We start from the raw sequence: 71,597 nt of genomic DNA on the forward strand, positions 1-71,597 counted from the left end.
TACTTACGTCCTCGGGCACTAACACCAGATGATAACTTTACTATCTTCAAAGTATTACAAACAAATAGAATTCCTTAAGAATTCTCAAATGAGAGAAGAGAGAAAACTAAGAGAGAAAGATTGGTTGGGATGAATTGAAATAAGAAATGAGAAGGCCTATTTATAGGTGAGGTTCAAGGACCAAACAATAAATAGCCCATTATCTCAAGGACCAAAAAAAAATTATCCCTTGCCACTTTTCTAAAGTTGGTGGTTATCATTATTGATTGTCTCCCATTAATGTTAATGGCAACCATTATTAATTGTCTTCCATTAATGTTAACAGTAAAAATGGGTAAAATGAAAAAATTTCCATATAAGAGTATTTTGGTCATTTTTGAAGAAATTTATAATCGAAATATTATTTTGACATCACGTTTGATACTTGGTTTAAATTTGAGCCATTGGATGTGAATGAAACGAAGAGATGGAATGTGAACCGCATGTTAGTATTTTTTACCTGGCTTTGACTTGGATATTTTTATTTAGGTGTTTTAAAATTGGCCAAAGAAGGATGAAAGCTCATATAATATATAACACTACATACCCGATTCAATCATCAGTTCCAAGTTATAAGGTCTCACACTTGTGTCAGATCAACTACGATCAAATTTAATACAATCCACACCATCAATCATATAAACATGAAATTATAGGCAAACAAAACAATATATAATCAATCCCTAGTATTATATAAGCTTACAAAAGCTCATAAGCTAACCCGAGACTGAATCATGACTGAATTGTAAATAAATTAAATTACAATGTTGACGTTGTGACATCGTTACTTCCTCGTTGTGATGTTGTCAAATAGTTTGCCACATCACGACGTTGCAGCGCCACTTATTGTTTTGGCCTCGTCAAGATGACGGTGTTTCTCATATCGCTGTGACATTATAGGTCATTTCTTGTCGTGGTGTCATATGCTATTTCTACAAAATTTTTCTTGATTATGTTAAAGTTGTATGACCCAAATCTCATCACTTGTTCTTACGTTAAGAAAATTTACTAACTTTGCTTGAAAACACAACAAGAATAAAGTAAGTAGAATTTTATTTTGTTTAAATAAAATAAAGTTTAAGTTAAAGTGTTCAAGGAATGAAATATGCATGCTATGAGGCTTTTTGTTATGCTATGCTAAAGTGTTCAATAAAGGAATTATGCATACTACGCTTTTGTTATGCTATGTTGAAGTGTTCAAGCAATAATTATATATATTATATGTGTCACTTGTCTTGATAAGCCACTAGGTGTCTTGGAATAAGTAAGGCATTTTGTAATTTTTCTTAATTTGTAATATTTTTTTCTTTTATCTTTGAATGTTCCAAGCTAATTAAATAATTGGTGTTATCATGGAAGAAAGCTGTGCAATAGATCGACAAATATGGAACCATCGTTCAACCACATTATTATTTCCTTTGGTGAACCTAAGAAGCCTGCAAACAACATTACTTACATGGACGTGTCGTTGTATAAAGCTGCAGCAGTAGGCAAAATTGAAGAATTCAATAATTACCGGAGGCCTGAACTTGAGTCGCTGAAGACCCCAAACCATGACAACGTGCTCCATATTAACTTATCAACCTCTGAGTGTGTCGGGCAACGTAGCAGATCAGATTTTATCGAACAAATCCTTTTCAAGTGTCCATCACTGCTACTCCAAACAAATGCGAAAGGTCAAACTCCCTTGCATGTTGCAGCAAGGAATGGGCATTCTGCTATTGTGAAACTCCTAATCAAGTCTCGTGCCAAAGCTACTGATGAAGATTTAAAGAAGCTGGGAATGTATCAATTGAATGCAGTCAGGGAGATGCTGAGGAATACGGATCAGGAATCCAACACAGCTTTACATGTTGCAGCAAGGTATGGTCACGTCGAAGAGGTGCAAGAATTGCTGGAGTTTGAAAACCCTGATTTCCCATATTTTGTCAACAGAAATCAGGAGACTCCACTTTACATAGCAGCTAGGAGAGTAGATAAGCTCTCACAGATTATACTATTAGATAAATTGGAATCAATTGCTCATGGAGGCCCCTATGGCAGAACAACTTTGCATGCAGCAGCTATGGCTGGAGATGTCGGTACGTTAAGTTAGTTCCAAATCATTTTTGTTTGAAATAAATAAAGAATCAATTTATTGACTTTTTTGTTTTGTTTTGTTTTGCTTGGATTCTGAGGCAACAAAGAAAATAGTAGAGAATAAAGGGGATATGAGTATATGACAAAGGAAACAGATGAAAATGGACACACCCCTCTTCACTATGCGGCGCACTTAGGTCACGATTCAGTTGTGGAACAGCTGTTAAAATGGGATTTACTTGCTGCCTATGTAGGTGATAAAGAGTGGGAAACGGCACCCCTTCTTATGGCAGCCCGGCAAGGCCATGGACAAATAGTAACAAAGACTTTCCCTTCTTGTCCGGGTTGTTGTGAAAAAGTGGACAAAAGGGGTTGGAATTTTCTTCATTTCGTGGCCATCAGAGCAAAAGTTTTCAAGAGCGTTTAATAAAATTATTTTATATTTTATTAACTAAATAACTGAGTTTAAATAGAGAAAAGAGTCTTGGGAAAATAATTCTCTTATTCTAATAAACTATTTAAACATAAAAAAAATAAAATTTCTTATTCTAATAAACTACTAAAAGATAAAATAAAATAATCTTAAAATATCTCAAATGATTTATTCTAAAATTTATCTACCTAAATAACTTTAAAATATAACCTAAAATATATGGATTTCACATATTTCAAACATATCTCTATTTACAATTCTCCAACGTGATAATGGTTGTAGCACTATATACGGGCTAGTAAAAAATCTAAGGCAGTGGAAAAATGCCCTCGGAATCACACCTCAAGAAGTCTATGACACATGTCGTAGTCGTTTCCATATCACTGATCAGCGTACAGAGAAAATGGTAAATTTTCTATGGCCTATGGCTATGGTTTTACATGCATATATGTAAAATACAAAGACCTATACTACAATACAATCCACTTGTAACAGGTCAATTTTGACCTATGTCTAAAGACCCAAAACCAATAAAAATAAGATCCGGTGGCCCAAAACCTTAAAAATTTTTAGAATGGCCAGAAATCCTAAGATTTAGCGGCGTTTTTAAAAAAGCACCGCTAATAATAATAAAATCTAATAACCATTTCAATTATCTCATTCTTTGATATATTCTCAAGTAAAATTTAAATTATATATTTTTTATTATAAGTTGAAAAAATTAATATTTCGTTGTATTTATTATATAGTGGTCAAATTTACATTTAAATGATAACAGATAATATTGTTTAATACAAAATATTTTTATAATTAAAGAGAAGTCCTAACTCCTATCTATTTATTATTTTTCAATCACAGTTTATTTAAACTACTTTACTAGAAAAAATATATTAAATTATGAGTAAAATAAAATATCATAAAACTTAAATTGTTGTGTTGTAAAGAATAAAAAATAGAATAAATTTTTATAAGAATAATAAATTTTGATAGTTCGACTAAATAAATCAAAGAAAGTAATATAAAACACCAATTTATACAAAATTTTTAACTATTAATTATTGTTTAATCAATCTTAACTATATTTTATGATTATTAAAGATTTAGGGATTTTTTTGGATGGTATTTTAAGGAGTAGGGGGTATGGATTTAGGGTTTGGGATTTAAGGTTTAGGGCTAGGGGATTTAAGGTTTAGGGGTTAGGGGGATTTAGGGGTTAGGGATTTGGAGTTTACGGTTTCAAGGGTCAGGTTAGGGTTTAAGTTTAGATTAATTAGTTTTATTAATTTATATATTAAATATGTTCTTATATATTTGTAAAATAGATAATAATAAATTTAATATATTGAAATTATGAGTATAGTTTATATCATTTAAGAGATATATAATAGATAGATGATCACTTTATGCATGTAGATTGATTGGTTAATTTAGGGTTTAAGGTTTATTTGAGACTTGTTAAATGATACAATTAATTAATACTTGTATATTTAAAAACATTTAACCCTAACCATTTGATATTTTTGATATGGATATATATATATATAGGTAATTAATTATTTAATTTGTATAGGACCAAAATATAAGAAAAAATAAAATAAAAAAATAAAAATGAAATAAAAAACTAAAATTTATACATGTATCAAATACTTTTAAATATTACTTAAAATTTTAATAATTATTTACGTAAAATTTAAATGAAAGATACAATAAATAAATAAATAAAATATGTGAGATTTAGCGGCGTTTTTAGCAAAAACGCCATTACTATATATTCAAATTTCCAAAAACGGCACCGTTTCGATAGGAGAATTTAAATTTATTAGTGGCGTTTTTATCAAAAACGCCGCAAAAGGTAGACATTACCTGTGTTTTGGTAAAAAACACCACAAATATTTATTGCATTTTTCGATACGGTGTCTGTCGAAACCGTTTTTTGAAAACAAAAATTTAGTAGTCGACTTTAAAAATAAAATTGGAGTCGCCACCAATCCTTTATTAAGGTGTGATCGGCTCACCCTATTTTGGTCTACGAATTTTAAGAAAATAGGCCCGGGAGTCAGTTACGCACGAGGAAAGGTTAGCACCGCATCTATCGTCACAACCCTGCCTTCTGACACCAGCTTCAGTTTTTGATGTAACGATGATGGTATCGCACCTGCTGAATGAATCCATGGCCTTCCTAATAGGCAACTGTAGGAAGGCTTGATGTCCATAACTAAAAAGTCCACCTCATAAATAGTTGGGCCAATTAACAGGGGAATGTCAATTCTTCCCATGACCCCGCTCTCAGTACCATCGAATGCTCGAACCACGTTCTGACACGACTTCATATGCGAGCTATCCACGGGTAGCCTGTTGAGCGTGGATAGGGGCAATACATTTAATGCCGATCCATTGTCTACCAAAACCCCCGGTAATATGCACCCTTTACACCTTGTAGTGATGTGTAAAGCTCTAGTAGATCCCATACCCCCGAGTGGTATTTCGTCATCGCTGAAAGAGATGAAGTTATCAGCGCTTATATTGCCGACCAGTCGATCCAACTTGTTAACAGAGATATCGTCGGCCACATAAGTTTCATTTAGCACCTTCAGTAGTGCATTTCGATGTCCCTCCGAGTTTAGGAGTAAAGCTAGCACAGATATGCGAGCTGGTTGTTTGTGCAGCTGCTCCACAACGCTGTACTCGCTATGTTTTATGAACTTCAAGAACCGAACAAGGTTACTTGGAGAAGGAAAACATTGAGGAGGTCGAGGCTTAGTAAGACCAGGCAATTGGGCCCTATAGTCTTTGCTCTGTTCCCGTTACACGGTAATGAGCAAAGAGGGGCAGCTGTAATAAGCCCAATTGCCCGGGCCCGCATCAGAAAACCAAATGCAACAAACGGGCAGGCCCATTTGTTGCATTTGGTTTTCTGATGCGGGCCCGGGCAATTGGGCTTATTACAGTGTCGTTTCAATTTAGGGATTAAATTTTAGTTGTGGCATTTTTCGGAAAAGCGCCGTAAATAATATTTAAACTTTGGTAAAACGGCGCCGTTTCAATGGAAGAATGGAATCTTTTAGTGGCGTTTTATTAAAACGCGGCAAGGATGTATAAATGTTTCTGAAAACGTCGCCGGTTCGATTCAGGTATTATTTGTGGCGGTTTTTGGGAAAACACTAAAAAGTTGCCTTATATTTTAATAAAACGGCGCCGTTTCTTTCTGTACTTGAAATTTTAGTGGCGTTTTTTTATTAAAACGCCGCAAATGTGGATGCAATAGTGGAGCTTTTCCGTAAAACGCCGTAACTCTGAATTAAAATTACCTTAATCGACGCCGTTTCTTAAGAGGACATTTAACTTAATTCATTTGTGTCGTCCTTTACCAAATTGAGAAAGAGGGAAATTGAAGAGAGGTTAGCAGAGAAATAGCGAATCGAAAGGGAAGAAAATTTCAAAGAAAAATACGAAGAAAAAAAAGCAGAGGTTATCTCAGCAATCAACAGAAACGAAGCAAGGTTGGAATCGATCTTTACACGATTGTTGGGCAAAGCTACGAAATTTGTATCCCAGGTAAGCCGTTTCTGTCAATGGTCGATTAAATTTTTGGGTTTTGTTTCAGTCCTAGCTATTTGGGATTTAGGGTTTCGATTAAACTAATTCAACAATGTACTGAAGCTAATTATAACCGAAATAAATTTTTAGAGTTTGTTTCTGTGTTGCCTTGTTGCGGTAGTTTCATTTGCTTCCTTAAACCCCAAACCAATCCGATTAAACGATTAGCGAGTGGCTTGAGTCAATTAGTTGAAATCAGTTATAAGTTTTTACTACAGTTTGATCTTCGAAATACTTCTTAATAAATATATTTTATTATAGCTATTACTTGCAGATAAAATAGTTCATTGAATGAGTAGAAGAAATTATTTTTGAAGTTAAATTGAATATGTATTAATTTATGCTATTTTATCCACATTATCAGCCACCAATCAATAATCAGTATATAACTTGTTGGATAAATATAGCAAAAGTAATGTCCAAGTATTAGAGTCGTGTTTGACTTGACAAAATATATGTTGGATTTGTGGTATCCATGTACTAATCTTTTAGAACTTACAAAGTGAGGTGAGAATAATAAAAGACAAAAATGAAATCTGCTTTAAGTTGTTTGATTGGTGGTTGATAAATATGTGGTGTATAGCAGTCTTAATAGCAAATTGTCAATTTTATGTGTTTTTTAGTTTCTCGAGAGTTGAGACATTGACAATTACCTTATAGGTTTGGGACCGTTCTATAATATATCTTAGCTATATATGTATGCTTTAAAACATCCACTAGGGTTGAAAATTGGACCACACAACTTTTCTGCAGAAAGAAATATGTATGGAGTATAAAGAAGAAAAAGAAAAAGACAAAGAAAACCTTCTTTCAACTTTCGATTTCTTCACTTCAATTGGTTGAATCGTACAATTCAAATTTATTTTGTTGCGTTTAAATACAAAATTCAATAGTAAATATAGTAAATCATTATTAAAATTATGGTTTTAGTTTAAAGATATTTTTAAGTTAAAATCTCACTATTTATAAATTTTTATATAAAAAATAAAAGAATTCCTTATTTACTTGTTCCTAAATTTTGCATTTAGGCTGTAGTTTCTGTGTTGCCTTGTTGCTTTGAGATTCTTAGCTGAAACAATGGCACCCTCATGAAGGAAACACTGAGGTACTTAGCAGGCATTGTAGGCCCGAATGACTATGGCTCTAATATTTGTTCTGTAACACCTCTTACCCAAGACCATCTCCGGAATTGAGTACGAGATGTCATCCAATTTAACTTACCCATTTGGAGCATAAAAATTTGCTTTTAAAATTAAATTCACTGTTCACAATAAAACTGTCCACCTGCGCGACTGTCACTAATTTAATTATATCTAGAGTTACTAAACTCAAAATTTAAATCCGTAATTTTTTCCTGAAACTAGACTCATATAACTTCGTACCATAAAATTTTTAGAATTTTTGGTTTAGCCAATTAGTACAGTTTATTCATTGAATTCTCCCCTATTTCACTACTTGACAGTTCTGACCTCTTGGCACTAAAAATCAATTAACTCATTGTACAAAATTCATATAAGGTTATTGTTTATTTCTTTTGAAAATAGACTCACTAAGGAATCTAGGAATATAAATTGTGAGCCATAATTATTTCTGTACAATTTATAATGACTTTCTAAATTCAGAACAGGGGACTTCAAAAACCATTCTGACTCTGTCTCACTAAAATTCAAATAACTCAAAATATAGAATTCCTTTGCCTACATCATTTCTTTCATGTAAAAATAGACTTGATAAGATTTAATTCTATATATAATTCACTCTCTAATTCCATTTCTACTATTTATGGTGATTTTTCACATTCACGTCACTGCTGCTGTCAAAGAAATTGCTTCTTTGTATTAGCTACCATTTACACATACATAACACCAAAACATAATCTTTACTAACCATTTCAATAGCTAATCTTATCCATATCATATGAACACACTCAAAATGATTAAGACTCTATACATGCCATAGTTTTAAACATTTTGAAAAACACATAATACCGAGATGGTTATGATAGTGTGATACGAGCTCTGACGATCCCCAATTCGAACAAGCTCAAATCACTATAAAACAAAGGAAAGGAGAAAATGTGTAAGCTACAAATAGCTTAGTAAGTTACATGTAAACAATAAGTACTCATTTAATAATTGACATTTCTCTCATATAACTAATCAAACATTTCTTAGCAATTTCAATCACTTACACATGCATAATCTTACCCATTTCACTTGCACATGCACTTATACACTTAACATTTATCACATATGCTCATTCTTTTAAACGTACCTGCATACACACTTCATTTCATATTCACTTTAACTCATTATTAATCCCATTGAACACTCAGAATATACACGGATACGTAGAGAATTAGCACATAAGTGCCACACTGATACGTAGCCGAAGCTACCACTGAAATGTAGCCGAAGCTACCACTGAAATGTAGCTGAAGCTACCACTGACCAATAACACTGGAAATGCATGTCCACGGGCCTGCTCACACAAGCTGTCAGGTGTCTGCAACACATGGTAGATCACCCAGCACCCAGGACTCACTGTAACACTGGTCTTTAGTGACATGTCACTTGTATCCACTTCTATTCCTAAGTTCATCCGGGAATTTACACTTAACACTTTATTTTCAACACTTTATCACTTGAATAATTCATGAACAATTTTCCTTCCACATTCAATATTGATTCACATATCAATAAAATTCACAATTTATAAAAATATATTGCTATTATTTACACATAACTTACCTCAGATGCAAAACGACTATTTTTGTAATTTAGTCGATAACTTTCTCTTTTCCCCGATCACTTCCACTATTTCTTCTTTCTTGATCTATATTAACACAAGTTAATGCATTTTATCAATATTCCATTAAAATACAATTCATACACAATATTTTGGCAAACTTACATTTTTTCCCATAACTTTTCAAAAATTTCACTTTTGTCCCAAAGCTCGTAAAAATAAAATTCACTAAATTTTTAAATTTCAAACTTCACTAAATCATATTTCATGCTCTTAACAGCCCTCAATTTCAAAAAATCACAACTTTATGCACACTTTACTATCTTTCACAATTTAGTCCTTTTTCAACATTTTCATCGAAATTCATCGAGTAAAACTTGTAATTAACACTTCAAACATTGATTATCTAACATCACTAATCAATTTACAATTATATCATGAATGGGTCATTTTTTAAACTTTAATTCCATTAAAAATAAATGGTAGAAACATGAAATTCAAGCTTCAATAAGCATAAACATACGAAAATAATTAAAAACGGGGCAAGAAATCACTTACAATTGAGCTTAAAAAAATCAAGAACCCTAGCTATGGTGACAAGAATTTTTTTCGGCAGAAAACGTCTGATTTTGAAGAAGATGGACACTTATTTTCTCTTTATTTTGTCTTTTATTCAATTTGGACAAAAATGCCCTTGACTCATTACTTAGATGTTTTTCTAGAATTACCCTTTTGTGTCCATAGCACTAATTTATGGTCTAATTGCCACATAAATACTTCCAATTTCATGCAATAATTCAATTAAGTCATTTAATCACTAATTAGACACACTTTGCATTTTTCTCGATTTAGTCCTAAAAATTCAATTAGACACTAAATCATTAAAATTTCCTATCCATATTTTCACACAATATTTCAATCAATCATTAATTAATAAAAATTTAGAAAATTAAACTATTTCACTTCGGATTTGTGGTTACGAAACCACTATTCTGATTAGGCCCTATTTCGGGTTATCACATGTTCATATGAACTTGTTTGCACATACTGCTTTCGCATTTAGGCTGTAGCTGCTGTGGCTTCATTAAACCCCAAACCAATTAAACGATTAGCATTTAGGCTGTAGTTTGTGTGTTGCATTGTTGCTTTGAGTAATAAGAGAAATACGAGTAATTAGAAAAATTGAAGGGCCAATTTTTTGATTAAGTGTTAAATTATTATTGGATAGTTGATCAATGGATAATCTAATTTTGGTTTTTAATTAATCTCTTCCCAAGGGACAGAAAACAATGAGTCGTTGTTTTTAAAACCTAGTTAATATTAAAATCTAGTTAAGTACATGATGTTGAAGTTGTTGAGACTATTGACATGGGAATGGCTTTTAGTGTTTGATTTGAGTTTATTAGCACTTGTTCACTTTTGTCTTCTGTTTATTAGCCAAATTTACTTCTGTTGCCTTCTGTTTTGTTTTTCTTACTTCTGTTTTTTTGGTAGTAATGTACTTCTGTCTTTTTTTCCAGGATTTGCTTCGAAATTGGGGAAATATAAGGTATTTATTCCTATGTTTCCGTAATTAGTTTTCTTTAAAAAATGTCCAATTGTTTAATTTTTTGTATGGTTATATCTAAGCTTTATAGTTTAATTATTAATTTTGATTTTTAGAAGAGAGTTTTAATTACCATTTTAGCTAAATTTGCACGTAACTTTGCAGCTTATTACATTATTTGAGGTTTACATTATGATTCTAACTTCTCCACGTATTATTTACCCAGACAAACACAAATGTTTTAAACTATTAAATTTTGGATTATAATTCTTAAATAACTTTATATATTTGAGTAATTGAATAAATTATGGGCGATTAATTTAATCGGTTTAGCATTTATAAATCATCGATTTTCGATATTATGTCAACAAATTATCAATTTTACCTCAAATTGTAAAAATTATCGATCTTAAATTTGCAACTTGTTTTTATGTTAATGATTAATAATATTTACAACTTAAAGCAGAGGCAGCAGCGAGAGAAGCAGAGGCTGCAGTGAGGGAAGCAGAGCAGAGCAGAGCAGAAAGTACGACGAACTCCAACAGTAGCTTCATAATATGATGAAGATGTTTCAGCAGTCGCAACATCCGCCGTCATAGTATATTGTATAAATTTTTTTATCATTTTAACTTTTAACATTTTTGTAAAAATAATATGAATTATATTTTATTTATTTATTTTTATATTATATTATTCATTTAATTTGAAATATTATATAGATTTATTGCTTTTGGCTGGTTTAGATTTGGTTGCTTTTGATTTGTTGCTACAGGAGGGCTGAAAATATAAAAAATTTTATTTTACAAATATCCCAAAATTAGTGGTGTTTTTTGAAAAAGCACCACTAAAACTCACCAAACAATAGCGGCATTTGTGGGAAAAGCACCGCTAAAAGTCATGTTCTATAGCAACGTTTGTGGGAAAAGCGCCGCTAAAGGTCATGACTTTTAGCGGCGCTTGTGGGAAAAGCGCAGCTAAAAGACATGACATTTAGCGGCATTTGTGGGAAAAGCGCCGCTAAAAGTCATGACCTTTAGTGGCGTTTGAGGGAAAAACGCCGCTAAAGAACATGACCTTTAGCGACGTTTATAGAAATAAACGCCGCAAACGTTAGCGACGTTGAATATAACGGCATTTTTTGAGGCGCTTGTGGAAGCGCCACAAATACTTTTAGTGGCGCTAAAAAGCGCCGCTAAAGGCCTAAAAAAACGCCGCTAAAAACCTATTTTGGTGTAGTGAACTTTTAAAGCATTTGTTGTAACCGATGCATTGGTCTTTCTTTTCTCTCTTTGTGCCCTCCTTTTCCATTTTGGAATGTTGCCTCCTTTTTCCTCAATTCAGCGCCCTACATTTATGTCTCATGTCGGTGCCACTTCGTTTCTTGGTTATGCAACGTATGCGATGGTGATTGCTTTCTGTACAACCATTTATGTGGTGTTAAAACCTTCGCATGGACTTTCCTTCGTTTGCTAATCCATGGCATTGTTTTCTATTATTTGGTGGTGATTGCACATTAAAGATGAAAGAGGGAAATAGTCCTTCATTAAAATTGAGTTAATAGAATTCCGCTTGTTGGCCTGATAGTTAGGGTGTTCATTGTCTCAAGTGTCGCTTCAGTTCGAGTAGCGCTAGTCACCTTGCTATTAAGGCTTTGTCCTTTTCTTATAATTCACCCCCAAAAAAATTTGAGTTATTAAATGTTGATTTATGTTTTATAAGTATAAGGCTTAATAATAAATTTATAAATAATATTAAGTACACAATTTTAATTAAAATTATGATTAACAATTAACTAATAAATTATTTGAGTCAAAAGTTGAATATAAAAGCACAGCAAGAATAAGATAATAGATTAATGTTGTTTTGTTTGAAGTAAAAGTATAAAATTAGTAAAACACATAGCAAGGATGCTATGCTAAAATGTTGAAGTAGGGAATTGGTGCTTTCATCAATTATAGAATTATATATAGTTTTCGTTTGTTTTGATAACTTGTAGGTGATTTGAATAAAGCATGTTATAGTTAAACTCTAAATTCTAAAGCTTAAACCTTAAATCGAGAAAGAAAGCCAGTAAAAATATAACCATTGTTAATTAAATGGCAATTAGAATAAATAAATGTAGTCAAAATAATATAATGAGTTTCATCTGCTACAATTCATTGCGGCAAATTAAATTCTTTTCTGTAATTAATAATTTTCTTTTTGAATAATTTAATTACATTTCTATTAATTTCCTATTTCAAATTAATTGAGTGTGTAGGACACCATTTCGGGCCAAGAAATTTGAAGAACGACCCCAATGTCGCAACATCCATTACTAGTGTTGTAACAACCAACTTCGAAGGTTAGAATGGGGATGCAAAGACGACTGTGTCGCGAAAATGAACTTTGAATGCAAGCTAGGGGAGTAAAATCGATGATGTTGTGACACCCAACTTCGAGGCCAAAAAAGTCTCATTCGATGTCCGATTTCTTGACATCAGTCCTATGATGTCGTGACATTGATTCAACGAGGGCAAAATTACAATTGAAGGTGTTTTCATTTGCACAACTCATCCTAACCCGTTTAATCGCTTGCATTTGATCTAATATGATCATAAAATACTAGAATTATAAATAGAATAGTTTAAGGTTTAATTGGGATTTTATTCCCTTAATTTTCTAGCTTTAGGTTTTGTTAGATTGGGAACTTCTATTTTAGATTCAATTTTAATTCGAGTTTTAATTTCTTCATCAATCTTTAGTTTTTTCTTTTGCATTGGCTTTCAATTGCTGTTTCCTCAACGATTATTAACGGGTTTTCGTCTTCCAAGCACAATCGGCATATCTACGAATCAAAATTATCTTTTCCCCTCTTCCTAGTTTGCTATTTGTTTTAATGTTTGGAATATTGAATTTAGGGAAAATTGTATTTAGACTCATGAGGAGCTAAACCTGTAGGAAGATTAAAGATCGAAGGTGGAATTAATTAACTGAGCAATTAGAGTTTTCCTTAGAATTAGTTGAATTAAATTATGTGTAATTAAATCTTAAGATTGACAACTCTAGGCTGTTATTTAGGTAAATGAGGTCAAAAGAATAGTTTATCGAGTATCTCTTAATTTAATTCGATTTAAACTGCGAGGTCGAAATATAAGTAGTTTCTGCCGATTAATTGATCTAGTTACAGGCCGAAAGGTAATAACTAGGTTAATTATTAACTAATTCATCAAAACCCGAATTCTGAAGTTAATTATGAACACTGACATGAGTTAATCTTCTATCTTTTACCGAGTGAATTTCAATTGTTAGTTTAGTTTTCTTTAATTTACGGTAGTGTTACTACTTAATTTTATTTAGATTTTTCGTACTATAATTTTAGATTATTATTGTTTAAACCTGTTAGTGTAGAAATTAATCTCTAGTTTAATCTAGCCTCTTTTGGTACAATTTTTTGAATACTCATGTGTTCCATTGTAACTTTTATGTTATAACCTGACTTGTATATTTGCGAACATAACTGTTATTTCATATATTTTATTTACAGTATTTCCAGCCCCGATATTTACATGTCGAGGTGAGTAATCAGAATTCCAACAACTCGTCCTTAGAAGTAATAAATATTAATATTTTAAATAGATATAGCCAAAATAATATAATGAGGTCCAACAACTTAATAAAGAGTAGTAAACTATTCTTATAATAAATCAATCTTATAATATTTGTAATTAATATAGAGTAGTATAAACTATTCTTAGTCATGAATTAATTTCTTCCACCCATACTTGGCTGCAAAGAAAAAGAGTCAACAATGAAGAAATCCTAGCCATGATTTATGGTTTCATTAATTCCACTTTTGGCCCACAAAATGAAAGTAAAGACAAAAAGTTGTTCAATAAAGTAAAGATAAAAAGTTGTTCAATTTTTGATTGAGTCTTAGTTCAGTTGTTATTGATATTATTGCCGGTGTAAGAGGACGTGAGTTTAAGTACACTGAAGCGTATTATACTCTACCTTATTTAAGGTTGGGGAGAGAAAAAAAAAGTTGTTCAATTGAAGTAAGGGATCATTAGTTATAATGGGAAATAGATTTGTGAAAATACTGGTTTGTACTGTTTTGAGTGGTTTAGGTCATTGTACTATTTAAAAATTTGAAATTTAGTTCTTATATTTTTATTTTTAAAAATTTAGTCCTCTATTTTTGAGATCTCAAAATTCAAGTCTAATTGTTAACTGTTTTAACGTTAAAAAATTTGTAAATTGAGATCACATCCCTTCCAAAATTTGCTGAATTTTCAAAAAAATATATTAAATGTTTGATGTGATTTTTCAAAAACTTTACAGAAACTTGGTTGAAGAATTACTGGTTTCCAGTTGACAAGTTGACTTAGGCATTTGGTAAATTTCTGAATTTGTAGCTTCTTTCTTTCTTGAGCTTAGAATATTCCAAGCTAACTAATTAATATTTGTTTTGTGTTATCAATTAAGTTCTTTCGTTATTAAATGTGTTAATTTAATTATTAAATGTTATTTCAAATTTTATGCAACTATATTTAAAACGAAAATTTTAAGGAAATAAAATGTTGACACATAACTTTTAAAAGTAAAAATTTAAAATAAATATTTGATCTTTTAAGTTTGACTCCAATGTTTAATTTGATACTCAAACCAAATGACTTCATACGGCCTAATAAATATTTTACATATGTACTATGGTAAAAAAAAATAAGTATTTTAATTGAGACAAAAAAAAGGGGCTCAGATATTAAATGAAACATTAAAGCCAAATTTAGGCACTTAATTATGATGATAAATATAAATTCAAGTATCGAATTGAAAAAAATTAGACACTAAATTAAACCTTAAAGCTAAACTTATGTACCAAATTGAAAAAGAAAAATCTCTAAAGGTGAGTTTAGATGGGCGATTGGGTGCGGTGCTGTAACACCCCTTATCCGTATTCAATACCGGAATAGGGTACGAGGCATTACCAAAACACATGCACTTGTAAACGTATTTAACCGAGTTATATAAAATTTCATCTAAATTAAAACTTTCAAAATAATTAACATGCTCCTATAACTTTTCATAGTATATCCTCAAAATGTTATAATCATAATAATTAGGGCCTACGAGACCCGATACATACTCATGCAATTCAACGCTTCATTTCCATTTCATTCAATTCGCAATTTCTCATGCTCACGATTTAGATCATATCACTAGCAATTTCCATTTAATTCACGTACAATTCAATGACATCAAGTTCAACACTAATACGTATTTACCATTTAACTCAATGTTTATCGATTATACCATTCAATAACACATTTATGAAATTTTCAATTTTGCAATGAAGATATCACTTTAGCTTAAATAACAACATCATCCTCTAATTCAATCTCTACAATTTTTTTGTGATTTTTCAAAGTTACACTACTGCTGCTGTCCAAAACTGCTTTAGTGCAAAATGTTGATTTCCATTTTGCCCCAAATTTCACAGTTTATACAATTCGGTCCTTTCTCAATTAACCCCTCAATTAATCTAATTTTCTCAATTAATACTTTACCTAGACATTATAAGTTGTTACACAACTATTGAAATTTAGAATTTCCACATATAACTCTATCTTCAAACTCTTTTACTATTAGGTCCCAAACATTCACTTTCTATTCAATTCTTTCAATAAAATCAATATATGAACAATTTAAAGCTCTAATTCCATGCTAAATCATCATATACTTCCAGCACATATTCATATCAACTTTCAACTTCTTTCATAAAATCAAAAACTAATGAATTTAACAAGTCGGCCTAGTTGTAAAAGTCATAAAAATACAAAAAATTTCAAGAAATAGTCAAGAATTGAAATTACTTGTAGTAAAAATATGAAGAACCAGCTTGAAGAAGCCCTTCCATGGTGTTTTAGCTGATGAGAATTCAGAAAAATGAAGAGAAATCTAGATAATTCCACTTTGGTCCTAACTTTATTAAGTAAATTTTGCAATATTCCAATTTTGCCCTTAATTCTCCTTACTTTCTTGCTGATTTCATGCCTTTGCCGTCCAGCCCAAATAGACCTTGGGTCTATTTGCCTTTTAAGCCCTCTTCCTTTTATCATTTAAGCTATTTAATCTTTCCCAAAATTTTGCATTTGTTACAATTTAGTCCTTTTTGTTCAATTAATTATCGGAACTTTAAAATTTCTTAACGAAACTTTAATACTAACTTTTTAACACTCCATAAATATTTATAAAAATATTTATGGCTCGGTTTAAAATCCCCGAGGTCTTGATACCTCATTTCGATTCTAATTATTTTAATATTTATTTCTAGTGCACTATTCATTATTTCAAAAATTTTCCTAATTTCACATTTAACTTATACTTACTAAATTAATAATATTTTCTACCCATTTGTCGAATTTAGTGATCTCGAATCACTGTTCCGACACCTCTGAAAATTCAGGCCATTACATTTTTTTTCCTCGTCGAATTTGTGGTCCCAAAACCACTGTTCTGACTAGACCCAAAATCGGGCTATTACAGGTGCGGTGCGTTTAGCTTACTTTTTGTCTCACGCTACAGTATCGCTACAGTATCTAATCTCACTGCCACCACTGTTTTTACACTAACCGCAGGTAAACGCACCGCCCATCCAAACCCACCCTAAGAATATTAAATGCACCGGAGCCTTCGTCGAACCATGGCCGGAGGAGGGACCGAGAGAGTGAGAGAGAGAGAGAGAGCTCTTCTCTCTGTTTTTAGAAAAAAATGAGGAAACTGATTTTTTTAGTTTTCTTTTTAATATTTATACTAAATATAAAACGGCGCCATTTTGGTGAGGGGGAATCCGCGCGTCGACCCGACCCGACCCGACCCGGAGGGTCCGTGCGTTTTGCTTTAGGGGATATTTGCGCGTGTGGTCCTTCCCCTTTTGCGCCTGAATGCAATTTGGTCCCATTTGTTTTTTTTTAATTTGGCCTCCTGGTTTTTTGCGTGTTTCATTTTAATCCACATTGAAACACTGCGTGCTGGGGAGGGGAATATTTCCCGATTAACCCCTCCCCCTTTTCAGCATGTACCATTTTGGTCCCGAGCCACCCTTTTGTTTATTTACGGATTTTAACCCTGAGATTTGTTTAGTTTTCTATTTAGTCGTGTTCATTATTTTGTTTACTTACTTGTTGAAATTATTAAGTTTTATTTGCATTTTCAAGCTTTAAAATTTGCTATATCACATACGAATATACATACATGCACATATTTCCATAATGCATTTGTATACGTGTATATGCTTGTATATGTTCTTCATATTTTATATTTTATACATCTATATATCTATATCTATGTCCCATTTCCATAAGTATATACATTTATATATATATATATTATGCTTTTAAAATATATATTCTCTTGTGGATATCTTTTTTGTTTTATAACTCATATACTTATATATTTGCATGTTATATTTTTATATACATATATATCTGCGCGCATATTTATATAGCTTGTAATTTATGTATGCATACTCATATATATATGTCTATACGTATACTTTTTTTAAAAAAAAATACATGTGTCTAAAAACATACTTTTATACCTTTTATAATTTATATGTATATACATGCATGTTTTTATTTATATTTATATACTTACTTATATATACTTTTACATATTAATATATGTATATTTTTACATATATATGTGTATTTTTTTTATCTTACTTTATTTTTATAATTCACATATATATTTTTATCTTATAATACTTATACATACCTACATACATTCATATATATATATATTTACATATTCTTCATATTTTTAAAATATGTATTTTATATATGTATTTTATATTTTATGATTCATATATATATACACCTATATGTATATACTTACTTACATATATATATATATATGTGTGTATATTTTTATATAATAATTTAAAAATATGTACATATGTTTTTATATTTTATATTATATATATATAAGAGTGAATACATTTACATAATATATTTATATGTACATAGTTCTTTTTTTTACATAAATATAAAGTATACATATATATACATACATTTATACATACATGCTTTTATATATCTCCATAATTTTATGTATATATACATATATATATCTTTTATATTTTTATAGCCTTATGCATTTCCTTTGTTTATTTCTTTATTTACATTTTCATTATTTAGAATGAATGTTTTAATTTTATTGCTTATATGCTTGCGATAATGTATTATATTAGTTCGTCTTTGTATTTATTTTACTTCGTAGCCCTCTCTTGTATTATTTTGCTTATATCATCATCATCCAATTACACCCATTTTTTATTTAGATTTCAAGAAAGAAATTTTAAAAATATAAGTAATACTCGGTATTTGGGATCTTCGAGAGAATCGAGCCCTAACGTATTGGGTTTCGATTTTCTACGTTGAATCTAAATAATCGATATTACTCTTTTAAAAAATAGTAAAAAGCTCATCATCGGGAATTCAATAAGTTGTGTCCTAACGCATTGGATATGACATGTTGTTTTCCCGAGATAAGGATTTTTTGTAAAAAATAAGGCAATGTTTTGCATTTGGAAATTCGAGGAAACGTGCCCTAATGTGCTGGGTTTCGGTTTTCTCGTTCGACCAAATAGCCGAATATCTTTTTAAAAAATTTTCAGAATAAGGCAATATTTTGCGTTTGGAAATTCAAGGAAACGTGCCCTAATGTGTTGGGTTTTGATTTCTCGTTGGACCAAATAGCCAAATATCCTTTTATATTTTAATCCATGTCTTTCGAGTTCTTTAAGGATCGTACTTTAAATTTCTTTAAAGTTTTCAATTTTCGACATTAAGACATTAACTAATCAACTAGGTACCAATTTTTGGGCGTTACGAGGGTGCTAATCCTTCCTCGTACGTAACCGACTCCCGAACCCGTTTTTTATTTCGTAGACCAAAATCATTGTTTTAATAAAATCAAACCGTTTATTAAAAACAACCACTTTTCGAGGTGATCCAATCAAACCTCATTAAAAAGGATTGGTGGCGACTGCCGTTTCCATTTTCATTTCAAAACCCAAGTCGACCCCGTTTTTGTCAAAAAATGGTGTCAACAATTATTGACGTCGATAATGGAATTGGACAACGGAAAGAGATGAAGTGTATTTCACCTCCCCTTTCAACTTTGTCAAATTCCCATGGACTTGCCATCGTTTTATGTTTGATCTACTCTGTTTTTTTTGTTATTACTTACAACAATACCTAGCTTTGTTGCAGATGGTTTTGTAGTGATAATCAAGAATTTCCTAACTTCATTTATTTCCCCAAATATCTGTGAAAGGGAATTAAATCTCCATATGAAGCCAAAGTAAATGTGGTTCCAAGTGTTGAGCAACATAGTAAGTAATCAAAATATATATGTCGTAAGTGCAAGGAATTGAAGGCTGCCTTGTCCACAACACAAAGGCTTATAGCTGCTAAGCACCAGCTCTTAAATTTGATTATGGCCTAATAAACAACATAGGGCAGCATTGACCTCACCAAAACGAGCTGTACACCCCATTTTCTTCCATTCTTCTTCTTTGCAGTTTCCTTAAACCCAAATTTCACCATCAAAAACTCCTAAAAATGATGGATTTGGTGCGCCTACTTTTCAACAATCTTTAGTATTTTAATCATCTTTAGCAACTTTGTTAATGGCCATTTGCTTTCCTTTTCGTTACTACTAAGTCATCATATGATAATAACATTTAATGTAAGTTATACAAACAAGGAAAACAGACTTTTAGCGGTGTTTTTTTTTGCCTTTAGCGACACTTATAAGCGCCGCAAAAAAAGCCGCTATTGACAACGTCGGTAAAATTTACAGCGTTTATTAGGAAAAAAACGCCACTATATGTGAGGATCTTTAGCAGCGCTTATATGAGAAACGCCGCTAAAGTTAGGATCTTTAGCGGCGCTTTTGGAAGAAACGCTGCTATAAGTGATGGCCTTTAGTGGCGCTTTTTGATAAACACCGCTATAAGTAATGGTCTTTAGCGGAGCTTTTTTACAAATGCTCGTGGTCTTTAGCGGCGCTTTTTTTACAAAAGCCGCTAATTTAGGCAAATTTGTCAATATACATTTTTCATCAATTCCAATCCTTCCTGCATAAAATTCAACAAAAAACAGCAAATATTGTTGCGAAAATCCAACCAAAAATAGCAAATCTAAATAATACAAAATTATACGAAAGATATATTATATATTTTATAAATGCAATATAATTCAAAATATTCTTACAATAATGTTAATAGTTAGAAGAAAACAAATATCTAAGATGGCGGCATTTGCGACTGCTGGAACATCTTCATCATAGTTTGAAGCTGTTGCTGGAGTTCATCGTACTTTCTGTTTTGCTCTGCCTCTCTCGCTGCTGCCTCCGCTTTAAGTTGAGAAATTTGCTCAACTATGCTAGCTTGCATTTGAGTTATATGGTCTTTTAACCTCTGAACTTCAGCTTGAGCTTGACTCTCGGAAGGCATGTACTGCTGCAAGCTGGATCCAAAATATTGGGCCGGGGTAACACTAGATCCTTGAAATCGAACCCAACCATACCTTTCAGGATCGAAAACTTCATTAATAATTCTGTTATCAATGTCCTCAAAATTAACAGAACTATCAGTTGGAGCAATCGCTTCATTCTCCACTTTCTTATCTTTTAGTTTATCCTAATAAATAAATTAAAAAGTTATAAACGAAATATAAAAAAAAAGAAATACAACATAATTAACATTATTTAAAACTACTAACAACGAATTAAACCATTATAATTAAATATTAAAAATATTTATAATAAATTAAATTTTATTAAGTAAATATGGCATAATTTCTCCAGCTTCGGAGGTCATCGGAGATTCATCTTTCTTCCTATGCGTAATGTCAAAAAGCTGAAGGCGTTCAACTTTTTGACTAGACAAGACTTCCTACAATATAGTATAAAAAAATATTATTTAGTAGTAGAAACTGATTAATAATTGACAGAATTAATAAATTCATAATACCTCGGCCTTAGCTACACAAGCAAAACTTCTCGACCCTGCCGTGTGCGTGAATTTTTGTTTTTGCCTACTACTTTTTCCAACTCACTCGCGGTCCTACCAAATAATATTTATCAATACGTATATAGTAAATACTATAAACCAAAAAGTTTATAAGAGTTTGGAAGTAGGTAATACCTCTCTTTTCTTTGAATTCCAGAATCTAACCGTATCTTCCCATTGGTACCTCGGCATTCTTGGTGGGACATTTCGTAATTTTTCTTCGAGGCTTACGTCTTTCTTAAAATATTCTTTTTTTCAAAGTGCTCTTATGGTCTCTCCATTTTTTACCCAATGCCTTCTTGATATAGGCATCCGAGACCTTTAAAGCAAATCTCTCTTAAAAAACAAAAGTTTAGAAAGTAAATATAAAAGAAACTTAAAGCAAAGTATATAAATTACATTCACGTTTTGTTACCTTAATATTATCGAGAGCTTGATCAGGCATTTGATGCCATGATTCATAGTTGATGGGCAACATATTAGCATTTCATGCTATAATGTCCAAATAGCTTGCTAAAAGTCGAGCTTTTGATCCAATAGGCTAACCATGACTGTTTCTACTTACTTTGATACGCTAGACAGGATTTAAATCGTATAAATTTTTAAGTAACGTACGTCCTCGACCTTCGCGCGTCCCACCACTTTTAGCTAGAAAATAATATATTATTATGTATATTGAAATTGAGAAATACGGGCAATAATACAAGTCAACACGCATGTAAAATAAACTTAACATTACTTTGAAATTTTGCAGGCTCGTCAAGTGTCTCCGGCACATTCGAAGATCCAATAGCTGTCAGCTGTTCACTATTTCCTTCTCGGAATTTGGAGTATTCTGGACAATACTTAAATTTTGTAATATTCTTTTACGCATTTTTTTTGCAATACACATAAGATAGTTGAAATTTTAGTAACAAACTGCAACAATAATAGTACATATAAAATAGTTAAATTACATAACATGAGCGATATTAAAATTATAATATTGCATATTTTTAAAAAAATCGTAAAATCTTACCACTTCATACTTCATAATTCATAAATATCTTCGTCCACATCCTGACGAACCCATTGAAATTGTGTATTAGTACTAGAGATATTTTCATTTAAGTTTTGTTCTGGAAAAGGCAAAGTTTCTAATCTTTTGACGATGTCATCTCTACTTCCATTGCCTATGTCAAATAAGTCTCTAGGGGTGTTTCGGAGTACAACGTACCAACCCTCATCAGTTGGATCTTCGAGTAAAAAACTTGCTTTACTTGAGAAGAAAATACATACGGCTCATCCATCAATTGTTGTCTAGTGTGAATCAATCGAGAGAATTCACCATTGTAAAACCAAATTGATCTTGCTCAACTCCGCGAGCAATATTAACATCAACCCAATCACATCGAAATAAGACAACTTTCCATTTGCCATAGTAATCCAACTCAATCATATCTTGGTCATTTAGTCGCATGCTTAAAATATCCATCGCCCCTCACATTTTCCGTTTCAATGATAACCTTCCGATAGCCTTGGAGGCAGGCCAAAAATTTAGTATTTTAATCATCTTTAACAACCTTGTTTTGGCCCCATTTGCTAATTTTAATTAATGTTTTATAATTAAAATTAAAATTAAATATTTAGATTGACCCATACTTAGCTAACCTTTGAATTAGATTGATAAACTACATTTAGATAAATCTACTTATGAAAACTTTTTTATAATTAAATTTTAGTATACTGTCATAAATGTTTCATAATTTTGTGATATATAAATTTAAAAATGATAATTTTGATGTTTCTACTGTTAGATATAGTATGACCTAAATTTCGTCACTTTAAATAAAATACAAAGTCAAAATAAGGAGATCTATGGGGACGAAAGATTTTTCAAACGAAGGATTTTTTAACCCTTAAATATATGTACTCGAAACTCCTCTTGTTTCATTCATTTTTCAACATTAGTGAATTTCTCCTCTTCTGCCCCGTGATTTTTTTCAAAAAGATTTTTCACATAAAATTTATGTTTTCCTTTTTCTTTTCTTATCATTTTGCAATCATTCTACTACTATTATTGACGTCGATAATGGAATTTGACAATGGAAAGAGATGAAGTGTATTTCATCTGCCCTTTCAACTTTGTCAAATTTCCATGGACTTGCCATCGTTTTATGTTTGATCTGATCTGCTCTGCTTTTTTTTTTTTGTTATTACTTACAACAATACCTAGCTTTGTTGCAGATGGTTTTGTAGTGATAATCAAGAATTTCCTAACTTCATTTATTTCCCCAAATATCTGTGAAAGGGAATTAAATCTCCATATGAAGCCAAAGTGAATGTGGTTCCAAGTGTTGAGCAGCATAGTAAGTAATCAAAATATATATGTCGCACTGCAAGGAATTGAAGGCTGCCTTGTCCGCAACAAAGGCTTATAGCTGCTAAGCACCAGCTCTTAAATTTGATTATGGCCTAATAAACAACATAGGGCAGCATTGGCCTCACCAAAACGGGCTGTACACCCCATTTTCTTCCATTCTTCTTCTTTGCAGTTTCCTTAAACCCAAATTTCACCATCAAAAACTCCTAAAAATGATGGATTTGGTGCGCCTACTTTTCAACAATCTTTAGTTTTTAATCATCTTTAGCAACTTTGTTTTAGGGCCATTTGATTTCCTTTTCGTTACAATTTAGTCATCATATGATAATAACATTTAATGTAAGTTATAAAAATAGTCATTTAATTATTAGCACATTATTATTTTGGCCAATCATGTTTAAAAAAAGTCTAATTTAGTCACTAATGTTATGGACAATTGATATTTTTGTCATTCCTCATTCAATCATTTATAGAATGCCGATGCAACCTTTTTTTTGTATTGGCATATTAATAAATTTAGCTTTTCAATCTCTATAAATCCCAGTAATTTGATCCTAATTCTAAAAAATAAATTTGGCCGTTAACTTTACACATTATGTTAATTTAATCTTGATTCTTAAAAATATAAAAAAAATTAAAAAATAAAAATATATATTTAATTTTTTTCTATAAAATACATATACAAAATTATAAAATACATACAAAAATATAAAAATATTTATAAATAAATGAATACTAATTTTATTTCTTCAAAGAAAATCTAGGGTTTAGTCTGAATGAGTCAAGATTAACTAACATGACCAAAATTTAGTGTGTAACAGTTTTCTGAGCTACCAAACACTGTCTCAGAATAAAAAAAGAACATAGGGCAGCATTAAGTAGACCACGAAGAGCTGTAGACGCCATTTTCTTCCATTCTTTTCTTTAATTCTTCTCCTTCTTTGCAGTTTCCTTAAAACCAAATCTCACCATAAAAAACTCCTACTTTATTGACCTCACTTCCAACCCAGTATGCCACTTTTACTAAAGTGTTCAACTATATAAAGTTTTCATTCGTAGGTGACTTGAATGCAGGCATATGCAAGCAAGTAACTAACTGGAAAGGAATTTGGTAAATTTCTGAATTTGCAGTATGTTTTTTCTTGAGCTTGGAATGCTTCAAGCTAATTAATTAAATTCTGTTTGGTGTTATCCAGGAAGAAGATAGATCCACAAAAATGGAACCTCGGGAGCCTGAACAGAACATCTCTCACATGGAGGCTTCGCTATATAAGGCAGCAGCAGAAGGTAACATCGAAGTATTCAATAATAAACAGGGGCTTCAACTTGAGTCGCTAAAGACCCCAAACCAAGACAACGTGCTCCATGTTAACTTGGCAACCGAGGAGACTGTCAAATTCTCAATAATCAAAATCTTCTCCTTAGGATTTGTACCATCCTTTCCGTTTTTGAATTTATTTGTTACTATGATAAAAAGAGAAAAAAAATCAGATTTTATCGAACAAATTCTCAGCAAGTGTCCGTCACTGCTATTCCAAACGAATGCTAAAGGTCAAACTCCTTTGCACGTTGAAGTACGGTATGGGCATTCTGCTATTGTGAAACTTCTAATCAAGTCTTGCGCAAAAGCTAGAGATGGAGATTTAGAGCTGGGAATGGATCAAGTAAGTGCAGTGAGGGAGATGCTGAGGATTACGGATCAGGAATCCAACACAGCTTTACATGAAGCAGCAGGGTGTGGCAATGTTGAAGTGGTGAAAGCATTGTTGGAGTTTGAAGACCCTGATTTTCCGTATTCTGCCAACAAAAAACAGGAGACTCCACTTTACATAGCAGCTAAGAGGAGAGGATCTGGGCGCTTGTTGACTCTATTATTAGATAAATTTAAATCAACTGGTCATGGCGGCCCCCACGGTAGAACAGCTTTGCATGCAGCAACTATGGCTGGAGATGCAGGTATATATGTTGCTGAGTTAGTTCCTTTTTTCTATTAAAATTTTGAAATAAATAAACAGGTCTATTGACATTTTTTTTTGCTTGGATTTAGAGGCAATAAGGGTAATATTAAAGAAGAAGGGGGATTTGACAAAGGAAAGAGATGAAGATGGACGCACCCCTCTTCATTATGCTGCACACTTAGGTCGTAGATTATCAGTTGTGAAAGAACTGTTAAAAAGGGATGTATCAGCTGCTTATATGTGTGATAAAAAGAGGGGAATGACACCCCTTCTTATGGCAGCCAGGCAAGGTTATCTTGGAACAGTTTCAAGGATTCTCTCTTTATGTCCAGATAGTTGTGATAAAGTGGACAACGAAGGTTTGACTTTACTTCATTATATGGCTTTCAGAGGCTCTCCCTATCTAATAGAGTTTTCTCTTTTCAAGCGTGGTGGTATTGACATTGTGTATGGATCACTCAGAAATCTAATGAAGTTGGAAGGTGCTATTGGAATGACACCTCAAAAAGTTTATAATGCACTTCTATCTGAGAAACATCATCATAAACAGGTGTGTGTGCGTGCATATGTATTGCATTTCCATGGCTATGGTTTTATTAATATTCAAGTTTTGAATTAACATCTTTAATAAACGAACAATACAATTGGCTAATGTTGCTGGCATGGCAGGAGCAAATCAATGGATTGTTGGAAGAAATTGAGAATGATCAAGTGGCGGACAAACCTGTTCATCCCTTTGGCTTTCCAACTATCTCTACAGCAAGCTTGGAGAAGAAAAGAGAAGGTTATTTCATAGTGGCAGGACTCATAGCCACTGTCACATTCGCGGCAGCGATAACCGTCCCAGGTGGTTTCAAGAGTGAAAAAGGATACGAAGAGGGTACTCCTTTTCTGATTCATAAGGCAGCCTTTAAAGTATTTATCATATCGAATGCATTGGGCTTTATTCTCTCTCTTTCCACCCTCTCCGTTTACCTTAGGACGATGAATTTCTTTTCCTCAAACTCAAATCAGCAACGCAAAACTTTAATAATACAGATGACCGCTAAGCGTCTCCTTAATGGTGCACTGATTGCAATGGTGATTGCTTTCAGCACAGCCAGCTATGTTGTGTTAAAACCTTCTCACGCACTTGCCATAGCTTCATGTTTGGTCGGACCTGCCTTTATTTTCACTTCTTTACTTACCCGCAAATGGATGTTAATTCTTGTGTGTATCTCGGCATGCTTTGGGAATATTTTTTATTTACCATTGTCATTGGTTTAAACTTGGTTTTTAGAATGAAATTGCTTTTGTTTGTGCCTTATTTTAGTGTTTTTAGAATTTATGGTTGTATTGTTTGTGTTGATTTTACTTTATTTGAACTTTTTTGCTATTTAGTTGTACATTACAACTTAATAGAGTGGGTTTGAAAAAAAAAAAATTTGGAGACATATTACTTTAATGTTAATAATCTCCATTTAATTGAAACCAATACAAAAGTTATTAGTTGATACACATACAGTTTCAAAAAAGATATAAAAAAAATCACAATTTGTGTAAATTAAGATTTATTAAATTCAAAGAATAATAAAGATGTTGTAACTAATTCTACATTATAATTAAAATAGTTTGTTGAATCATTGACAAATATGAGAATTTTAGGTTTAAGAAAAACACAAGGTTTTATTTAAAAATGAGAAGTTTCCGCAACTCTTTTTTATTAGGTGCGATCGAACACTTACAAAATCAACTTGAGTCGCTAAAGACCCCAAACCATGACAACCTGCTCCATGTTAACTTGGCAACCCAGGAGAATGCTGCCTTCTTTTTTAACATATTTCTCCCAATAATCAAATTCGTCCCCTTACTATATGGATGCTTCTCTCCGCCTATGCGTGATTTAATTACTATTATAAGAGGAGAAAAAAGATTAGATTTTATAGAACAAATTCTCAGCAGGTGTCAGTCACTGCTACTCCAAACGAATGCTAAAGGTCAAACTCCTTTGCACGTTGCAGCGATGTATGGACATTCTGCTATTGTGAAACTTCTAATCAAGTCTTGTGCAAAAGCTAGAGATGGAGATTTACAGAAGCTGGGAATGGATCAAGTAAATGCAGTGAGGGAGATGCTGAGGATTACGGATCAGGAATCCAACACGGCTTTACATGAAGCAGCACGATGTGGCAATGTTGCAGTGGTAAAATCATTGTTGGAGTTTGAAGATGTTGAGTTTTTTAAATCAATAACGAAGGGTAAAAACAAAGTTTTGTGTTTGAAAGATGAAAAACAGAAAAAACGATAGTTTTGTGTTTGAAAGATGAAAAACAGAAAAAACGAGTGCTAGATGATGATGAACGAAGAGTTTTCTTCATTACTTGAATAAGTAACAATACATCATACATAAGTAGTTCAAATTACATTGGTTAAAGACAAAGCTTGCTTGCGCAAATCAGCTTAATGACAACCTAAACTGACTACTAAATCAGCTAAGCACATGATTAAACCTTAGTTGATCAAACAAAAATGATTACAACCAAACTAGCAAAAAGTCAACTATGCAAAATCTCTAAAATCGAATTACACCAAGGACATTAGCCTGCTGCTGCTGAATTGCTCGGTTACTTGCATGCTGATGCAGTGTTGCTTGATTGCTTGCATGTTGCTGCTATGTCGCCACATTGTAACACTCCTCCTTGGCTACAAAGCAGCAAACTCCAATTTCCCTTTTCAAGTACTCGAATCTTGTAGTACCTACTGGCGTAGTCAGAATGTCTGCAAGCTGAATCTCTGAGCAACAATGAATTAAGTTGATCTCCTTTGACCATTCTGCCTCCCTCACAAAATGATACTTAATCTTGAAGTGCTTGGTCTTGCCATGAAAAATAGGATTCTTGGCAATAGTAATAGCTGATGGAAGAAGCAATATTATCGACTAATGTGGGTGGCATGGAAGAAACAAATCAAAGAATTGTTGGAAGCAAATCTTATTTCAGTAGTCAAAACAAGTTATTTCCCCTTATTGTACATTAGACAACATGATATGAACCACTTTCTCATCATGATTCCATAAGTTATGAACTATACATTTAGATTACTAACTAATAGAAGTTGCCTTTTGCATCCAAAACAATGCGTATATAATATGATTATCTTTAAACCATTTGGAATGTTTTGGAGATCTACTTATCCAATGCGTGTATAATATAAGTATGTTTTTCATTCACAAATTACCAATATATCACTATGATATGAATGAAATTGTATTCTATGTGAACTATTATAGCATGTCTAATTTTTAGCATGAATGATGTGTTTATATGTCGTATGCTTGTACACATTGAGATTCAACAAGCTTACACTCCTTATATATACCTTGCAAATAAATAGTTCGCGGGAGTAGTGGTGAAGCGTGGCAATTTGGTGATCCTACACAAGGCAAATTCCAAGTATGTGATGTGTTTTTCAAACCCTACGTGGAAGGCAACGTGGAACTGTTCCAAGGGATTAGAATTAGAGTTAGACTTTTAAATAAATTTTGATGGGCTGTAAACGGACATTATGGGCTGTTTAATTTTGGATTTTAGACTTTATAATTGCTTGGTTGAGTGCATTGATTGGATTTTATAAATGTTGAATGTTTGATAATTTGATGAACTAACGAGCTTATGCAACCAAAGGAGATCATTGAGTATATTTAAGGTACGTCCTTATACCCCGGTTTGATTGAATCAAAGTGGTAATTTAGAATGCATGAAATAAAGAAAATAACTTGTGAATAAATACCTGCAAGCCAACTAAGCGTAATCCGAGCTAGGCGTCGCAGGATGATAGGACCACCGCATAACGTGGAGTTCACCAATTTTAAGAGTTCACCAATGTGAGTGAGCACGCCAAACAGTTGGGGGGTTCGCCATAGTCAATGTACGCCAAGATAGAGAGGTCGCTTTGTTAGGTAGGTTCGCCAAATAAAGGGGTTCATGAGTGTGCTATCTAGGCAGTCTATAGTTATTAAGGGAGAAGCGTGTGTCTAGTTCGCTAATGACAGGGGTTCACCAAACAGAGGAGGTCGCAGAGTAGGATGCGGACCAGGGGACTCGCAGGGCCAGTTGCAAGTGAGGTCGTTGCAAGTGAGGTGTCGCGAGTAGGTCGTGAGTTGGCGCTTGGTAGGCGTTTGGGAGCTGCTTGGGGTTCTAGATGGGGGGTTGTCGCGAGGTGGGTTCGCAAAGATCTAAAAATTGATTTTTTTTGTGTGTGTTTGTTTTAATGGTGTTTTTGGAAAAGCATGCGATTAGGATTAATCCTTTTATGATTTATGCTATAAGGGCGAGTAAAATCTGATTCGATTTGAAAATTTTGATAAAAAAATTTAAATTTTGAATTAAATAGTTCGAGTTATTCGGATCATCTAGAATAAAAAAATAATTTTTTTTATTTAGCTCGAATATAAATTACACAATTTAAGTTATCCAAAAATCTGAATGAGAAAATGCAAAATTACGTTTTGATATGTTTTTGTTTCTCATTTTGTATAATGAAGATCATATGTTAAATGACAAGAGTTTAACTACTTTTGGGTCAATATACCATTTGGTATATGAGTTTAATTTTAATATTTAATTTGATACTTGAGTTTTTCTATCCTAATTTAGTACCTAAATTGGGATTCATTTGGCACTATTTGACACATGTGCTCTAGTTCAAAAACAAAGGTAGCTAATTGAGACAAGAAAAAGAATTCAGGTGCCAAATTGAACATTGAAACCAAACTTAAGTGCTTAACCAGATAATAAACCCAAATATCAAATTGAAAAAAACTTACCTACCGAATAGTATATTTTAATTAAAATTAATAAAAAATGTTAGTCAAATGTTGAATATAAGAAAGTAGATTAATATTGTTGTTTTGTTTGAAGTAAAAGTATAAAATTAGTAAAACACATAGCAAGAATATCATTAATGGAGATTATATGCTATGCTAAAATGTTCAAGTAGGGAATTAAAATATATTATGGAGCTTTCAAGAATTATGGAATTAATTAAATTTTGTTATAATTTCATTAGTATGTATATCTACTACTAAACTATTCTGACTTACTCAAATTTAAACATCCAAAACTCAAATTCTTTTTAAAATACTATGAATAAAGTTCATTATCTTATTGTTGCTTGGAGAATAATTTTTTTGGGTTCAACTTTGACATCAATAATTAATTAATTAGTTAATGATTCTTCCATTTTATCTCATCTTGTAGTATAATTTGCATATAGGAATTACATTAATTTGCTAATTGTACTGTTATTCAAATTATTATTAATAGAAAATGGGTGAAACGTTGTCTGTGGCGGATTTTGTGATTCCTGTCTATCCTGTTGTTTCGAGTACCGACAGTGGTCGTGCTACGAAGAAGGTAAGACGGTGGCCTGATTTGCCTCCAGATACTGATGATCCAACAGTGGATGAGAATGGGAGGAAGTTACTGGAGCTATGGCTAAGGTTTCCTACAAAAACACCTTCATAGGATCTTCAACATCTAATTCATCACATAAGGTGGAGGATTTTGAGTTCTAGGAGAGTGATGTGACGACGAATATGGTTGACCGGATTCCATCGATTATAAAATACATATAAAAATATAAAAATATTTATAAATAAATGAAAACTCATTTTCTCTAAAAACTTTATCTAATATTTATAAATATTTATAGGCAAAAGATGACGTACGTTGACTCCCTCATGGAAATGGTATTTTGTTAAAAAAAAATACTTCACCGACCCCAAATTTGGATAATTGGGTTATAAAAAGTGTAGATACTAATTACCAAATTGGTTAAAGTGTTTATTTGTTGAAATAGCACAATATATTATAATTAATAGAGGTGGTTTCTCCACTTTAGATTATCTTAAAATTTGTCTTTTTTTTCTTGTAATTTTTTATTTTATCTTTTGCAGTGAAATATATATTTGTTACTGTTTGAAGATGTAGGCATAATTTGATAAATTTCGTTAAATTTTTATTTTATTATTTTTTAATATTTTGTAGGGTACATTTGTAGTGATATATTAACCTTTAAGCGAGACCATCTGTTATCCTTTCAATCTTTTTTGAAAATTGAACCAGTGTTAATTTTTATTACGATAATTATTCACATTAACTATCAATTTAGTCATTTTCTTCTCTTTTGATGGTAAAAAAGTAGCTGCAAGAACCTTAAAAACAAACCAAATCAAAGACTAGAGCTGTTTCCATGGTAAGTAAGAAGCTCCAAAACACCAGGTGGTGGTGGGTCTTCAGAAAAATGCAGAGCATTTCCCAAAACAGGACCCAGCGGCGCCATAAAGTCTGCAATCTTAGTAGCTTCCCGTCTCTTATGCATAAATTGGAATCCATCTGACAATATCCTGGTCATTAGTCGCATCCTTAAAATATCCATCGCTCCTCACATTTTCCGATTCAATGATAACCTTCCGATAGCCTCGGAGGCAGGCCAACAATTTAGTATTTTAATCATCTTTAACAACCTCGTTTTGGCCCCTTTTGCTAATTTTAATTAATGTTTTATAATTAAAATTAAAATTAAATATTCAGATTGACCCATACTTACCTAACCTTTGAATTAGATTGATAAACTACATTTAGATATAAATCTATTTATGAAAACTTTTTTATAATTAAATTTTAGTATATTGTCATAAATGTGTCATAATTTAGTGATATATAAATTTAAAAATGATAATTTTGATGTTTCTAGTATTAGATATAGTATGACCTAAATTCTTTCACTTTAAATAAAATACAAAGTCAAAATAAGGAGATCTGTGGGGACGAAAGATTTTTCAAACGAACAAATTTTCAACCCTTAAATAGATGCAGCCGAAACTCTTTTTGTTTTATTCATTTTTCAATATTAGTGAATTTCTCTTCTTCTGCCCTGTGATTTTTTCTAAAAAGATTTTTCACATAAAATTTATGTTTTTCTTTTTCTTTTTCTTATTGTTTTGCAATCATTCTACTACCATTATTGACGTCGATAATAGAATTTGACAACGGAAAGAGATGAAGTGTATTTCACCTCCCCTTTCAACTTTGTCAAATTCCCATGGACTTGCCATCGTTTTATGTTTGATCTGCTCTGCTTTTTTTTTTTTTTGGTTATTACTTACAACAATACCTAGCTTTGTTGCAGATGGTTTTGTAGTGATAATCAAGAATTTCCTAACTTCATTTATTTCCCCAAATATCTATGAAAGGGAATTAAATCTCCATATGAAGCCAAAGTGAATGTGGTTCAAGTGTTGAGCAGCATAGTAAGTAATCAAAATATATATGTCGCACTGCAAGGAATTGAAGGCTGCCTTGTCCAGAACACAAAGGCCTATAGCTGCTAAGCACCAGCTCTTAAATTTGATTATGGCCTAATAAATAACATAGGGCAGCATTGACTTCACCACAAAGAGCTGTACACCCCATTTTCTTCCATTCTTCTTCTTTGCAGTTTCCTTAAACCCAAATTTCACCATCAAAAACTCCTAAATGATGGATTTGGTGCGCCTACTTTTCAACAATCTTTAGTATTTTAATCATCTTTAGCAACTTTTTTTTAGGGCCATTTGCTTTCCTTTTCGTTACAATTAAGTCATCATATGATAATAACATTTAATGTAAGTTATACAAACAAGGAAAACAGACTTTTAGCGGTGTTTTTTTTTGCCTTTAGTGGCATTTATAAGCGCCGCAAAAAAGCCGCTATTGACAACGTCGGTAAAATTTACAGCGTTTATTAGGAAAAAACGCCACTATAGGTGAGGATCTTTAGCAGCGCTTATATGAGAAACGCCGCTATAAGTGATGGCCTTTAGCGGCGCTTTTTGATAAACGCCGTTATAAGTAATGGTCTTTAGCAGAGTTTTTTACAAATGCTCATGGTCTTTAGCGGCGCTTTTTTTACAAACGCCGCTATAAGTCATGGTCTTTAGCAGAGCTTTTTTTACAAAAGCCGTTAATTTAGGCAAATTTGTCAATATACATTTTTCACCAATTCCAATTCTTCCTGCATAAAATGCAACAAAAAACAGGAAATATTGTTGCAAAAATCCAACCAAAAATAGCAAATCTAAATAATACAAAATTATACGAAAGATATATTATATATTTTATAAATGCAATATAATTCAAAATACTCTTACAATAATGTTAATAGTTAGAAGAAAACAAATATCTAAGATGGTGGCATTTGCGACTGCTGGAACATCTTCATCATAGTCTGAAGCTGTTGCTGGAGTTCATCATACTTACTGTTTTGCTCTGCCTCCCTCGCTGTTGCCTCCGCTTTAAGTTGAGAAATTTGCTCAACTATGCTAGCTTGCATTTGAGTTATCTGGTCTTTTAACCTTTGAACTTCAGCTTGAGCTTGACTCTCGGAAGACATGTACTATTGCAAGCTGGATCCAAAATATTGGGTCGGGATAACACTAGATCCTTGAAATCGAACCCAACCATACCTTTCAGGACCCAAAACTTCATTAATAATTATGTTATCAATGTCCTCAAAATTAACAGAACAATCAGTTGAAGCAATCACTTCATTCTCCACTTTCTTATCTTTTAGTTTATCCTAATAAATAAATTAAAAAGTTATAAACTAAATATAAAAAAATACAACATCAATTAACATTATTTAAAACTACTAACAACCAATTAAACCATTATAATTAAATATTAAAAATATTTATAATAAATTAAATTTTATTAAGTAAATATGCCATAATTTCTCCAGCTTCGGATGTCATCGGAGATCCATCTTTCTTCCTATGCGTAATGTCAAAAAGCTGAAGGCGTCCAACTTTTTGACTAGACAAGACTTCCTACAATATAGTATAAAAAAATATTATTTAGTAGTAGAAACTGATTAATAATTGACAGAATTAATAAATTCATAATACCTCGGCCTCAGCTACACAAGCAAAACTTATCGACCCTGCCGTGTGCGTGAATTTTTGTTTTTGCCTACTACTTGTCCCAACTCACTCACGGTCCTACCAAATAATATTTATCAATACGTATATAGTAAATACTATAAACCGAAAAGTTTATAAGAGTTTGGAAGTAGGTAATACCTCTCTTTTCTTTGAATTCCAGAATCTAACTGCATCTTCCCATTGGTACCTCGGCATTCTTGGTGGGACATTTCGTAATTTTTCTTCGAGGCTTACGTCTTTCTTAAAATATTCTTTTTTCAAAGTGCTCTTATGGTCTCTCCATTTTTTACCCAATGCCTTCTTGATATAGGCATCCGAGACCTTTAAAGCAAATCTCTCTTAAAAAACAAAAGTTTAGAAAGTAAATATAAAAGAAACTTAAAGCAAAGTATATAAATTACATTCACGTTTTGTTACCTTAATATTATCGAGAGCTTGATCAGGCATTTGATGCCATGATTCATAGTTGATGGGCAACATATTAGCATTTCATGCTATAATGCCCAAATAGCTTGCTAAAAGTCGAGTTTTTGATCCAATAGGCTAACCATGACTGTTTCTACTTACTTTGATACGCTCAACAGGATTTAAATCATATAAATTTTTAAGTAGCGTACGTCATCGACCTTCGCGCGTCCCACCACTTTCAGCTAGAAAATAATATATTATTATGTATATTGAAATTGAGAAGTATGGGCAATAATACAAGTCAACACGCATGTAAAATAAACTTAACATTACTTTGAAATTGTGCAGGCTCATCAAGTGTCTTTGGCACATTCGAAGATCCAATAGCTGTCAGCTGTTCATTATTTCCTTCTTCGGAATTTGGAGTATTCTGGACAATACTTAAATTTCGTAATATTCTTTTACGCATTTTTTCTACAATACACATAAGATAGTTGAAATTTAAGTAACAAACTACAACAATAATAGTACATATAAAATGGTTAAATTACATAACATGAGCGATATTAAAATTATAATATTACATATTTTTAAAAAATCGTAAAATCTTACCACTTCATACTTCATAATTCATAAATATCTTCATCTGTATCCTGACGAACCCATTGAAATTGTGTATTAGTACTAGGGATATTTTCATTTAAGTTTTGTTCTAGAAAAGGCAAAGTTTCTAATCTTTTGACGATGTCATCTCTACTTACATTGCCTATGTCAAATAAGTCTCTAAGGGTGTTTCGGAGTACAACGTACCAACCCTCATCAGTTGGATCTTTCGAGTAAAAAATTTGCTTTACTTGAGAAGAAAATACATACAGCTCATCCATCAATTGTTGTCTAGTGTGAATCAATCGAGAGAAGTTCACCATTGTAAAACCAAATTGATCTTGCTCAACTCCGCGAGCAGTATTAACATCAGCCCAATCACATCGAAATAAGACAACTTTCCATTTGCCATAGTAATCCAACTCAATCATATCTTGGTCATTAGTCGCATCCTTAAAATATCCATCGCCCCTCACATTTTCCGATTCAATGATAACCTTTCGATTGCCTTGGAGGCAGGCCAAAAATTTAGTATTTTAATCATCTTTAACAACCTTGTTTTGGCCCCTTTTGCTAATTTTAATTAATGTTTTATAATTAAAATTAAAATTAAATATTCAGATTGACCCATACTTACCTAACCTTTGAATTAGATTGATAAACTACATTTAGATAAATCTATTTATGAAAACTTTTTTATAATTAAATTTTAGTATACTGTCATAAATGTTTCATAATTTTGTGATATATAAATTTAAAAATGATAATTTTGATGTTTCTACTGTTAGATATAGTATGACCTAAATTCCGCCACTTTAAATAAAATACAAAGTCAAAATAAGGAGATCTGTGGGGACGAAAGATTTTTCAAACGAAGGATTTTTCAACCCTTAAATAGATGTAGTCGGAACTCCTTTTGTTTCATTCATTTTTCAACATTAGAGAATTTCTCCTCTTCTGCCCCGTGATTTTTTTCAAAAAGATTTTTCACATAAAACTTATGTTTTCCTTTTCCTTTTCTTATCATTTTGCAACCATTCTACTACTATTATTGACATCGATAATGGAATTTGACAATGGAAAGAGATGAAGTGTATTTCATCTGCCCTTTCAACTTTGTCAAATTTCCATGGACTTGCCATCGTTTTATGTTTGATCTGCTCTGCCATTTTTTTTGCCTTTTTTTTTGTTATTACTTACAACAATACCTAGCTTTGTTGCAGATGGTTTTGTAGTGATAATCAAGAATTTCCTAACTTCATTTATTTCCCCAAATATCTGTGAAAGGGAATTAAATCTCCATATGAAGCCAAAGTGAATGTGGTTCCAAGTGTTGAGCAGCATAGTAAGTAATCAAAATATATATGTCGAAGTGCAAGGAATTGAAGGCTGCCTTGTCCACAACACAAAGGCTTATAGCTGCTAAGCACCAGCTCTTAAATTTGATTATGGCCTAAAAAACAACATAGGGCAGCATTGACCTCACCAAAACGAGCTGTACACCCCATTTTCTTCCATTCTTCTTCTTTGCAGTTTCCTTAAACCCAAATTTCACCATAAAAAACTCCTAAAAATGATGGATTTGGTGCGCCTACTTTTCAACAATCTTTAGTATTTTAATCATCTTTAGGAACTTTGTTTTAGGGCCATTTGCTTTCCTTTTCGTTACAATTAAGTCATCATATGATAATAACATTTAATGTAAGTTATAAAAATAGTCATTTAATTATTAGCACATTATTATATTGGCCAATCATGTTTAAAAAAAGTCTAATTTAGTCACTAATGTTATGGACAACTGATATTTTTGTCATTCCTCATTCAATCATTTATAGAATGCCGAAGCAACCTTTTTTTTATTGTCATATTAATAAATTTAGCTTTTCAATCTCTATAAATCCCAATAATTTGATCCTAATTCTAAAAAACAAAATTGGCCGTTAACTTTACACATTATGTTAATTTAATCGTGATTCTTAAAAATGTAAAAAAAATTAAAAAATAAAAATATATATTTAACTTTTTTCTATAAAATACATATACAAAATTATAAAATACATACAAAAATATAAAAATATTTATAAATAAATGAATACTAATTTTATTTCTTCAAAGAAAATCTAGGGTTTAGTCTGAATGAGTCAAAATTAACTAACATGACCAAAATTTAGTGTGTAACAGTTTTCTGAGCTACCAAATACTGTCTCAGAATAAAAAAAGAACATAGAGCAGCATTAAGTTGACCACGAAGAGCTGTAGGCCCCATTTTCTTCCATTCTTTTCTTTAATTCTTCTCCTTCTTTGCAGTTTCCTTAAAACCAAATCTCACCATAAAAAACTCCTACTTTATTGACCTCACTTCCAACCTAATATGCCACTTTTACTAAAGTGTTCAACTATATAAAGTTTTCATTTGTAGGTGACTTGAATGCAGGCATATGCAAGCAAGTAACTAACTGGAAAGGAATTTGGTAAATTTCTGAATTTGCAGTATGTTTTTTCTTGAGCTTGGAAGCTTCAAGCTAATTAATTAAATTCTGTTTGGTGTTATCCAGGAAGAAAATAGATCCACAAAAATGGAACCTCGGGAGCCTGAACAGAACATCACTCACATGGAAGCTTCGCTGTATAAGGCAGCAGCAGAAGGCAACATTGAAGTATTCAATAATAAACAGGGTCTTCAACTTGAGTCGCTAAAGACCCCAAACCAAGACAACGTGCTCCATGTTAACTTGGCAACCGAGGAGACTGTCAAATTCTCAATAATCAAAATCTTCTCCCTAGGATTTGTACCATCCTTTCCGTTTTTGAATTTATTCGTTACTATGATAAAAAGAGAAAAAAAATCAGATTTTATCGAACAAGTTCTCAGCAAGTGTCCGTCACTGCTATTCCAAACGAATGCTAAAGGTCAAACTCCTTTGCACGTAGCAGCAAGGTATGGACATTCTGCTATTGTGAAACTTCTAATCAAGTCTTGCGCAAAAGCTCGAGATGGAGATTTAGAGCTGGGAACGGATCAAGTAAGTGCAGTGAGGGAGATGCTGAGGATTACGGATCAGGAATCCAACACGGCTTTACATGAAGCAGCAGGGTGTGGCAATGTTGAAGTGGTGAAAGCATTGTTGGAGTTTGAAGACCCTGATTTTCCGTATTCTGCCAATAAAAAACAGGAGACTCCACTTTATATTGCAGCTAAGAGAGGAGACGGCGGCGTGCTGAGTGTAATATTAGATAAATCAATATCAACAGCTCATGGCGGCCCCCACGGTAGAACAGCTTTGCATGCAGCAGCTATGGCTGGAGATGCAGGTATATTGTTGAGTTAGTTCCAATTTTTTTTTAAAAAAGTTTGAAATAAATAAAGAACAGGTCTATTGACATTTTTTTGCTTGGATTTAGAGGCAATAAGGGTAATATTAAAGAAGGGGAATTTGACAAAGGAAAGAGATGAAGATGGACGCACCCCTCTTCATTATGCTGCACACTTAGGTAATAGATTCTCAGTTGTGGATGAACTGTTAAAAACGGATGTATCAGCTGCCTATATAGGTGATAAAAAGAGGGGGATGACACCCCTTCTTATGGCGGCCAGACAAGGTCATCTTGGAACAGTTTCAAGGATTCTCTCTTTATGTCCAGATCAGGGATTTAAATAGCCGTCCGTTACCGAAATAGCGGCCGTTATATAGCGGTAACGGCACCGTCCGAAACCGTTACTGCCGAAACCCGCTATACCCGCAATACACAATAAGTAATGTAAAATTCACGACCGCGATACCCGCAGTGACCGCAATAGCGTCCGTTATGTCCGCGACCGCGACAAACGCGACGCGACCGAAAACGCGACCGCGACCGCAATTTAAATCCCTGGTCCAGATAGTTGTGAAAAAGTGGACAACGAAGGTTTGACTTTACTTCATTATATGGCTTTCAGAGGCTCTTCCTATCCAATAGAGTTTTCTCTTTTCCAGCGTGGTGGTATTGACATTGTATATGGATCACTCAGAAATCTAATGAAGTTGGAAGGTGCTTTTGGAATGACACCTCAAGAAGTTTATAATGCAGTTCATTATGAGAAACATCATAAACAGGTGTGAGTGCTTGCATATGTATTGCATTTCCATGGCTATGGTTTTATTAATATTCAAGTTTTGAATTAACATCTTTAATAAACCTACAATACAATTGGCTAATGTTGCTGGCATGGCAGGAGCAAATCAATGAATTGTTGGAAGAAATTGAGAATGATCAAGTGGCGGACGAACCGGTTAATCCCTTTCGCTTGCCAACTATCTTTAGAGCAAGCTTGGAGAAGAAAAGAGAAGGTAATTTTATAGTGGCAGGATTTATAGCCACGGTCACATTCGCGGCAGCGATAACCGTCCCAGGTGGTTTCAAGAGTGAAAAAGGATCCGAAGAGGGTACTCCTTTTCTGATTCATGATGCAGCCTTTAAAGTATTTATCATATCGAATGCATTTGCCTTTATTTTCTCTCTTTCCACCCTCTCCGTTTACCTTAGGACGATGTATTTCTTTTCCTCAAACTCAAATCAGCAACGCGAAACTTTAATAATACGGATGATCGGTAGGCAACTCCTTAGTGGTGCACGGATTGCAATGGTGATTGCTTTCAGCACAGCCAGCTATGTTGTGTTAAAACCTTCTCACGCACTTGCCATAGCTTCATGTTTGGTCGGCCCTGCCTTTATTTTCACTTCTTTACTTACCCGCAAATGCATGTTAATTCTTCTGTGGAAACGGTTTTACTTTGGGAAAATTTCTTGTTTTAGACTTGTTTTTTTACCATTTTCATTGGTGTACAAAGCCCAATTTTGCCCAAAGCCCAGCAAACCCTCCTAAAAAAACCAAGCCCAATTTTAAACCCACTACCCCAAAACCAACAAAACAAAAATAGACCCAATTCCAAACCAACATTAATATACCCGGGCCCAACTGGTCTAACCCACTAACACCCAACCCATTACAGAACAGACCCAACTCGAGGCCCATTGTTTTAGCCCAGCAAACTAACAGCCAAAACTAGGGTTTCAGAAAGTCTGAAACCCTAGCGCCGCATTTGATGACCTTTGACCTGCCGTCGCCGCCACTGTCACCGGACGTCCCATCCGTGTCCATCACCGCCATACCCCCTTGCGCCGTCACCTGCAAAAACACGCAAGAAACAGTAGCAACCAGAGGAGAAAATCATAAAAAATTAATGTAAACAGACTATAAAAAACCAAGGATCCCCCACTGTGAAGGGGTTCGATTTTTGGTGATTCTCTGTTCTTCTTTCCTTTTTTGTAATATTCAAAAAAAAATCAAAAAATCAAAAGGTGATTTTATTTTCTCGTTTTCGCATCTCTTTTCTCATACTCGTTTATTTTTTGTATATATACATACATACATATATATATATTAAAAGCAGTTTATTTGCGGAAAATACAAAAAAAATTACATTTTTGAATTTTCCGGCCACCGCGTGCAGTGGCCAGCGTGCCACCGGTACGGTGGGCCGATGATCGGCGCGGGGTGGGTTTGGAACCCTGAACGCTTGGCTGTTGAGAGAAAATGTGGAGTTTTTTTTAGGGAAACGGTTAAAATGATTTTTTGGAAGAAAAATGGGTTTAAATACCCAATCCAAACGGCGCCGTTTTACCCTTAGGGGTTAGGTGCCAAAACGACGTCGTTTTGGCCCTCACCTGCGCGGTGAACCGACCCAGAGGGGAGGATCCGCGTGCTTTCTTAAAAGGGGTTATTTACGCGCACAGTCCCTCTTGTTTTTCAGCGCATTACAATTTGATCCTATTTTGTTGTTTTCTTTTATTTTGATTTAGCCCTAAGATTTTACTTTTGTTTCATTTTAGTCCATTGAGGTTCTGCGTTTTAGAACTTTGGGTTTATTTACCATGTTGATCCCCTTCTTTCTGCGCGCGTTACAATTTAGTCCCCTCTGTCTCTTTTTATTTCAAATTCGCCCAGTATTTTTGTTCTTACTTTGATTTAGCCTCCCTTTCTAGCATTTTCACTATTTTGTTCATTATTTTTAATATTATTATTATTTTCTTTATTATTATTATATTTACTATTATTATCATCTTTACTATTGCTATTAGTATATTTATTAATATTATTGTTATTATTGTTATGTTTTTATTTATATTCACTTATGTAAATTTTAGATATGTGTTCTATTATATTATTATTATAATTGTTTTTTATACATATATGTATATATATTTTACTAACTTATTTAATATATAAACACTCAATTTTATATACATATCTACATATATATTTTTTATTTAAATATGTATATTATATATTATTATTTTATATCTATATATATATTTTTTATATTAAAATATGTATATTATATATTATCTTATGTTATTTTTATAATCCACATATGTATATATTTTCATCTACATACATATATTCCTATGTTTTGTAATATTTATGTGCACCTTTCTTAATATATATATGTACATATTTTAACCTTTGTAAATACATGTACATATACACATATTTTAATTTATGCTTATATATATCTCTTTACATTTAATTGTATTTACTATTTATTGATTTCTTTTTATTATATGTTTGCCATCTTATTTATTTATCTTTTCTTATTTCATTTGTATTATTTTATTTATGTTGCATTATTATTGTTATTTTACACCTACTTCTACTTGGATTTATCAAAAAAAAAAAAACGAAAAATTCCAAAATAAAAGTAACAATCGGTATTTGAGATCCTCGAAAGAATCGAGCCCTAATGTATTGGGTTTTGATTTTCTTCGTTGAATCTAAATAATCGAGGTTACTCTTTTTTTTAAAAAGGGACATAAATAAAACTCATTATCGAGAATTCAATATGTCGTGTCCTAATGCATTGGACATGATACGTTGATTCTTCGAGACGAGAATTTTTCAAAATAAATACAATATTCAATCTTTAATGTTTGAAGAAATTGTACCCTAACGTATTGGGTTACAAATCTTTTATGATTTAAACAATCAAACACTCTTTTAAACTTTTTTATGCGAGTTGAGACTTGCTCATTTCTGAAGGGGTAAGATATCGTACCCTAACGTATTGGGTGTGATATTTTCTCTTTCTGAAATAAAAGGTTTAAACGTGCAGTTCGATTTTTATAAATTTTCTTTCAAAATAAGGATCGTATTTTAAATTTCTTCAAAGTTCTCAATTTTCAACATTAAGACATTAAGTAATCAACTAGGAACCAATTTTGGGTGTATCGAGGGTGCTAATCCTTCCTCGTGCGTAACCGACTCCCAAACCCGTTTTTCTGAATTTCGTGGACCAAACTTGTTGTTTTAATAAAATCAAACCGTTTATTAAAAACAATCACTTTTCGAGGTGATCCAATTACACCTTATCAAAACGGATTGGTGGCGACTCCCATTTTTGCTTTCATTTTCAAAACCCAAGTAGACCCCGTTTTTCATCAAAAAATGGTGTCAACAACTTGGCGACTCCACTGGGGAAATATTTTTTTAAATGAATGAGTCGAGCCACGAGTTGATTACCTTTTGTCTTTTTGACGAAAATTGAAATCTTGATTTAAGTATACGATCCTTTCATTGTATTACATTCATTTTTATTGCAATTTTCTTTGTTGTGACTGTTGTGTTAATTTAAATTTTGGTATCTTTTTGCATATCGCATTGCATGACCGTTGGTCACACCCTTTAAGTGGGAGTGGGAAGTTACTCCTTCGTGAGGTTTTCACCTCCGTGCAGGATAGTGGATCGCTTTCGGGATACATCCGTACCTATGTCTTCGTGAGATTTTCATCTCCGTGCATCCATAGGGAAATGTATTCCCCTGAACCGAACTCGGTCTATACGAGCCTACCATAGGTGAAGATCGAGGAATTTGCTGGTTTGGGTACCCTTACTTTAGAGCCAAACCACATGTAGTGAACCTTAGGAACTCACCCTAGGTAGAACTACACCAAACCCTAGTAGATACCCTGATATGTGCTTTTTTTTCTTTCTGAATTATTTTGGATTATATGTTTATGTCTGATACTGATCTTTACTGTTTTACTTTGGATGCATGACATTTCAACTGCATGGCATTTCATTATAAAAGGCGTTGGTTCATATTCGGTTTCTAGAAAGAAAGCTTATCATAGAAAGGGGGTTTCTTGATAAGGTGGAAGATAATGCGGCGGTCCGAATTTGGTCAGAAACGGCGCAGCAAGAGAAAATAGATAGTTTGGTTGAAGGATATATATCAGAGTTATGGGACTTCACCCGTATTAGTGTAACACAGAACGATTTGCGAGAGTTGAAGGAGATTTGGGACCAATGGAATGAGGAGGTCAGACAGCTTTTCTATTCCAATTATGGGGATTTGCCGTACTTGCTAGATATGAAGGTAGACAAGCACCTGTTCCAGGCTCTAGCACAATTTTGGAACTCCGCCTACAGTTGTTTTACATTCGGAAGAGTCGACTTAGTACCTACTGTAGAAGAATATATGGCTTTACTTCGGTGTGCAAAGATGCAAGTCGACAAAGTTTACTCGAGAGCTGTAAATCCACCAACCTTTCTGAAAAAGTTGATGAACATAACAGGTATGAGTGAGCAGTGGGTTATAGCCCGAATCTGACAAAAAAGGGATAACAAGTGCATTTCTTGGAGGAATTTGAAAGATATGGTTCTAGTGTATCCTGAAAGAGGGTAGATGTCTTCACTTTGAGCATATACAGCTTAGTTATCTTCCCCAAAGCTTTGGGGCACGTTGATGAGGCGGTCACTGATTTATTCGACCGTCTTGATAAGGGAGTTACTCTGGTTCCAGCAATTTTTACAGAGACATTCAGATCTTTGAATACATGTCGATGAGCGAGTGAAGGCAGATTCATTGGATGTGCAGAGTTATTACTTGCGTGGTTCCACAGTCATTTTTGGAAAATGGATAAGGTGTCATATCGGGTCTTCTCTGAAAACTATTCGCCATTAAAAGAGGTGGTAGCAACAACATATTCAGCTTCTACTGTTGATTGTGCAACTGAATTCTGCTTCTTAGAACTCTAGCAAAACATGCCTGAGCCAATGCTAAATGCATATCCAGATGTGCTCCTCATGTCATCACATGATCTAGCCCAGTCACTATCAACATAGCCTATCAGCTTCATGTTTTCAGCCCTTTTGAACAACACACCATGATCAATGGTGCCTTTGATGTATCTCAGCACTCTTTTAGCTGCCTGAAAGTGCTGATCATTGCAGCAATTCATGAATCTGGATAGCACACTAACAGCAAACATGATATCGGGCCTTGTTGCAGTCAAATACAACAGACTACCAATGAGACTCTTGTACATAGTCTCATAAACTGGTTCACCACTCCCTTGTCTCGATAGCTTCACTCCAATAGCCATTGGTATGCTTGTTGGCTTGCAGTTCTTCATAGAGAACTTGTCCAGAATCTTCATAGTAAAGGAACTCTGATTGAGAAAGATTCCTTTTGCTGTTTGCTTCACCTCATTTCCAAGGAAGTAGTTCATTCTGCCTAGATCAGACATTTCAAACATTTCCATCATATTTCTTTTGAAGTCTTGCAGCATTCTTCTATCTCCTCCAATCACCAATAAATCATCAACATAGAGTGACAAAATGAGCTGAGTTTCAGCTTGATCTTTCTTGACATACAATGTTGGTTCACTGGCACTTCTCTCAAATTCCAAACTGATCATATAAGAGTCAATTCGAGCATACCAGGCTCGAGGGGCCTGTTTTAGACCATATAAGGCATTTTTTAATGTGTACACCATATGTTCTTTGCTAGAGACTGCAAATCCTTGAGGCTGCTCGATATAGATCTCTTCTTCTAGATAGCCATTGAGGAATGCTGACTTTACATCCAGATGATGAATGGTCCATTAATTTTGAGCAGCCAAGGCAACTGTCATTCTGACTGTGTCAAGCCTGGCTACTGGTGCAAAGGTCTCCAAGTAGTCCAGGCCATATCTTTGGCTGAAACCTTTAACAACAAGCCTGGCTTTCAGCTTGTTAAGACTGCCATCTGCATTTTGTTTTGCTCGATAGACCCATTTCACTCCAATGACCTTCTTTCCAGCAAGCTTATCAACTAGCTCTCATGTTTGATTCTTCTGAATCATGTTGATTTCATCAACCATAGCCTGCTTCCAGCCTTCATCTGACTCAGCCTCTTCAAAACTGGTAGGTTCTGCTATAGCAATCTGTGCTTTTTCATAAATTTCATCCAAGGGCCTTGTGCCTTTTACAGGCACATCATCAATGTCCATTTCAGGACCAATTTTCTCGAGTTTAGCTTGGTTAGGCACCATTTCTTCTGAATCAACTTCTAGTGCATTCTTCTCCCAATTCCAACATGCCTTTTCATTGAAAATTACATCCTTGCTTACTTGAATTTTGCTTGTCAAGGGGTCCAGGATCCTGTAACTTTTCTTGACTGAGCTATAGCCTACTAGAATGTTAGGCTGAGCTCTCTTTGACAGCTTATCCCTCTTTACAGCTGGTATTTGTGCATAGCACAGACAATCAAACACCTTTAGATGTGCCAAAGAGGGCTTGAATCCAAACCAAGCTTCAAACGGTGTCTTGTGAGCAAGAGCCTTAGTTGGGAGCCTATTTTGAAGATAGACTGTTGTGTTAACTGCTTCAGCCCATATAGCTTTGGGCAGATCTTTCTCAAATAGCAAGCACCGTGCCATATCCATCAGGCTTCTGTTCTTCCTTTCAGAGACTCCATTCTGCTGAGGTGTGTACACATTTGTTAGCTGGTGTTTGATACCAGCATCATTGCAGATGGCTTGAAATTGAGCTGAAGTATACTCAGTTCCATTGTCTGATCTTATTTACTTCAACTTGCAACCTGTTTCAATTTTAGCTGCAGTCTTGAACTTCATAAACACTTGAGCTACTTCAGACTTGTGTTTCATGAAGAAAATCTAGCAATATCTTGTAAAATCATCAATGAAAATGACAAAGTACCTGTTTTTGCTGAGTGATTCAGTCCTCATTGGGCCACACACATCAGTGTGCACCAGTTGCAGTCTTTCTGTGGCTCTCCATGCGGTGTTTGTAGGGAATGGCAATATTGCCTACTTTCCCATCTGACACACTTCACAGACTTCATCATGCTTCATTGAGTTAGTGAAATTCTCAGCCAAGCCTTCACTGACCATTTGAGTTATCGACCTAAAGTTGGCATGTCCAAGCCTTTGATGCCAGAGCTAGGAATCATCAACAGAGGCAGTGTATGCTGACTTTGAGTCATCCGACTAATGAACCTCAAAGCATTTGTCAGTCATTGTGACTGTCATAAGGCTTGATCCACTTGGATCAGCAATTTGACACTGCTTGTCTTTAAACACAACTGAATAGCCTTTCTCGAGCAGTTGAGCTATGCTGAGAAGGTTTCTATCAATCTCAGGCACCAATAGCACATTTGGAATGACTTTGTTACCTGTAGGAGTGCATACCAGCACATCCTCTTTTCCTTCAGCCTTTATAAACTGACCATTTCCAACATTGACCTTGGTTTTGCAGTTTCGATCCAAGGTTTTGAATAAGGAAGCATCTGGTGACATGTGGTTTGTGCAACCACTGTCCAACAACCAGCCTTTAGAACATTTTTCTCAGTAGCTAAGCAAGAAACAACAAACACCTGCTCTTCCTGATCACTGCTATCTTCAGCCACACGAGCTTCAACCTTTGGCTGCTGAAATTGGTTCTACCTTGGCTTGTTTCTGTTTTACAGACCCTTTCAACATGGCCTTTCTTCTTGCAGTGTTGACACACAGCATCTATCTTCTGGATGTCCTGACCTCTTGCAATATCTGCAGGGCTGATCATTGCTCCTTGCAGCATCAGGCTTAGGCCTATTTTTCCAGTGCCTTTTGCCTCTATGAGCATTGGTGCTTGAGGTTTCTTTGGCCTTGGCTTGAAATGCACCTTCTTGGTGATCTTCAGCTCTGTTAGCTCTCCTTTTTTCCTGAGCATAGAAAGTGTTAATCAACTCAGTTAAGGAGATGCTAGCTAGGTCTTTTGAGTCCTCTAAAGAGGATATCTTTGCCTCATATCTCTCAGGCAAAGTGGAAGGACTTTCTCCACAATTCTTGCCTCATCAAAGTGCTCACCTAGGAGCCTTATGCTGTTAACCACTGCCATTATTCTATCTGCATACTGCTTCACTGTTTCTTTTCCTTCATCTTCAGATTCTCAAAATCTCTTCTCAAGTTTAGCAGTTGTTGTTGCTTTGTCCTCTTTGTGCCTTGAAACTCCTCATTGAGCTTATCCCAAGCCTGTTTTGGAGTCTCACAGGCCATAATTCTGGTGAAGATGACATCTGACACACAGTTCTAGATGCAGGACATGCCTTTGTGCCTTTTGGTCCTCTCATCAGCATGTTGTCTGATCTGAGCTACTGTGGGATTAGCCCTCAGTGGTGCTGGCTCAGCATCTGTGTTGACAACTTCCCACAGATCAAAGGCCTGTAGGTAAGTCTTCATCTTTACCAGTCATATGTGGAAGCCTTCTCCATTGAAGAGTGGTGGGGCTGCTGGTGAAAACTTGAAGAAGCCATTCTGATTTCTTGGTTTAATACAACAGGTCCACTAAGACAAAAGCTCTAGATACCAATTATTGGTGCAAAGGGCTACAGCAAATTGATTTTATGCTTCCTTATACAGCAAGCCTCGAGCCTTGCAGAAGAAACAATCTCAAAAGAAAACAGAAAAGAAGCTTGCAAGTGGAAAAAAAGAAAAAAAGAGAGAATTTGAATGAAAAACAAGCTGAAATTCTTCATTTACCATTGAACAAGGCATTAAGCCATTACATATATCAGTCAACTTGTCAAATGAACAAGTAATCACCTAATCAATTACCTAACGCCACTAATATGCATTGAAACTTACAAGATTAGCTTGTACATATTGCATTGCTGATTTTTGAGTCAATCAACATCAAAATTACACCAAAACATTCACCTACTTAGTTCAATATGAACTAGATTACAAAATAATTAAAATACAACTAAAACAACAAGTAGTTCGGTAACTTGAAGCTTCAGCTACTGCACACCATGGCTCGATTACCTGCTGCCATTTTTTCTCCATGGCCACCTTTACATGTCTTGCATGGCCACCTTTGCATGGGAACTAAACTCAACACCTTCTTATGGCAGCCAGACAAGGTTATCTTGGAACAGTTTCAAAGATTCTCTCTTTATGTCCAGATAGTTGTGAAAAAGTGGACAACGAAGGTTTGACTTTACTTCATTATCTGGCTTTTAGAGGCTCTTACTATGCATTAGAGCTTTCTCTTTTCAAGCGTGGTGGTATTGAGATTGTATATGGATCACTCAGAAATCTAATGAAGTTGGAAGGTGCTTTTGGAATGACACCTCAAGAAGTTTATAATGGAGTTCAATATGAGAAACATCGTCATAAACAGGTGTGTGTGCGTGCATATGTATTGCATTTCCATGGCTATGGTTTTATTAATATTCAAGCTTTGAATTAACATCTTTAATTAACCTACAATACAATTGGCTAATGTTGCTGGCATGGCAGGAGCAAATCAATGAATTATTGGAAGAAATTGAGAATTACCAAGTTGCGGATGAGCCAGTTTGCCCCATTCGCTTGCCAACTATTCCTACAGCAAGGTTGGAGAAGAAAAGAGAAGGTCATTTAATAGTGGCAGGACTTATAGTCACGGTCACATTCACGGCAGCGATAACCGTCCCAGGTGGTTTCAAGAGTGAAAAAGGATCTGAAGAGGGTACTCCTTTTCTGATTCGTGAGGCAGCCTTTAAAGTATTTTCATATCGATGCATTGGTCGTTATTCTCTCTTTCCACCTCTCGTTTACCTTAGGAATGAATTCTTTTCTCAAACTCAAGCAGCAACGTAAATTTTTCATAACACGGTTGACCGCTAAGAATCTCCTCATGGTGCGTTGATTGCAATGTTATTGCTTTCAGCACAGCCTACTATGTTGTGTTAAAACTTCTCACGCACTTGCATAGCTTCATGTTTGGTCGGACCTTTGTTTATTTTCACTTCTTTACTTACCGCCAATGGATTTAATTCTTGTGTGGATCTCGCATCCTTTGGAATATTTTATACCATTTCATTGGTTTAACTAGTTTTTAGACTGAAATTGCTTTTGTTTGTGCTTATTTAATGTTTCTAGAATTTATGGTTGTATTGTTTGTTGATTTACTTTATTTTAACTTTTTGCTATTTAGTTTTACATTACAACTTACTAGAGTGGGTTTGAAAAACAAAATTTGGAGAAATATTACTTTAATATTAATAATCTCCATTTAATTGAAATCAAGATAAAGTTATTAGTTGATACACATACAATTTCAAAAAAGATTAAAAAAATCACAATTTGTGTAAAATTAAGATTTATTAAATTCAAAGAATAATAAAGATGTTGTAACTAAATCTGCATTATAATTAAAATAGTTTGACGAATCATTGAAAAATATGAGAATTTTAGGTTTAAGAAAAACACAAGGTTTTATTTAAAAATGAGAAGTTGCTGCCAATCTTCTTTATTAGGTGTGATTGAACACCAATAAAATCATCTTTTAAAAAAATTTTATGAGTCTATAATAGAAATCCATAGAAAAATGTTTCAGCTTGAGAGTTGGTTGCGCAAAAAATTAAGTTATATACTTTTACTATAGTAAAAAAAAATTACAATTCCACCATTTGATAACCTATGTCTTTATAAGTTTAAAGGATTAAGTTAAATTTTTATCCTTTTTAGGAGGCCAAAATGTAATTTTACTAATACAATTAAAGTTATAAATTATAAAGGGCTAGAAGAAAAATCTCAATTTATGGGGCTAGAACCCGCCAACGGTAGCTTCGCCCTAAACTCTTATATTTCAATCATTTGAACATTGCACCTATATATTTGATGTCTCAAGAATCTTAACTTTCAACAAAATAAACTTGTTGGAACGCCAAAAGGAATTAAAATATGTGACGGAGCTTTCAACAATTATGGAATGATATAGCTTTCGTTTGTTTGATCAACTTGTAGGTAATTTCAATGAAGCATGTGCCAGCTAATTGACAAACAAGTAAAGCATTGAATTTGTAATAAAAAAATTTCTCCATTTTTGAATGCTTTGAAGCTAATTAATTAAATTTTGTTTGGTGTTATTAAAAAATGATGAATTTGATATATATACTGTCGAAACCATTTTTGAAAACAAAATTAGTAGTCGACTTAAAAATGAAAGTTAGAGTCGCCACCGATATTTATTAAGGTGTGATCGGATCACTTTGAAAATGATTTTAGGTCTACGAATTTTGAGAAAATAGGTTCGGGAGTCGGTTACGCACGAGAAAGGTTTAGCACCCTTGTAACGCCCAAAAATTGGTACCAAATCGATTGTTTAATGTCTTAGTGTCGAAAATTGAAAAGATTTTAAAATACAATCCTTTTGACTTGAATAAATTGAATTGAATAATAGGACACTCTTATTTCAAAGAAATAAAATGTCATACCCAGTGAGTTAGGGCGCAATATTTTAATCTTCAAATTAAGTTTGTCTTTTGAAAAACCCATGCATTTTGAGAAGGATATTTGGTTATTTGGGTCAAAGGAAAAATCAGAACCCAGTAAGTTGGGGTTCAGTTTCTCGAAATTCCTAAACACCATATATTGCTTTTATTTCAAAAAATCTTAATTCTAGGTAGCAAAATGTCGGATCCAGTGAGTTAGGATTCAACATTTTGAAATCCCGAAAAAAATTTATTTAAAATTTGTATGATTTTATTGCAAAATAAGTACTTGGCTATTTAAATTCATCCAAAAGAATTGAAGTCCAATGAGTTAGGGCACAATCCTCTCGAGTTAGTTCCATTTTTTTAATTTGAAATAAATAAAGAACAGGTCTATTGATAAATTTTTTTTTCTTTGATTTAGAGGCAATAAGGATAATATTAGAGAAGAAGGGGAATTTGACAAAAGGAAAGAGATGAAGATGGACACACCCCTTTTCATTATGCTACACACTTGGGTTATAGATTATCAGTTGTGGAAGAACTGTTAAAAAGTGATGTGTCAGTTGCCTATATAGGTGATAAAAAGAGGGGGATGACACCCTTCTTATGCAGCCAGCGAAGGTAATGGTGGAACAAGTGCAAAGATACTCTTTTATGTCCAGATTGTTGCAAAAAAGTGGACAACAAAGGTTTGAATTTACTTCATTTTACGGCTTTTAAAGACTCTGTCTTTCCATCAAGGAGTTCTGTTTTTAAGCGTGGTGGTGTTGAGATTGTATATGGTTCAGTTAGAAATCTAATGGACTTGGAAGGTGCCTGTAAAATCTAATGGTTTTGTATTTCCATGGCTATGGTTTTATTAATATTTAAGTTTTGAGTTAACATTTTAATAAACCTACAATACAATCGGTTAATATGGGTGGCATGACAGAAGCAAATCAAAGATTTGTTGGAAGAAATTGAGAATGATCAAGTGGCACAGGAACCAGTTCGTCACTTTCACTTACCAAATGTTTCTATAGAAAGATTGGAGGCTATAAGAAATACTCATTTAATAGTGGCAGCACTTACAGCCACCGTCACCTTCGCAGCGGCAATAACTGTTCTGGTGGTTGGAGAGTGAAAAAGGGATAAAGCAAGGCAATCCTTTTGATTCATGAGGCAACTTTAAAGCATTTGTTTCTGCCTTTATTTTCTCTGTTTCTGCCTGTTGGGATTTAGATAATGATAGATAAAGGTTAACAGAAGCTTGAGCAACAATGCTATATGTCTGTTGGTGAAAACAAACAGAATCGGGCTTGGGAGCAAAGAAAATGAAAAACAAGAAAACAAAGAGTTTTGGATGAAATTTTCAAAATGATTTCATTAACATTGAATGAAGGTACAAAGCCAATACATATACCAGACATTTAGCTGGTCAAATCAAAACAAATTGTCACCTAACATTACCTACTATCACTAAGTAACATTGGAACTTACAAAAACATTGCTTGCACACATAGGTATACTAATTTATTAATTCATCAATATCTAATTACATCAAAACAATATCAACTTAGTTCAAATCTGACTAAATTACAAAACAATATTTAAGGTAACAAAATGGAATGAAATACAATAGCAGTAATGTGCTTTAGCAGCTGCAGGCATACTTCATGTGCTGTAAGTGCAGCTTGATTTGCTTCTTCATACTTCATGTGCTGTAAATGCGGTATGCGGGCCAACTTCAACACTCCTCATTAGCTTGCATGCTGCATACTCCCATTTTGGCTCTCAAATGCACGAACCTTGACACACTAAGGGGCTTTGTTAAGATATCAGCAAATTGTTCCTTGGAATTGCAATTAATCAGCTTCACTTCTTGAGCTTGCTCCATCTCTCTAACAAAATGAAATTTGATCTTGAAGTGTTTCATTCTCTCATGGAACACTAGATTCTTTGCAATTGTAACAGTAAATTGGTTGTTATAATTGATCTCTGCTGCTTCCATTTGGTGTAGATTCAAATCAGCCATGATTTTTCTTAGCCAAATGGCTTGATTGACAGCATTAGCAGGTGCTACATATTCTGCTTTAGCAGTTGATTGAGCAACAACATTTTGCTTCTTCGAATTCCAACAAAAATGGCTGATCCAAGAGTAAAAACATACCCTAAGGTACTCTTCATGTCATCTATCAATCCAGTCCAATCACTATAAGCATAACCAACCAATTTCATACTTTTAGCTTTGCTAAATAGCATTCCATAGCTCAATGTACCTTTGATGTACCTAAGAACTCTTTTGGCAGCTTGAAAGTGCTTTTCATTGCAGAAATGCATGAATCTAGATAGTATACTCACAGCAAACATGATGTCTGGTCTAGTGGCAGTAAGATATAGCAAACAACCTACCAAGCTCCTATAGACAGATTCACTAACCTGCTCAAAGTCACTTTGGCTCGATAGTTTCTCTCCAATGGCAACTAGTGTGTTTGTTGCCTTGCAATTTTGCATGGAGAATTTGTTCAGAATCTTGGAGATTTGACTTAGGAAGATTCCATGCTGTGTTTGAGTCGCTTTCATACCAAAAAAAGCAAGACATTTGCCCTAAATCTGACATCTCGAACATCTGTTCCATCTTGACTTGAAATCAGCTAGCATTTCATGATCTCCTCCAGTTACTAGCAGGTCATCAACATATAGGGACACTATTAGTTGAGTTTTACTACCTTGCTTCTTCACATACAAGGTAGGTTCACTGATGCTTCTTTAAAATCCAAGGCTAGCTAGGTAGCCATCGATCCTGCTATACCAGGCTCTTGGTGCTTGTTTCAAACCATACAAGGCTTTCTTCAGTTTGTACACCTGCCCTCTTCACCTGCCACTTTAAAACCTTCAGATTTCTCAACATAGATTTTTCATCAAGAAAACCATTTAGGAGTGCTGATTTTACATCAAGCAGATAAAATTTCCACTGCATTTGTGCTCCTAAGACAACTAGCAGTCTTATGGTGTCAAGCCTAGCTACTGGTGCAAAGGTCTCAAAGTAGTCAATGCCGTACTTTTGGCTGAACCCTTTTACAACCAGCCTTGTTTTCATTTGTTCAAGCTTCCATCAGTATTTTTCTTGGCTCGAAACACGCATTTCACCCCAATAACCTTTCTATTTGCTGGTCTCTCACTAGCTGCCAGGTCTGATTATTTTCAAACCATTCTGATTTCATCAGCCATTGCCTGTTTCCAGCCTTTTTGAGCTTCAACTTCTTCGAAGCAACTTGGTTCAACTGCAGCCACTTGAGCCTTTCATAAATCTCAGCCAATGGTCTAGTGCCCTGACTGGTTCATCATTAATGTCTATTTCAAGACCATTCTGATAAACTTCAGTCTGATCTATCAATAAATCTTCAGAGACTGCCTCTGGTTCATTCTTTTCCCCAATTCCAACTTGAATTCTCATCAAAGATTACATCTCTGCTCACAAGCACTTTGTTGCATGAAGGATCCAGGATTCTGTAGCCTTTCTTTATACTGCTATAACCACAGGATGCCAGTTAGGATGCAGTGGTTTTCTTATGATTGAACGCACATTAAGTTCATAGTTCACTTCTATTTATTTCCATCTTATAGATAATCCACCAGGTTAAGATGCAAACTCGGCATACAGGGTACTCGACTTGGGTTTATTATTAAATATTTTGGATTTATTTCAAATTTTCGTTATCAAGAACTATAATATCTTATTAAATCATGGCATGAGACTTAGGTTTTTGTTTAATTTAGCACACCATAATCTCCACATTAATGTTATCCTTGCTATGTGTTTTACTAATTTATACTTCAAACAAAACAACATATTCTTGCATCTTGTTGTAACCTCTTCAACTCGGCCTATACATTAGATCCAAATTTGAGAGATTAATCGGCCACCGAAATAGTCTAGTAGCGATCAAAGTTTAAAAAATGACCAATTTAAAATATAGAAAACTTAGCTTATTTTCAGTATAACACATGAGATTGAAAATTAGTTAAAAATTTTCGATTTATTTACAACTCAATACTAAATTATAATTTAGCAATGGAAAAATGATTTTCAAATTAATTTTATTAAAATCATATTTCATGCTTAATTAATTAAAAATAATATATTAAATTAGGTTAAATGTCATACATGCTAAATTAAACAAAAACCTAAGTCTCATGCCATGATTTAAATAAGATATTATAGTTCTTGAATAACGAAAAATTTTGAATAATAAATCCAAAATATTTAATAAATAAAACCCAAGTCGAGTACCCTGTATGCCGAGTTTGCATCTTAACCTGGTGGATTATCTATAAAGATGGAAATAAAATAGAAGTGAACTATGAACTTAATGTGCGTTCAATCATAAGAAAACCACTGCATCCTAACTTGGCATCCTGTGGTTATAGCAGTATAAAGAAAGGCTACAGAATCCTGGATCCTTCATGCAACAAAGTGCTTGTGAGCAGAGATGTAATCTTTGATGAGAATTCAAGTTGGAATTGGGAAAAGAATGAACCAGAGGCAGTCTCTGAAGATTTATTGATAGATCAGACTGAAGTTTATCAGAATGGTCTTGAAATAGACATTAATGAGAACCAGTCAGGGCACTAGACCATTGGCTGAGATTTATGAAAGAGCTCAAGTGGCTGCAGTTGAACCAAGTTGCTTCGAAGAAGTTGAAGCTCAAAAAGGCTGGAAACAGGCAATGGGCTGATGAAATCAGAATGGTTGAAAATAATCAGACCTGGCAGCTAGTTGAGAGACCAGCAAATAGAAAGGTTATTGGGTGAAATGCGTGTTTCGAGCCAAGAAAAATACTGATGGAAGCTTGAACAAATTGAAAACAAGGCTGGTTGTAAAAGGGTTCAGCCAAAAGTACGGCATTGACTACTTTGAGACCTTTGCACCAGTAGCTAGGCTTGACACCATAAGACTGCTAGTTGTCTTAGGAGCACAAATGCAGTGGAAATTTATCTGCTTGATGTAAAATCAGCACTCCTAAATGGTTTTCTTGATGAAGAAATCTATGTTGAGAAATCTGAAGGTTTTAAAGTGGCAGGTGAAGAGGGCAAGGTGTACAAACTGAAGAAAGCCTGTATGGTTGAAACAAGCACCAAGAGCCTGGTATAGCAGGATCGATGGCTACCTAGCTAGCCTTGGATTTTAAAGAAGCATCAGTGAACCTACCTTGTATGTGAAGAAGCAAGGTAGTAAAACCAACTAATAGTGTCCCTATATGTTGATGACCTGCTAGTAACTGGAGGAGATCATGAAATGCTAGCTGATTTCAAAGTCAAGATGGAACAGATGTTCGAGATGTCAGATTTAGGGCAAATGTCTTGCTTTTTTGGTATGAAAGCGACTCAAACACATGGAATCTTCCTAAGTCAAATCTCCAAGATTCTGAACAAATTCTCCATGCAAAATGCAAGGCAACAAACACACTAGTGCCATTGGAGAGAAACTATCGAGCCAAAGTGACTTGAGCAGGTTAGTGAATCTGTCTATAGGAGCTTGGTAGGTTGTTTGCTATATCTTACTGCCACTAGACCAGACATCATGTTTGCTGTGAGTATACTATCTAGATTCATGCATTTCTGCAATGAAAAGCACTTTCAAGCTGCCAAAAGAGTTCTTAGGTACATCAAGGTACATTGAGCTATGGAATGCTATTTAGCAAAGCTAAAAGTATGAAATTGGTTGGTTATGCTTATAGTGATTGGACTGGATTGATAGATGACATGAAGAGTACCTTAGGGTATGTTTTTACTCTTGGATCAGCCATTTTTGTTGGAATTCGAAGAAGCAAAATGTTGTTGCTCAATCAACTGCTAAAGCAGAATATGTAGCACCTGCTAATGCTGTCAATCAAGCCATTTGGCTAAGAAAAATCATGGCTGATTTGAATCTACACCAAATGGAAGCAGCAGAGATCAATTATAACAACCAATTTACTGTTACAATTGCAAAGAATCTAGTGTTCCATGAGAGAATGAAACACTTCAAGATCAAAATTTCATTTTGTTAGAGAGATGGAGCAAGCTCAAGAAGTGAAGCTGATTAATTGCAATTCCAAGGAACAATTTGCTGATATCTTAACAAAGCCCCTTAGTGTGTCAAGGTTCGTGCATTTGAGAGCCAAATGGGAGTATGCAGCATGCAAGCTAATGAGGAGTGTTGAAGTTGGCCCGCATACCGCATTTACAGCACATGAAGTATGAAGAAGCAAATCAAGCTGCACTTACAGCACATGAAGTATGCCTGCAGCTGCTAAAGCACATTACTGCTATTGTATTTCATTCCATTTGTTACCTTAAATATTGTTTGTAATTTAGTCAGATTGAACTAAGTTGATATTGTTTTGATGTAATTAGATATTGATGAATTAATAAATTAGTATACCTATGTGTGCAAGCAATGTTTTTGTAAGTTCCAATGTTACTTAGTGATAGTAGGTAATGTTAGGTGACAATTTGTTTTGATTTGACCAGCTAAATGTCTGGTATATGTATTGGCTTTGTACCTTCATTCAATGTTAATGAAATCATTTTGAAAATTTCATCCAAAACTCTTTGTTTTCTTGTTTTTCATTTTCTTTGCTCCCAAGCCCGATTCTGTTTGTTTTCACCAACAGACATATAGCATTGTTGCTCAAGCTTCTGTTAACCTTTATCTATCATTATCTAAATCCCAACAGGCAGAAACAGAGAAAATAAAGGCAGAAACAAATGCTTTAAAGGTTGCCTCATGAATCAAAAAGGGATTGCCTTGCTTATCCTTTTTCACTCTCCAAACCACCAGGAACAGTTATTGCCGCTGCGAAGGTGACGGTGGCTGTAAGTGCTGCCACTATTAAATGAGTATTTCTTATAGCCTCCAATCTTTCTATAGAAACATTTGGTAAGTGAAAGTGACGAACTGGTTCCTGTGCCACTTGATCATTCTCAATTTCTTCCAACAAATCTTTGATTTGCTTCTGTCATGCCACCATATTAACCGATTGTATTGTAGGTTTATTAAAAATGTTAACTCAAAACTTAAATATTAATAAAACCATAGCCATGGAAATACAAAACCATTAGATTTTACAGGCACCTTCCAAGTCCATTAGATTTCTAACTGAACCATATACAATCTCAACACCACCACGCTTAAAAACAGAACTCCTTGATGGAAAGACAGAGTCTTTAAAAGCCGTAAAATGAAGTAAATTCAAACCTTTGTTGTCCACTTTTTTGCAACAATCTGGACATAAAAAGAGTATCTTTGCACTTGTTCCACCATTACCTTCGCTGGCTGCCATAAGAAGGGGTGTCATCCCCCCTTTTTATCACCTATATAGGCAACTGACACATCACTTTTAACAGTTCTTCCACAACTGATAATCTATAACCCAAGTGTGTAGCATAATGAAAAGGGGTGTGTCCATCTTCATCTCTTTCCTTTGTCAAATTCCCCTTCTTCTCTAATATTATCCTTATTGCCTCTAAATCAAAGAAAAAAAAATTTATCAATAGACCTGTTCTTTATTATTTCAATTAAAAAAATGGAACTAACTCGAGAGGATGTGCCCTAACTCATTGGACTTCAATTCTTTGGATGAATTTAAATAGCCAAGTACTTATTTTGCAATAAAATCATACAAATTTAAATAAATTTTTTTTCGGGATTTCAAAATGTTGAATCCTAACTCACTGGATCCGACATTTTGCTACCTAGAATTAAGATTTTTTGAAATAAAAGCAATATATGGTGTTTAGGAATTCGAGAAACTGAACCCCAACTTACTGGGTTCTGATTTTTCCTTTGACCCAAATAACCAAATATCCTTCTCAAATGCATGGGTTTTTTCAAAAGACAAACTTAATTTGAAGATTAAAAATATTGCGCCCTAACTCACTGGGTATGACATTTTATTTCTTTGAAATAAGAGTGTCCTATTATTCAATTCAATTTATTCAAGTCAAAAGGATTGTATTTTAAAATCTTTTCAAATTTCGACACTAAGACATTAAACAATCGATTTGGTACCAATTTTGGCGTTACAAGGGTGCTAAACCTTTCTCGTGCGTAACCGACTCCCGAACCTATTTCTCAAATTCGTAGACCTAAAATCATTTCAAAGTGATCCGATCACACCTTAATAAATATCGGTGGCGACTCTAACTTCATTTTTAAGTCGACTACTAATTTTTGTTTTCAAAAAATGGTTTCGACAGTATATATAATCAAATTCATCATTTTTTAATAACACAAACAAATTTAATTAATTAGCTTCAAAGCATTCAAAAATGGAGAAATTTTTTATTACAATTCAAATGCTTGCCTCCTAAAAAGGATAAAAATTTAACTTAATCCTTTAAAACTTATAAAGACATAGGTTATCAAATGGTGGAATTGTAATTTTTTTTTACTATAGTAAAAGTATATAACTTAATTTTTTGCGCAACCAACTCTCAAGCTGAAACATTTTTCTATGGATTTCTATTATAGACTCATAAAATTTTTTTAAAAGATGATTTTATTGGTGTTCAATCACACCTAATAAAGAAGATTGGCAGCAACTTCTCATTTTTAAATAAAACCTTGTTTTTCTTAAACCTAAAATTCTCATATTTTCAATGATTCGTCAAACTATTTTAATTATAATGCAGATTTAGTTACAACATCTTTATTATTCTTTGAATTTAATAAATCTTAATTTTACACAAATTGTGATTTTTTTAATCTTTTTTGAAATTGTATGTGTATCAACTAATAACTTTATCTTGATTTCAATTAAATGGAGATTATTAATATTAAAGTAATATTTCTCCAAATTTTGTTTTTCAACCCACTCTAGTAAGTTGTAATGTAAAACTAAATAGCAAAAAAGTTAAAATAAAGTAAAATCAACACAAACAATACAACCATAAATTCTAGAAACATTAAAATAAGGCACAAACAAAAGCAATTTCAGTCTAAAAACCTAGTTTAAACCAATGAAAATGGTATAAAAATATTCCCAAAGGATGCCGAGATCCACACAAGAATTAACATCCATTGGCGGGTAAGTAAAGAAGTGAAAATAAACAAAGGTCCGACCAAACATGAAGCTATGGCAAGTGCGTGAGAAGGTTTTAACACAACATAGTAGGCTGTGCTGAAAGCAATCAACATTGCAATCAACGCACCATTGAGGAGATTCTTAGCGGTCAACCGTGTTATGAAAAATTTACGTTGCTGCCTTGAGTTTGAGGAAAAAATTCATCTTCCTAAGGTAAACGGAGAGGGTGGAAAGAGAGAATAACGACCAATGCATTCGATATGATAAATACTTTAAAGGCTGCCTCACGAATCAAAAAGGAGTACCTCTTCAGATCCTTTTCACTCTGAAACCACCTGGGACGGTATCGCTGCCGTGAAGTGACCGTGACTATAATCCTGCCACTATTAAATGACCTTCTCTTTTCTTCTCCAACCTGCTGTAGGAATAGTTGGCAAGCGAATGGGCAAACTGGCTCATCCGAACTAGTAATTCTCAATCTCCAATAATCTCTGATTGCTCCGCCATGCCAGCAACATTAGCCAATTGTATTGTAGGTCTAATTAAGATGTAATCAAAGCTTGAATATAATAAAACCATAGCCATGGAAATGCAATACATATGCACGCACACCACCTTTATGACGATGTTTCTCATATGAACTCCATTATAAACTTCTTGAGTGTCATTCCAAAAGCACCTTCCAACTTCATAGATTCTGAGTGATCCATATACAACTCAATACCACCACCTGAAAAGAGAAAGCTCTAATGCATAGTAAGAGCCTCTAAAAGCCAGATAATGAAGTAAAGTTAAACCTTCTTGTCCACTTTTCACACAACTATCTGGACATAAAGAGAGAATCTTGAAACTGTTCCAAATAACCTGTCTGGCTGCCATAAAAGGTGTTGAGTTTAGTTCCCATGCAAAGTGCCATGCAAGACATGTAAAGTGGCATGGAGAAAAAATGCAGCAGGTAATCGACCATGGTGTGCAGTACTGAAGCTTCAAGTTACCGAACTACTTGTTGTTTTAGTTGTATTTTAATTATTTTGTAATCTAGTTCATATTGAACTAAGTAGGTGAATGTTTTTGGTGTAATTTGATGTTGATTGACTCAAAAATCAGCAATGCAATATGTACAAGCTAATCTTGTAAGTTTCAATGCATATTAGTGGCGTAGGTAATTGATAGGTGATTACTTGTTCATTTGACAAGTTGACTGATATATGTAATGGCTAATGCTTGTTCAATGGTAAATGAGAATTCAGCTTGTTTTTCATTCAAATTCCTCTTTTTTCTTTTTCCACTTGCAAGCTTCTTTCTGTTTTCTTTTGAGATTGTTCTTCGCAAGGCTCGAGGGCTTGCTGTATAAGAAGCATAAAATCAATTGCTGTAGCCTTTGCACCAATAATGGTACTAGACTTTTGTCTTGTGGACCTGTTGTTATAAACCAAGAAATCAGAATGGCTCTTCAATTTCAACAGCACCCCACCATCTTCAATGGAGAAGGCTTCCACATATGACTGTAAAGATGAAAGACTACCTACAGCCTGATCTGTGGGAAGTTGTCAACACAGATCTGAGCCAGCACCACGAGGGCTATCCCACAGTAGCTCAGATCAGAACAACATGCTGATGAGAGGACCAAAAGGCACAAAGGCATGTCTGCATCTAGAATGTGTCAGTTCATCTTCACCAGAATATGGCCTGTGAGACTCCAAAACAGGCTGGGATAAGCTCAATGAGGATTTCAAGGCACAAAGAGGACAAGCAACAACAACTGCTAAACTGAGAAGAGATTAGAATCTGAAGATGAAGGAAAAGAAACAGTGAAAGTATGCAGATAGAATAATGGCATGGTTAACAGCATAAGGCTCCTAGGTGAGCACTTTGATGAGGCAAGAATGTGGAGAAGTCCTCCACTTGCCTGAAGATATGAGCAAAGATATCCTCTTTAGAGGACCAAAAGACCTAGCTAGCATCTCCTTAACTGAGTTGATAACACTTCTATCTCAGGAAAAAGGAGAGCTAACAGAGCTGAAGATCACCAAGAAGGTGCATTTCAAGCCAAGGCCAAAGAAACCTCAAGCACCAATGCTCATAGAGGCAAAAGGCACTGGAAAAATAGGCCTAACCTGATGCTGCAAGGAGCAATGATCAGCCCCAGAATATTGCAAGAGGTCAGGACATCCAGAAATAGACTGTGTGTCAACACTGCAAGAAAAAGCATGTTGAAAGGCTGTAAAAACAGAAACAAGCCAGGTAAACCAATTTCAGCACCAAAGTTGAAGCTCGTGTGCTGAAGATAGCAGTGATCAGGAAGCAGGTGTTTTGTTTCTTGCTAGCTACGAGAAAAAATGTTCTAAAGGCTGGTTGTTGGACAGTGGTTGCACAAACCACATGTCACAGATGCTTCCTTATTCAAAACTTGGATCGAAACTGCAAAACAAGGTCAATGTGGAAATGGTCAGTTTATAAAGGCTGAAGGAAAAGAGAGTGCTGGTATGCACTCCTACAGTAAAAAGTCATTCCAAATGTGCTATTGGTGCCTGAGATTGATAGAAACCTCTCAGCATAGCTCAACTGCCGAGAAAGGCTATTCAGTGTGTTTAAAGACAAGCAGTCAAATTGCTATCCAAGGATCAACTTATGACAGTCACAAGACTGACAAATGCTTTGAGTCATAGTCGGATGACTCAAAGTCAGCATACACTGCCTCTGTTGAGATTCCTAGCCTGGCATCAAAGCTGGACATGCCAACTTTAGGTCGATAACTCAAATGGCAGTGAAGGCTTGGCTGAGAATTCACTAACTCAATGAAGCATGATGAAGTCTGTGAGGTGGTGTCAGATGGGAAAGTAGGCAATATTGCCATTCCTACAAACCCGCATGGAGAGCCACAGAAAGACTGCAACTGGTGCACACTGATGTGTGTGGCCCATGAGGATGAATCACTCAGCAAAAAACAGGTACTTTGTCATTTCATGATGATTTTACAAATATTGCTAGATTTTCTCATGAAACACAAGTCTGAAGTAGTCAAGTGTTTATGAAGTTCAAGACTGCAGCTAAAATTGAAACAGGTTGCAAGTTGAAGTAAAAAGATCAGACAATGGAACTGAGTATACTCAGCTCAATTTCAAGCCATCTGCAATGATGCCTGGTATCAAACACCAGCAACAAATGTGTACACACCCTCAGCAGAAGGAGTCTTGAAAGAAGAACAGAAGCCTGATGATATGGCACGGTCTTGCTATTGAGAAAGATCTGCCCAAAGCTATATGGCTTAAGCAGTTAACACAACAGTCTATCTTCAAAATAGGCTCCCAACTAAGGCTCTTGCTCACAAGACACCGTTGAAGCTTGGTTTGGATCAAGCCCCTCTTTGGCACATGTAAAGGGTTTGATTGTCTGTGCTATGCACAAATACCAGCTGTAAAGAGGGATAAGCTGTCAAAGAGAGCTCAGCCTAACATTCTAGTTAGCTATAGCTCAGTCAAAAAATTACAGGATCCTGGACCTTGACAAGCAAAATTCAAGTAAGCAAGGAGTAATTTTCAATGAAAAGGCATGTTGGAATGGGAGAAGAATGCACTAGAAGTGATTCAGAAGAAATGGGCCTAACAAAGCTAAACTCGAGAAAATTGGTCCTGAAATGGACATTGATGATGTCCTGTAAAAGGCACAAGGCCCTTGGATGAAATTTATGAAAAAGCACAGATTGCTATACAGAACCTACAGTTTTGAAGAGGCGAGTCAGATGAAGGCTGGAAGCAGGCTATGGTTGATGAAATCAACATGATTCAGAAGAATCAAACATGAGAGCTAGTTGATAAGCTTGCTGGAAAGAAGGTCATGGAGTGAAATGGGTCTTATCGAGCAAAACAAAATGCAGATGGCAGTCTTAACAAGCTGAAAGCCAGGCTTGTTGTTAAAGGTTTCAGCCAAAGATATGGCCTGGACTACTTGGAGACCTTGCACCAGTAGACCAGGCTTGACACAGTCAAATGCAGTTCCTTGGCTGCTCAAAATTAAGGACATTCATCATCTGGATGTAAATCAGCATTCCTCAATGGCTATCTAGAAGAAGAGATCTATATCGAGCAGCCTCAAGGATTGCAGTCTCTAGCAAAGAACATATGGTGTACACATTAAAAATGCCTTATATGGTCTAAAACAGGCCCCTCGAGCCTGGTATGCCGAATTGACTCTTATATGATCAGTTTGGAATTGAGAGAATGCCAGTGAAACCAAACATTGTATGTCAAGAAAGATCAAAGCTGAAACTCAGCTCATTTTGTCACTCTATTTGATGATTTTATTGGTGATGGAGGAGATAGAAGAATGCTGCAAGACTCAAAAGAAAATATGATGGAAATGTTGAAATGTCTGATCTAGGCAGAATGAACTACTTCTTGGAAATGAGGTGAAGCAAACAGCAAAAGGATCTCTTCTCATTAGAGTTCCTTACTATGAAGATTCTGGACAAGTTCTCTATGAAGAACTGCAAGCCAACAAGCATACCAATGGCTATTGGAGTGAAGCTATCGAGACAAGGGAGTGGTGAACAGTTTATGAGACTATGTACAGAGTCTCATTGGTAGTCTGTGTATTGACTGCAACAAGGCCCGATATCATGTTTGCTGTTAGTGTGCTATCCAGATTCATGAATGCTGCAATGATCAGCACTTTCAGGCAGCTAAAAGAGTGCTGAGATACATCAAAGGCACATTGATCATGTGTGTTGTTCAAAAGGGCTGAAAACATGAAGCGATAGGCTATGTTGATAGTGACTGGGCTAGATCATTGATGACATGAGGAGCACATCTGGATATGCATTTAGCATTGGCTCAGGCATGTTTTGCTAGAGGTCTAAGAAGCAGAATTCAGTTGCACAATCAACAGTAGAAGCTGAATATGTGTTGCTACCACCTCTTTAATGGCGAATAGTTTCAGAGAAGACCCGATATGACACCTTATCCATTTTCCAAAAATGATGTGGAACCACGCAAGTAATAACTCGCACAATCCAATGAATCTGCCTTCACTCGCTCATCGACATGTATTCAAAGATCTGAATGTCTCTGTAAATGCTGAACCAGTAGTAACTCCCTATCAACACGGTCGACAATAAATCAGTGATCCGCCTCATCAAACGTGCCCCCAAAGCTTTGGGGAAGATAACTAAGCTGTATATTGCCTCAAAGTGAGACATCTACCCTCTTTCAGGATACACTAGAACCATATCTTTCAAATTCCTCCAAGAAATGCACTTGTTATCCCTTTTGTCAGATTCGGGCTATAACCCACTGCTCACTCATACCTGTTATGTTCATCAACTTTTCAGAAAGGTTGTGGATTTACAGCTCTCGAGTAATACTTGTCGACTTGCATCTTTGCACACCCGAAGTAAAAGCCAATATTCTTCTACAGTAGGTACTAAGTCGACTCTTCCGAATGTAAAACAACTGTAGGCGAGTTCCAAAATGTGCTAGAGCCTGGAACTGGTGCTGTGTCTACCTTCATATCTAGCAAAGTACGGCAAATCCCCATAATTGGAAATAGAAAAGCTGTCTGACCTCCTCATTCCATGGTCCCAAATCTCCTTCAACTCTCGCAAATCGTTCTGTGTTACACTAATACGGGTGAAGTCCCATAACTCTGATATATATCCTTCAACCAAACTATCTATTTTCTCTTGCTGCGCCGTTTCTGACCAAATTCGGACCCGCCGCATTATCTTCCACCTTATCAAGAAACCCCCTTTCTATATAAGCTTTCTTTCTAGAAACCGAATATGAACAACGCTTTTATAATGAAATGCCAGCAGTTGAAATGTCATGCATCCAAAGTAAAACAGTAAAGATCAGTATCAGACATAAACATATAATCCAAAATAATTCAGAAAGAAAAAAAAGCACATATCAGGTATCTACTAGGGTTTGTGTAGTTCTACCTAGGGTGGTTCCTAAGGTTCACTACATGTGTTTGGCTCTAAAGTAAGGGTACCCAAACCAGCAAATTCCTCGATCTTCACCTATGGTAGGCTCGTATAGACCGAGTTCGTTCAGGGAATACATTTCCCTATGATGCACGGAGATGAAATCTCCAAACATAGTACGGATTATCCCGAAAGCGATCCACTATCCTGCACGGAGGTGAAAACCTACAAAAAAAACAAATGGAGTCATAATGAAACAAATAAATAAAAACTATCCGTAGGCTCGACTCATTCATTTCCAAAAAGAAAATAAATTGTGACCCAACCAGTGGAGTCGCCAAGTTTGACACCATTTTGATAAAACGGGGTCACTTGGTATTTGAAAATAAAGCAAAAATGGATCGCCACAATCCGTTTTGAAAGGTAATGGATCACCTCGACAAGGATGTTTATAACGTTGATTTTTAAAACAACAGTTTGGTCCACGAAATTCAGAAAAAACGGGTTTGGGAGTCGTTACGCCGAGGAAGGATTAGCACCCTCGATACACCCAAAATGGTTCCTAGTTGATTACTATGCTTAATGTTGAAATTGAAACTTTGAAGAATTTAAAATACGATCCTTATTTTGAAAGAAAATTATAAAATCGAACTGCCACGTTTTATACCTTTTATTTCAGAAAGAAAATATACACCAATACTTAGGGACGATCTTACCTTTCAGAAATGAGCAAGTCAACTCGCATAAAAAAGTTTAAAAGAGTTTGATGGTTTAAATCATAAAGATTGTAACCAATATTAGGGTACAATTCTTCAACATAAGATTGAATAGTTTATTATTTTGAAAAATTTCTCGTCTCGAGAATCACGTATCATGTCCAATGATTAGGTACACGACAATGAATCCGATAATGATTTTATTATGTCCCTTAAAAAAAAGAGTAACCTCGATTATTTAGATTCAACGAAGAAAATCAAAACCCAATACATTAGGGCTCGATTCTTTCGAGGATCTCAAATACCGATTGTTACTTTTATTTTGGAATTTTTCGTTTTTTTTTTTTGATAAATCCAAGTAGAAGTAGGTGTAAAATAACAATAATAATGCAACATAAATAAAATAATACAAATGAAATAAGAAAAGATAAATAAATAAGATGGCAAACATATAATAAAAAGAAATCAATAAATAGTAAATACAATTAAATGTAAAGAGATATATATAAGCATAAATTAAATATGTGTATATGTACATGTTTACAAAGGTTAAAATATGTACATATATATATTAAGAAAGGTGCACATAAATATTACAAAACATAGGAATATATGTATGTAGATGAAAATATATACATATGTGGATTATAAAAATAACATAAGATAATATATAATATACATATTTTAAATAAAAAATATATATATAGATATAAAATAATAATATATAATATACAATTAATAAAATATATAGTAGAAGTATAAAAATTGATGTTTATATATTAAATAAGTTAGTAAAATATAGTACATATATGTATAAAAACATTATAATAATAATATAATAGAACACATATCTAAAATTTACATAAGTGAATATAAATAAAAACATAACATATATAACAATAATATAATAAATATACTAATAGCAATAGTAAAGATATAATAATAGTAAATATAATAATAAATAAAGAAAATAATAATAATATTAAAAATAATGAACAAAATAGTGAAAATGCTAGAAAGGGAGGCTAAATCAAAGTAAGAACAAAAATACTGGGCGAATTTGAAAATAAAAGAGACAGAGGGGACTAAATTGTAACGCGCGCAGAAAGAAGGGATCAACATGGTAAATAAACCCAAAGTTCTAAAACGCAGAACCTCAATGGACTAAAATGAAACAAAAGAAAAATCTTAGGCTAAATCAAAATAAAGAAAACAACAAAATAGGATCAAATTGTAATGCGCTGAAAAACAAGAGGGACTGTGCGCGTAAATAACCCCTTTAAAAAGCACGCGGATCCTCCCCTCTGGGTCGGTTCACCCGCGCAGGTGAGGGCCAAAACGACGTTCGTTTGGCACCTAACCCCTAAGGGTAAAACGGCGCGTTTGGATTGGGTATTTAAACCATTTTTTCTTCCAAAAAATCATTTTAACCGTTTCCCTAAAAAAAACTCCACATTTTCTCCAACAGCCAGCGTTCAGGGTTCCAAACCCACCCCGCGCCGATCATCGGCCCACCGTACGGTGGCACGCTGGCCATGCACGCGGTGGCCGGAAAATTCAAAAATGTAATTTTTTTGTATTTTCCGCAAATAAACTGCTTTTATATATATATATGTTATGTATATATACAAAAAATAAACGAGTATGAGAAAAGAGATGCGAAAACGAGAAAATAAAATCACCTTTTGATTTTTGATTTTTTTTGAATATTACCAAAAAAGGAAAGAAGAACAGAGAATCACCAAAAATCGAACCCCTTCACAGTGGGGGATCCTTGGTTTTTTAATAGTCTGTTACATTAATTTTTTATGATTTTCTCCTCTGGTTGCTACTGTTCTTGCGTGTTTTTGCAGGTGACGGCGCAAGGGGTATGGCGGTGATGACACGGATGGACGTCCGTGACAGTGGCGGGACGGCAGGTCAAAGTCATCAAATGCGGCGCTAGGGTTTCAGACTTCTGAAACCCTAGTTTTTGGCTGTTAGTTTCTGGCTAAAACAATGGGCCTCGAGTTGGGTCTGTTCTGTAATGGTTGGTGTTAGTGGGTAGACCAGTTGGGCCCGGTATATAATGTTGGTTTGGAATTGGGTCATTTTTGTTTTGTGGTTTGGGGTAGTGGGTTTAAAATGGGCTGGTTTTTTAGGAGGTTGCTGGGCTTGGGCAAAATTGGGCTTTGTACACAATGGAAAATGTAAAAAAACAAGTCTAAAACAAGAAATTTTCCCAAAGTAAAACCGTTTCCACAGAAGAATTAACATGCATTGCGGGTAAGTAAAGAAGTGAAAATAAAGGCAGGGCCGACCAAACATGAAGCTATGGCAAGTGCGTGAGAAGGTTTTAACACAACATAGCTGGCTGTGCTGAAAGCAAATCACCATGCAATCCGTGCACCACTAAGGAGTTGCCTACCGATCATCCGTATTATTAAAGTTTCGCGTTGCTGATTTGATTTGGGAAAAGAAAATACATCGTCCTAAGGTAAACGGAAGAGGGTGAAAGAGAGAAAATAAAGGCAAATGCATTCGATATGATAAATACTTTAAAGGCTGCATCATGAATCAGAAAAGGAGTACCCTCTTCGATCCTTTTTCACTCTTGAAACCACCTGGGACGGTTATCGCTGCCGCGAATGTGACCGTGGCTATAAATCCTGCCACTATAAAATACCTTCTCTTTCTCTCCAAGCTTGCTCTAAAAGATATTGCAAGCGAAAGGGATAACCGTTCGTCCGCCACTTGATCATTCTCAATTTCTTCCACAATCATGATTTGCTCCTGCCATGCCAGCAACATAGCCAATTGTATGTAGTTATTAAAGAGTTAATTCAAAACTTGAATATTAATAAACCATAGCCATGGAAATGCAATACATATGCAAGCACTCACAACCTGTTTAGAGTTTCTCATAAATGACTGCATTATAAACTTCTTGAGGTCATTCCAAAAGCACCTTCCAACTTCATTAGATTTCTGAGTGATCCATATACAATGTCAATACACCACGGCTGGAAAAGAGAAAACCTATTGGATAGGAAGAGCCTCTGAAAGCCATATAATGAAGTAAAGTCAAACCTTCGTTGTCCACTTTTTCACAATTCCTGACCAGGGATTTAAATTGCGTCCGCGACGTTTTCGTCCGTCTCGTTTGTCGCGGTCGCGGACATAACGCGTATTGCGGTCACTGCGGGTATCGCGGTCGTGAATTTTACATTACTTATTGTGTATTGCGGGTATAGCGGGTTTCGGCAGTAACGGTTTCGGACGGTGCCGTTACCGCTATATAACGGCCGCTATTTCGGTAACGGACGGCTATTTAAATCCCTGATCTGGACATAAAGAGAGAATCCTTGAAACTGTTCCAAGATGACCTTGTCTGGCCGCCATAAGAAGGGGTGTCATCCCCCTCTTTTTATCACCTATATATAGGCAGCTGATACATCCGTTTTTAACAGTTCATCCACAACTGAGAATCTATTACCTAAGTGTGCAGCATAATGAAGAGGGGTGCGTCCATCTTCATCTCTTTCCTTTGTCAAATTCCCCTTCTTAATATTACCCTTATTGCCTCTAAATCCAAGCAAAAAAATGTCAATAGACCTGTTCTTTATTTATTTCAAACTTTTTAAAAAAAATTGGAACTAACTCAACAATATACCTGCATCTCCAGCCATAGCTGCTGCATGCAAGCTGTTCTACCGTGGGGGCCGCCATGAGCTGTTGATATTGATTTATCTAATATTACACTCAGCACGCCGCCGTCTCCTCTCTTAGCTGCAATATAAAGTGGAGTCTCCTGTTTTTTATTGGCAGAATACGGAAAATCAGGGTCTTCAAACTCCAACAATGCTTTCACCACTTCAACATTGCCACACCCTGCTGCTTCATGTAAAGCCGTGTTGGATTCCTGATCCGTAATCCTCAGCATCTCCCTCACTGCACTTACTTGATCCGTTCCCAGCTCTAAATCTCCATCTCGAGCTTTTGCGCAAGACTTGATTAGAAGTTTCACAATAGCAGAATGTCCATACCTGCTGCTACGTGCAAAGGAGTTTGACCTTTAGCATTCGTTTGGAATAGCAGTGACGGACACTTGCTGAGAACTTGTTCGATAAAATCTGATTTTTTTTCTCTTTTTATCATAGTAACGAATAAATTCAAAAACGGAAAGGATGGTACAAATCCTAGGGAGAAGATTTTGATTATTGAGAATTTGACAGTCTCCTCGTTGCCAAGTTAACATGGAGCACGTTGTCTTGGTTTGGGGTCTTTAGCGACTCAAGTTGAAGACCCTGTTTATTATTGAATACTTCAATGTTGCCTTCTGCTGCTGCCTTATACAGCGAAGCTTCCATGTGAGTGATGTTCTGTTCAGGCTCCCGAGGTTCCATTTTTGTGGATCTATTTCTTCCTGGATAACACCAAACAGAATTTAATTAATTAGCTTGAAGCTTCCAAGCTCAAGAAAAAACATACTGCAAATTCAGAAATTTACCAAATTCCTTTCCAGTTAGTTACTTGCTTGCATATGCCTGCATTCAAGTCACCTACAAA

At 34.4% G+C, this 71,597-nt stretch overlaps 4 protein-coding genes across 5 annotated transcripts; 3 read left to right on the forward strand and 1 right to left on the reverse strand.

The window, feature by feature from the left end:
* Positions 1–1,423: 1,423 nt before the first annotated feature.
* LOC107910811 (ankyrin-1-like) lies at positions 1,424–2,545 on the forward strand. Its single transcript, XM_016838747.1, has 2 exons — positions 1,424–2,120; positions 2,373–2,545. The coding sequence occupies exons 1-2, from the start codon at positions 1,424–1,426 to the stop codon at positions 2,543–2,545; spliced, it is 870 nt and encodes a 289-aa protein (XP_016694236.1).
* Positions 2,546–24,617: 22,072 nt separating this feature from the next.
* Positions 24,618–27,130, forward strand: LOC107911528 (ankyrin repeat-containing protein ITN1). The gene is made up of 4 exons (XM_016839360.2): positions 24,618–24,977; positions 25,063–25,822; positions 25,914–26,374; positions 26,494–27,130. The coding sequence occupies exons 2-4, from the start codon at positions 25,084–25,086 to the stop codon at positions 27,088–27,090; spliced, it is 1,797 nt and encodes a 598-aa protein (XP_016694849.2). The 5' UTR covers positions 24,618–24,977; positions 25,063–25,083; the 3' UTR covers positions 27,091–27,130.
* A 10,932-nt stretch (positions 27,131–38,062) lies between these two features.
* On the forward strand, positions 38,063–41,151 carry LOC107911529 (ankyrin-3). 2 transcript variants are annotated; one of them, XM_016839361.2, is made up of 4 exons: positions 38,063–38,268; positions 38,353–39,109; positions 39,200–39,891; positions 40,011–41,151. In XM_016839361.2, the coding sequence occupies exons 3-4, from the start codon at positions 39,724–39,726 to the stop codon at positions 40,659–40,661; spliced, it is 819 nt and encodes a 272-aa protein (XP_016694850.2). In that variant the 5' UTR covers positions 38,063–38,268; positions 38,353–39,109; positions 39,200–39,723; the 3' UTR covers positions 40,662–41,151. The 2 variants fall into 2 exon arrangements, with proteins under 2 accessions (XP_016694850.2, XP_040946991.1); XM_041091057.1 differs by lacking the exon at positions 40,011–41,151 and having other exon boundaries at positions 39,200–39,622.
* Positions 41,152–66,516: 25,365 nt separating this feature from the next.
* LOC121203403 (ankyrin repeat-containing protein ITN1-like) lies at positions 66,517–71,434 on the reverse strand. The gene is made up of 5 exons (XM_041091465.1): positions 71,262–71,434; positions 70,702–71,101; positions 69,936–70,016; positions 69,621–69,821; positions 66,517–66,558 (listed from the first exon to the last, which is right to left on the reverse strand). The coding sequence occupies exons 1-5, from the start codon at positions 71,432–71,434 to the stop codon at positions 66,517–66,519; spliced, it is 897 nt and encodes a 298-aa protein (XP_040947399.1).
* Positions 71,435–71,597: the final 163 nt, after the last annotated feature.

Source organism: Gossypium hirsutum, chromosome D04 (genome assembly GCF_007990345.1).
Source record: "Gossypium hirsutum isolate 1008001.06 chromosome D04, Gossypium_hirsutum_v2.1, whole genome shotgun sequence".
NCBI classification, from domain to species: domain Eukaryota; kingdom Viridiplantae; phylum Streptophyta; class Magnoliopsida; order Malvales; family Malvaceae; genus Gossypium; species Gossypium hirsutum.

What these genes read in the sequence shown, in the direction of transcription:
- LOC107910811 (XM_016838747.1), top strand. Translation starts at nt 1,424, where the DNA reads ATGGAACCATCGTTCAACCACATTATTATTTCCTTTGGTGAACCTAAG. An exon ending in AGCTATGGCTGGAGATGTCG is followed by an intron (nt 2,121 to 2,372) that starts GTACGTTAAGTT and finishes CTGCCTATGTAG; the next exon opens with GTGATAAAGAGTGGGAAACG.
- LOC107911528 (XM_016839360.2), top strand. Translation starts at nt 25,084, where the DNA reads ATGGAACCTCGGGAGCCTGAACAGAACATCTCTCACATGGAGGCTTCG. An exon ending in AACTATGGCTGGAGATGCAG is followed by an intron (nt 25,823 to 25,913) that starts GTATATATGTTG and finishes GCTTGGATTTAG; the next exon opens with AGGCAATAAGGGTAATATTA. An exon ending in AGAAACATCATCATAAACAG is followed by an intron (nt 26,375 to 26,493) that starts GTGTGTGTGCGT and finishes CTGGCATGGCAG; the next exon opens with GAGCAAATCAATGGATTGTT.
- LOC107911529 (XM_041091057.1), top strand. Translation starts at nt 38,374, where the DNA reads ATGGAACCTCGGGAGCCTGAACAGAACATCACTCACATGGAAGCTTCG. An exon ending in AGCTATGGCTGGAGATGCAG is followed by an intron (nt 39,110 to 39,199) that starts GTATATTGTTGA and finishes GCTTGGATTTAG; the next exon opens with AGGCAATAAGGGTAATATTA.
- LOC121203403 (XM_041091465.1), bottom strand. Translation starts at nt 71,434, where the DNA reads ATGGAACCTCGGGAGCCTGAACAGAACATCACTCACATGGAAGCTTCG. An exon ending in AGCTATGGCTGGAGATGCAG is followed by an intron (nt 70,017 to 70,701) that starts GTATATTGTTGA and finishes TGGATCACTCAG; the next exon opens with AAATCTAATGAAGTTGGAAG. An exon ending in TTATGAGAAACTCTAAACAG is followed by an intron (nt 69,822 to 69,935) that starts GTTGTGAGTGCT and finishes CTGGCATGGCAG; the next exon opens with GAGCAAATCATGATTGTGGA.